Here is a 71,423-nt window from a genome sequence, read left to right on the forward strand (position 1 = left end):
AGAGCCCATATATTCTAGGTTTCCATCCCTTAAATGGTAGGAAGAGTTGAGACAGTCCAGTCAGATCATGGCTGCTCTTCATATTCACAGCTCTGAGCACCACCCTGCTGCCAGCTGCATTCAATATGCTAAAAATGGCAGATCCTCCTATGTAATGAAGATGACTGTGGCCATTTTTAGAAAGGATGCTTTCCCCAGTGCACCAGTTGTTTTTATTTTTCCTCCCCGAATGTCCTCCCCACCCCTTGGCATAAACATCTCAGCCACGACATTCATGCCCAACTCCTGTGTTATGAAAAACGGTGAGACGAAGTTCTCTGGTCTGCCCAGAGACGTCTCTAGTCCATCTTCATTTGTTCAACACGTGTTTCCTGAGCCCTGACTCTGTGCCAGGGCAGTGAGGGCCATTAAACTAGAGAGAGGACTCAGACTGCACCCTGCCCTCAGGGAGACCACAGCCCAGAGGTGGAGCAGAGCCCCTGTTGGTCACAGTTCAAGAAAAACTTTCTGGAAGAGGTGACCCCAGAGCTGTGTCTTGAAGGACAATGTTGTAAGAACAGCTGCTAGGTTTCTATCTGTCCCTGACCTTTCATGTCCTTCTCCACATGATTCAGGACCAGGTTCATAGTGTCTTCATTGTCTTTACCATACAAGTAGAAAAACACTGATGATAGTACCTAAACCTAACTCTAACCCTAAACCTAGCCCTAACTCTAACCCTAGCCCTAACCATAAACTTAGCCCTAACCATAGCCCTGGCTCTAGCACTAACCCTAACCCTAAGCTTAACCCTAGCCCTAACCATAACCCTAAGCTTAACCCTAGCCCTAAACTTAACCCTAACCCTAAGCCTACCCTAACTATAACCCACATCCTAACCCTAACCCAACCCTAACCCTAACTCTATCCCTAGCCCTAAACCTAACCCTAGCCCTAGACCTAAGCCTAACCTTAATCCTAATCATAGCCCTAATCCTAACGCTAACCCTAACCCTAACCTGACTCCTAGATCTAACCCAAACCCTAGCAGAGCACTAAACCTAACCCTAATCTTAGCCCTAGACCTAGAACTAAACCTAGCCCTAACCCTAATCCTAGATCTAACCCAAGCCCTAGCTCAAGCACTAACCCTAAACCTAATTTTAGCCATAGCCCTGATCTTAGCCCTAGCCCTAACCCTAACCTTAGCCCTAGCCCTAACCCTAGCCCTAGCCCTAACCCTAACCCTAACCCTATCCCTAGCCCTAACCCTAGCCCTAACCTTAACCCTAGCCCTAACCCTAACCCTGGCCCTAACCCTAACCCTAGCCCTAGCCCTAACCCTAACCCTAACCCTAGCCCTAGTCCTAACCCTAGCCCTAGCCCTAACCCTAACCCTAACCCTAGCCCTAACCCTAGCCCTAACCCTAGCCCTAACCCTAGCCCTAGCCCTAACCCTAGCCCTAACCCTAGCCCTAGCCCTAACCCTAACCCTAGCCCTAGCCCTAGCCCTAACCCTAACCCTAACCCTAGCCCTAACCCTAGCCCTAACCCTAGCCCTAACCCTAGCCCTAGCCCTAACCCTAGCCCTAGCCCTAACCCTAGCCCTAACCCTAACCCTAACCCTAACCCTAGCCCTAACCCTAACCCTAACCCTAGCCCTAATCCTAGCCCTAACCCTAACCCTAGCCCTAATCCTAGCCCTAACCCTAACCCTAACCCTAACCCTGACCATAACCGTGACCCTAACTTAAGCTTAAGATATGTGTTCATTTCTATGACAACTAAGGAGCTTATCTCTTTTCGTTCCTTCCTTGCCCTAAGTCTGGTTTAGCTAGGTACCTGGTAATCATTTTAGTAGGCATTAATGGTCCTCTGCCTTGGCTCTGGCCCCTTTTCTTGGGAAAATATGTTAATCAGAGTCCAAGATCTGGCCTTGCATGGCCAACCTCTTCATCTCCTGTCCTTGCTTCCCAGGGCGCTGTAAGAACAGTGGTGCTGGCAGCAGAAGATACATATCAGCAATACTCAGGAGATGGGTGGGTCTCCTCCTCCCGCATCCCTTCCAGACCCCTCCCTAGGAAGTCCTCCCGGGCCCCCTTCCCAGCTTCCTCTTGGGCCCCAGGCCTGGGACTCACAGCCGGGGCCATGGGGGCGGGGGGATCTGGAGCTCTGTTTTCCTGCCAGGCCCCGTAGATCTCCACTGCCTTCCCAGAAAAGGGAACGCTGGCCTAAGGATGTCACCCATTGTTTCTCCTTCCCACAGCGGCTTGTTCCAGGGAGGAGGTGTACTTCCCTTTGAAGTCCGAATCCATTTCTTTTTCGTAAGGAACGACCAGAGAACTGGGAACACCATTGGCTCTGAACACGAAGTACCTTCAACTCGTGGCTCTCCAACAAGCTAAGAAGCTGCCTGCAGAGCCTGAGCCATACCTCACACCGACGTGATCAGGATGCATGTCAACTGAGAAACCAAATCTCTGGGCTGGAATTTACATTTTCCTAAGAGTCACCTGCTTGATCAACTCCACAGATGGTGTGGATCAAGGCAGGGGACCCAGGAAGCTGCCTGAGAACCCTCTTCATCTTCGCTGAAGCTGAGCAGATGTCACTTTGGTGAGGGTAGCAGCACCTAGCAGCCTACCTTCGTCTTCCTCTCTGTAAGTCCACATTAGAGCCACCTAGGTTGGACCGAACGCACAGCTGCTTTGGATGTGGCAGGGACGGGTCTCAGTGGGTCCCTGCCCCTCTCCGCGCCACCGAGTCTCCACTCCAGTGCCATTCCCCAGTCAAAAGCACTCCACCCTATTGTGCCTTTGACTGATTGTAGAAACCATCACTCATCCAGCCTGGCACAGGTTTAAGCCCTTGGCACTCCCTCACTCAGTTAATCCTCTCAACAGCCACGGCCCTCACCAAAGTGACATGATCTGCTCGGCTACGGCTAAGATGAAAATGAGGATTCAGAGCCCAGGCCAGCTACTTCCCCAGCCCCTGCCGGGTTCCCAGGGGCCCAGACCCTTTGCCCTGCCCCAGGTCCATATTCAGGACCACAGGGGTGAGGTACTATCCCAGCAGGGATTCGAGAATAAAAGGTGTCTGGCCGGCTAAGCCTGGAGACACTCGGGGGCAAGGGGGGGAGTGGGGGGGGGGGGAGCTTGCCGGTTCTGGGTCTCCAGCAAGGTGGAAGGAAGCTCATTATGCAGAGGCTGCGAGTGTGTGCCCACAACTCCCTCCGCAGCAATCACACGTGTGAAGCTTTGACAGAGCACACAATTCACACAGGCCCTCATTAGGCAGCAGGCCCGCCCTGCTTAATCCCAGGCAGGGAAAGAGCAAGGAAATTGGATCGGCCTATCTATGCCCGAACAAAAGCCACCGGTGGGCTTCGGAACTGGCAAAGGCTGTTTCCTAATGATGTACCTCTTAGAAACCAGGGGCTGGAAGGAACTTGAGCAGCACAGTCCCCCAGCACAAATGATCCCTCAATTAGCACTTGTTCCTGGAAAGCTCTCACGTGCCAGGCACTGGGTCTGGTGATGCTGGGGATGCAGAAGTGACATCACCGGACGACAAGCATTTTGTGGCTGGAGAGGCCTGGTCCAATCGGCTAGAAAGCCATGTCCCTGTACACCACCCACAGTCTTTGCATGGAGTGTGAATGAAGTCATCCACGGCTTGGCACCAATGGTATGCACCTGGGCAAGTCTCTGGACACTTCTCGCACGTTTCTCTCTGCTGAGGGTGGCACTGCTGTTTCTCTTCCTTCCTTCCCATTCTTTCTGGCCTCGGATGCAACGTCACCTCTCCAGGCACACCCGACAGACTTAGACAGGTGGGAGCCCATCCTATGGGCTGGCATGAACCCCGGTGCCTGCCCCACTCACCATCCTGCCCGCCCACGGCCTGCCTGTGTCCGTATGTTTCCCCAACCTGCACTGAAATGACACAGGAGGCACTTGCTTAACGTCTCAGGACTGAGTTGGCCCTCGCTGGGCTGCAGTCACTCCTGTTCAATGAGGAGCATGATGGATGGGGTTGCCCATGGAAACCGCCCGCCTGATGTTCTGTGGCTGACGGAGAAGGGCTCCTGGGCAGATACTGGTTTCTGGGAGGGGGATGATCTCCACGGAGGTTTCCAATCAGGTTCCAGTAGATGCTGAATCGTGCGGAAGCCTGGATCACTGGGCCCTGGGGAAGGCCGGCCACCCAGGGCTTTTATTAGACTCACCCTGAGAACTGGACTCAGAAATAGTACCAGGCTTTGGGACTCAACAGGCTTTGGAGTCCATGCCTGACCCTATCCTTACAGGGCGTTTACCTTGGGGGAATTCTGCATTTTCCCGGGCTCCTCTCCTAATCTGAAATAGGAACGTAACTCACACCTTCGGAGGCGGGGTGAGGATTCACCCAGGGAGGGAGATAGACAAGTCAGCGAGCCGTTACCCCTAACTGGCCGGCACACGCCCCGTCCTGAGGAAAGGCAGCCTTGGCCTTGTCTGGCAGTAGTGACGGTTCACCGTGAACGGAAGACCCTTAAGAACATCCAAGCTTCCAGCTGGTGCACAGCCGCCACAAACCTCCGAAGCAGGAAGTCACCTTCGCCAGACCCCAGGCTTTTAGTTAAATACGCACAATTTTATTGATTGAAGAGATTAGGACAGAAACATTAAACCAAATACAGGACAAAGCACCAGAGGCCACAGATTCCCACCATGCATGTCACCACTCTCTCCTCCTCCCGGGTCCTTAAAAAATACGGTGGGAGGTAAGGAAACAGGTCCTCCTCGACACGGCACCATCCTCAGAGTGTAAAAGGCCTCTCCTCTCCATCTTCTGTTATCAAAATAGAATCCGGGGCACGTCCATGGCCGCCTTGTCTCCGGACACGAACGGGGGAGCCGCCCTCTCGGGAAGGGGCCGGCCGAGCTCCTGTTGGGCAGGCGTGAAGCATCCACGGTCCGCACATACATGCCACATACGATAATGGAGCACAGATTCAAGTAACATTTACATACTAGAGTCCACGTGTCACCTACCCAAAAACAGGACCAGTTCACACAACGTATACAGGCAGTAAAATCCAAACTGAGGTACTGGAAACACAAATATTTATGCCGAAAGAGTTCTGTATCATACAGCGATAGAAAAGCCGTTAATAAAAGAAAAAAAAACATTGGCCACTCAAAATCAAATAAAGCTATCTAGAAAAGCCAAAGGAAAGGTTATTTCAGGGACAGAAATACTCAAACAAGAAAAAAAAAAAAAATATATATATATATATATATATATATATATATATATATATAAATGTTAACGACAGCATGTAACATGTCATCCCAAGTCAACCCGTAATTGAAGTACTGGCTTAATACATCACAATGTGACATTTTCCTTAATAAATAGAAGAGTTCTCGAAGATACAAAGGTGCGTGTGGGGGTAGAAGCTGTTTTATTTATAGCATCCTCGCTTTCAGCTATTGTCTTTCCCACTTATCTCTACCGAGGGTTTTTGTCCAGACCAGAGGGCCTTCGAAGCCAAGAGGGTCATTCTCCACGAAGGGAACGAGAGAGCAGCCCTGTATTTTACACATGGGGGACAACCTGCTCTGTCTCGCTCGTCTCCAATCGAACAAAGACAGACATGTCTCCTTGAGAGCCCCGGGTTGTAGAAGCTTCCGACTCCAAGCTTCCTGCTCTCTCACACCCATCTCCGCCCAGCTCGATGTCTCACAGGCAACCCTGGTCATTCAACAGGAAAAAGACTAAGGAGGCGCAAGCCTTTCTCCTTTCTTCCTTTCTTTTCTCTTTCTTTAAACTGTGAGAGCAGTGATGCTCTGGAAGTTTGACTTCTAAGAGCTTCCTGACATGAAACAGAATAGCTTATGAAAGGCCAGGCCCCCCTGCCCTTTTCAGGGAGCCGAGAATGAACATGTCCCTTCCCGAACGGGGTATTAGATACTTTACCTCGAAGGAATGAGTTGAGAGAGTGATTAAGAGACACAAACTGGACTTTCCTTTTCTTTTAGTTTAGCACCCAGGTTTCAGGTCAGTCTGTGTGCACCGAATTGTCTTTAAGTGACCGTTTAATGATCAGATAGGTGGTTGGCTTGTTTCAAAAGACAAAAGAAGAAGAAGAAGAAGAAAAAAGAAAACCCTTGGCCGATTGTACCTTCCCTGAATCATGACAAGAAGTTAGATGCTAACAGTGCGATGCCGAGATGTGGGTTTGAGGCAGAGAGTTTCAATTCTGTCAGGATCTGCAACTAGTTTTGAACAAAATGAAAAGTGGGGTAGACAGAGCCAACTGAGGGGGGTGGTCTCCGGGGCTACATCAGGGAGGGGAAGCTGCAGGGGGCTCCGCCCACCCCTGACCTGGCCCCAGGGCCCGACCCCACCCCACACCTCTCGTCCCCATGCTACATGTTCAGTCAGCTCCTTGAAGGTTTTCCTTCTCTGAACCAAGAAACCTGTGAGTGTCAGTGTCATTCCTGCTACGGAGCCAGGTGACGTGTGGTCCCTGGAGGAAGTCCCTTCGCTGCCCTCTGCCGCTCCGGTACCAGCCCAGTCTCTGTGGGGCGTGAGCTCAGTTAAAGAAAGGGTCCAAGTTCTCTTCCATGTTGACATCCGGCACCAGCTGGTCAGACACCTCCTTAGCACCATATCCTGAACTGGAGACGCTGAAATCTGTAGAAAACCAAGGATGGTCCAGAATTTCCTGCGAGGTCAGCCGCTCAGAAGGCTCCCGCCGCAGGATGCTCCGGATGAGGCACTTGGCCTTGGGCGACAGCGTCTCTGGAATGTTGAACTGGCCGCGCCGGATCTTGCTGAAGAGGGAACTGGGCTCAATGTCATGGAAAGGGTACCGCCCTACCAACATGGTGTACAGCATCACGCCCAGGCTCCACACGTCAGCGGCCTTGCCTGAGTAGCTGCCACTGGTGTTCAAGATCTCCGGGCTCACGTAGGCCGGGCAGCCGTGCTTGTCGGAGAGCGAGTCATCGTCTCCCCGCAGAATGTAGGCATCTTCCAGGCTTTCCAGCTTGACCCGGGTCCTGCAAGGAAGGGAGGGACACATGAGCTCCTGAGGGTGTTCCGACACATCATTACATCACAGCTCCTGCTCGGTGTCCAGCGACTCCTACTCCTTCCTTCATCCGCTCACCAGCCTTCAACATTACTTACTGAGCACCTTCTAGGGCCAGACCCCCTTCCAGAGTTGGGGACACAGGAGTGAGCAAGACTGACCAGGACTCTGCATGAAGCTTACAACCTATTAGGGGACTCAACCCTTTAGCAAGTAAACAGGTCACCAGTAACAGCATTGCTTCGTCTTAGTGCTGAAGGAACAAGACATTAAGTCACCTGCTCCAAGTCACATCTGAGTAATGACTGGGATTCCCAAGATCTGAACTCAGATCCAACCAACTGGGAAGCTGACAGAAGCTCTGTTCACCACGCTTGGTAAACCTGGCACACACCGTCTGCAAGGACCTCTCACTTTACTCAAGTGCACTCTGGCCTCACACAATGCTTTGGTTAGACACAGAAGGTTGTACGATCCTATTTTACAGGTCAGAACATGGCGGCTCAGAGCTTGAGTAACTTGCTCAAAGCCTTTTAGCTGGGAAACAGAAGGCCTGACCTCATGTCTCCCTAAGTCAACCATGTTGCATGTGTGTACGTGTGTGTGTGTGCTTGCGTGCAGGGGTGTGTGTGCGTGAATAATAGGATGAGCCCAAGAGCCTTTTCAAACTTGTCACACTGTTCCCCCATCTTCCCCCCGCCGTGTGAGGACCACAGTGCTGGCTGACACGAATGTAGGACTCTCCTGGGGCACTGGGTAAGAAAAGAGGTGGAGGAATTCCATGAAACTCCTGGAATCTAGGCCTTTATGCAGTGGGTCTTGATATCATCACTGGGTATAAAATAAAGTTAAGTAGTCAGTAAATACTTTTGGAAATAAGTTGAATTCTTATCATTAGCTATACATACTTTCCAGTGAATGGAACTGAGGACCAGGATGCGAAGTGACTTGTTCAAGACTGAGGGCTGTCCCCGACCCAGCACCATAACCCCACAGCCCAGTGTTCTGTTTAGCCAAGAGACCTCCCAAGAATCCCTGTCTCCCCACCTTGTGATTCTTTAAGGGGAAAATTGAGAATGACTACCTTTCAGTGCTTAACACCACAATCCTCCTCCTACTCTCCCGGCCCAGAACACTGCCACCCCCACAGAGGGCAAGTGCGTCTCAGGCCCCATAAACTCAGTGAACCCTATTCCGTCACCCTGATCAAGGCTTGCCACGAAGGTGACATAGGCAGGGAGGAGGGACTAGATTTAGGGTTAGAACCTCATAAATAGCACCAACTAGGTCCTACAAGGTCCCTATCAGTCACATCAAGTGGTTCCTTCATCACCCTGTTGCCCAGGTGTCATGAGGCTCACATGCCCAGAGAAGAGAAAAGTGCTTGGAAATACCACAAGGTCCTCAGTCAGAGCCCTGACTCTGGTCCATCACTGCTATTTCTCGCCTTCCTCCTACTGCACATCTTGGCCTTTTAGGGCGATGACCACCGCTACTCAGAGAGCCCCAGAAAAGGAGGCGAGGCTCAAACTCATCCAGGGAGAGCTCCACAGGACAGGTCTGAGGAAATCTCAGCTGAATCTAAGATCTCATATTTCGTTTTTTTAACATATTTTTATTGATTTTAGAGAGGAAGGGAGAGGGAGAGGGAGAGACAGAAACATCAATGATGGGAGAGAATCATTGATCTGCTGCCTCCTGCGTGCCCCACACTGGGGATTGAGCCTGCAACCCAGCCTGTGCCCTGACTGGTGATTGATCCGTGACCTCACAGTTCATAGTTCGACACTCAACCACTGAGCCACAGCGGCCAGGCTAAGATCTCATATTTGGATGGTAGCAGTTTCAAAGACCACGGAGTGACAACTCCCCGGTACTTATTTCCATCCATGAGCAAGAAATGGTGTGGGTAGCCCTAACTGGTTTGGTTCAGTGGATAGACCGTCAGCCTGTGGACTGAAGGGTTCCAGGTTCGATTCTGGTCAAGGGCATGTACCTTGATTGCGGGCACATCCCCAGTAGGAGGAGGTATGCAGGAGGCAGCTGATCGATGTTTCTCTTTCATCAATGTTTCTAACTCTCTATCCCTTTCCCTTCCTCTCTGCAAAAAAATCAATAAAATATATTTTTTAAAAAGAAAAGAAATAGTGTGGGTTGGAGCTAGGAGAGTGGACTGAGGCCAGACATCTCCACCTGCGGTGTGGCTGTGGAGCAGTCGCTCAACCTCTACGCCTCTCAGCCTTGCAGAGGACTGTTGAAGAGGGTAACCTTTCTTCGTTTTTTTATTTTAGTTGTTTATTGCGGTAAAATTTGCGTAAAGTTTCCTACATTTACCATTTTTAAGTGTAAGGTTCCTTAGCACCTTCTCACTGTTGGGCATCTATCTAGACAAGACAGCCTGACGTCTGCTGGATGGACATTCCAGGGCTCCAGGGTGCAGAGCAGCTGATCTGTTACATGTGCTCCCCCTGCTCTGTCGTAACCGGTGGTCCACACCATCTCCCTCCTCCTCTCCCGACAGCGAATGGCCCAGAAAGGCAGGGAGGGTGGAGGGTGCTAATCCGGAATCGTGCTGACTGAGCACAGACCCCTCTTGCTTGGCTTTTTCTCCTCTAAGGGGGCAGGTGGCTGACCCACAGCAGAGACTGGAGGTGAGTCAGTGAGACGCAAGGGGCGGAGGGGAGGGAAGCGCAAACCACAGGCACAGGTGGGCTCTCTCCACAGCTCCCTCCGCCCACTCTCACCCTTAAACGCGCCTGCCGAGTTCAGGAGGGAGCCAGACTCCTCAATCCAAGTTCACTGTCTTGGCAGCAGAGGAGCTGCGGGAATAATGATCGCAGTGGAAAGAACAGTAATAATGATAAAAAGCCTACCCAGCGGGCGAGGGACGCAGCAGCAGAACGAGCACTAAATCGGAACCGGAGGGTCAAGCCCGGGGTTGGGCTCCTCTGCGCATGCTCACCAGGTAAGGCCAACACCTTCGCCGAGGCCGCAGTGACCCACGGCATCTCAGCCTCGTCTTCAGCCCCCGCCCCTCTCTCCATCCCAGCCTCCCCACTGTTCCTCAAACACGCAGACGGACCTGGGTCCTTCCCGGGGCCTTTGAACAGGGTCCCCCTCAGGCCTCACCCCAAATGCGCTTCTCCAGACGCCAGTGCAGCTCACTCCCACTCTCTCAGGTCTCTGCACAGGTGAGCTTTATGCAAGAGGCCTGGCCTGACCACCCCATATAGTGCAGCCCCCACCCCGCTGCTCCCTACCCCCTCGTCCCACCTGAACACGACGCATCGTCTTTCAGTACTTACGCCTGTTCGCTCTATGTCTTATTCCCATGCTCATCCCGGGGTGATCGCCTCATTCCCCCTGCTGGAGCCATGGGCAGGTGGCTGAGGGCCCCTTGCGCATAGAGACCATCACCTGTGTTACTGCGATGCCTTCAGCACATACGCTGGTCCCCGGCACACAGCAAATACTCTGTCCACGGGTGAAAGGCAACCTCACAGTGATGCCCTCAGCGCTTCTGTGGGCTCAGCTTTAAAGAAACAAGTACCAGCTGCCTCCCTGGCCAGGCTTTGTGAGGTCACGTGAAGGCGCCACGGAAGCAGGTGCTGTAAATTACTTCCCGTGCGGGTGGAGGGAGATGCCACCCAGCCCTTCCAGGGACAGACTGCAGCGCCTTGAGCTCTTCCTGAGCCCCATCTAAAGCCCTGTCACTCTCATCCCTGTCCAGGTCACACCCCTAGGTTCAGACTCTCTCCTTCCCCCTCCCCCTACGCCTCCCCCCCAGTCAGTAAGGACCACACCTGCATCCTAAACCCTCTTCTGGGGTCCTTCTCCAGAAAGGGCCCTAGGAAATGCGAAAGGGCTCTCTCCTGTCAACGAACCCCTCCCTGCAGCCCCCCTCCCCACTTGGAGATGGGACTCAGAGGTTATGCAAATACCTAGGGAATTTGAGAGTGAAATCAAGACACCCCATGCGCTGCGGTCCAGCTGTCCCCAAGCTCACCCATGTGTTGTGTCCCTACCTGCTTGTCACATCCGGTGTGGTGTGTGCTGGGGCAGGGCAGCCACACAGCCTGCCAGTGCAACTCGAAAATTACCAGACACCAAAGACCACGCTATGGCGCGGAACGTGTTCCAGGTACCTCCGCCTGCTCTCCAAGTTCCTAAGATCAACTTCCAAAGCAAAAATGATCTTCCCTCCATGTGGGCCCTGAGCCTGAGGCTGAGAGGGTGGGCACGCTCGTCCGCTAGTAGGGCTAGTTGGGGGCCGGGCGCTCGCCGCTCTGGGCTGTGAGCTCAGCCAGCGAGGCTCCAGCTACGGGGGCAGCACAGGTGCTCCCAGGACCAGGGCAGGCGCCTGCTCCCTGGATGGAGGAGCACATGCATCCCAGGCAGGGGAGGGAGGAGGGAAGGAGAAACCAGGAAAAGGACGCAGAGGAAACAGCCTTGCAGGCGTCTGACCTTGCCTGCTTCTGGGAACATCCTGAACTTGTTTACATCACTCCCAGGCCAGGGTCGAGGCGGGCGGCCTGGGTTACGTCTTTAGACAAGATCCTTCCAGGGTGCGCATGGCAGGGACCGAGCTGGGCTGGAGTTCCGGTCCAGTCCCCATGGACTTGTGACGCAAGGAAGGTCTCTGGGGCTTGACTCCCCCTCCGGGAATGGGGGCCACTGCCCTCGCCTCTATAACGTGGGTGGGGGAGGCCTGGCGGAGCACCTGCGTGGGTCCGAGTGGGAGGAAATGAATGACTCTGCTTTCCACATCGGACGTCCCCTGAAGAGCCCGAAGACTATAAATTTCCAGGCAAAGAAATTTATTTTCGTGACCATCGGTGGCCCTAATAATTCAAATGTCCATCTTTTGGGCATTTAAACTAGGAACTGGGGGTGCAGGCATGACACGTGACACCCATTTTCTCAGTTCTGGGGGATTCAATGAGCAATGCTCCCATAGGACTTGTGCAGTATCTACCGAGAGCCCAGCAACACAGCGGCACATGCTGGCCACTCAGATCGCGTTTCCTATTAAGACAGGGTCTCACTTCGACCCCAGAGCCTGGAGGGGAAGACAGATGGACAAGCCTCAGGCAGATGGACGTGGATATGAGTTCTATGCCCAGATTCCTTGCTGGGCTCTTTGCACTTGTTTTTCCCCCAACCTGGCATGTCCTTCCCCCACCCAGGTGCCCAGCTCGCTCCTGCTCACTTTACTCAGTCCTGGGGGAGGTCTGCAGGGCGGGCTTCTGAGAGGTGGTGGTACCTGAAGGATACAGAGTCCCAAGAGTGACAAGGAGGAACGGTGGAGATGCTGGTGATCAAAACGCTGCAAATGACAGTGGCTGTTCCTGCGGCTTCTTGGAGGAGAGAGCCATGAGCCCAGGGCAGGATGCCTTTGGCTTAGATGCTGCCTCCCCGCATGCGTCTTGCAACCTGGCCCGGGCCCAGGCGTGGCACAGCCTGCTCTGCTTTCAACCTCTGAATGAACGTGGCTCGCACGGGGCAGCCTGTGTACTCGGGGCCGGCCCAGCCAGTGCCAGGCCTGGTGTCGCTGGCTCCCGAGCCAGGTGAGGAAGCCAGAACCAGCAGGACACAGCTCCGCTCCTGCCTCGGGGAGCAGCGTAGGCCTTCAGATTTATAAATGAAAACGTATGGCTACGTGGACTGAAAAGGGCTCTGTCAGCTTTACAAGTCCTGATTTTAAGTTTAATTTTTAAACTGTAGGGGTAGCAATACTTCCTATATGGCATCCTTAGGATGATGATAATTATAGTAACAATAGCAACCACAAACTGAATGTCTAAATGCTGGAATTTCTTGCCCGGCCAGTGGCTCAATGGTTGCGCATGGACCTATGAATCAGGAGATCATGAGTTTGATTCCCAGTCAAGACACATGCCCGAGTTGCAGGGTTGATCCCCAGTGTGAGCCATGCAGGAGGCAGCCGATCAATAAATCTCTTATCATTGATGTTTCTATCTCTCTCCCTCTCCCTTCCTCTCTGAAATCAATAAAAAATAAATAAATAAATAAATAAATACTGGAATTTCTTCAATCTATGTCTCTATTTCTCTTAACAAAACTGAAAGGAAAATATTATATGTGCAAGCTTCCTAAAAAGTAAGGAAACTGAGGCCCAGAGAATGAAACATGCTGGGTCCTGAATAGGGTAACTGAAAAAAATTGAGCTCCGAATCCATGTCGGGAGGATCCTGAGGTGGGAGCTCTCTCTAAAGTACATCGTGGCACCAGCATCCCAGGTTTCCTCAGTCAAAAATGGGGACACCTTTAAGGAAAACCCTGGGTACACAGAGACCAACAAGGCCCAGGCCTATGCAGACCATCATACACGCTCGAGCCGCTGTAGCTCAGGAGGCGCACGTGGGAAGCTGGACCTGCCCATGTACCAGATGACGAAGCTGACGTACAGAACGCCGATGTGACCTGTCCAAGGTCCCCTAGCAGCCGAGTGGCAGAGCTCGGGTTCAAACCCAGGTGTTCGGCCTCCAAATTTAGTGCTCCTTCCAAAATCTCAAAACTGGCTTACACAAGCAGACCAGGCCTGGCTTTTAAACCTTTACACAGCCCTGGGCTCTGGGCAGGAAGCGATGAGGACAGGCTGGGCCAGGGCGGGGCTGGGCTGGGAGTTCAGCCAGGCAAAGCGGGCCTGGCCAGGATGGGAAGTCCGGTGGCCTGAGGTCAGTGGAATCCGGAGAAGTCACTGAAGGCCATTCCAGGGGGTGGGTCCAAGCCGGCCAAGGGTCGAGGGAGACCATCAGCTGCAGCCAGGTCTGGCCTTGCTCTGCCTGCTACTGCGACGCTATGCTTGGCCACCAGTCCTGGTGCCAGCAAAGAGCCACCTGGGGCTGTAGCTGGGGGGAGGCGGGGGGGGGGGCAGAGCTAGGAAAGGACCGTCCCAGCACCAAGCCAACCTGGCAGCCACCACTGGGTCTCTACGGGCCGCTGAACTCTGCCCAATAAACCTTCACTCCTTTAATTCTGGTTCCTATGCGCATAAATTTTTCCAGCAGTCACCTCTGAGAGCCACCAACACACCAGGTCCAGTAGATGCAGTGACAGGCCCAGCTCCAAGGCCAAGCTGCTCAGCAGTGAGCACAGAGCAGCCGGGACACCAGGAAGGGAGACGCTTCAGGGAGAGGAGAGTCCCCGGGGAGGGGCCCCGGAGAGGGGCTGGTGAGCTGTGCTGGGAGCTGTACCCTCTGGGCACCTCACACACACATCAGGGAGCTGGGCTTGATGAAGGAGAACATCACGGCTTAGGAAGATGAAGTACCTGCTAGGAAGTCCCACAGTTGGGATGAGAATCTCAATCCAACTCATGCCCCCAGGTGTTCCCACTGCACCGCTGCCTGGCCTCATGCACGGGCCTCATGCACGGGCCTACATTAACTGCCTGCAGGCACAGTCGCCGGAGTCTTCTTGGCCCCGGGAGAGCGGGGAAGCCACCACCTCCAAGGCCTTCTCTTCAGGAAGGTACAGCACAGCCTGCCGTCTCCATAGGAACAGGCAGGGAATCCCCAGACAGACAAAGCAGCTCAGGGCTCCTCATCAATGCGCCAGTAGCCTCCCGCTGCCCCGCACTTAGCCCTGCTCCTGCAGGATCCCCGGCCCCAAATCAATCATCCCCGCTGGCCCCTCAGACAGGCGTCTGCACACCACCTCCCGCTAATGCTGGGACGAGGGCCCTCCCAGCCAGCCCTGTTCTCCCAGACAGCCAGGCGCACCTGCCCGGCTGCTTAGGGTCCAGAACTTTCCTTCCATGCCCCATGGGCGGGGTGGGGTCAGGGCGCAGGCCAGTCCCTTCAGCCTCCTCTGTCCCCCCCCACAGAGTCTCCCCAAAGCATGTCCCACCTGACACACAGCATGCTGGGAACTCCCGGCCTTTGCTCAAACTCCCTTCCCTCCTGTTGAGTCTATTCCTAAGCAGAGTTCCCCCGAGGCAGCTCCCCACGCACTGCGCCGAGGCCCTTCCTAAGGGAAATGACACCCCAACACGGACACCGATGGCAGGGTCTGCATAAATCGTTCAATCCACACGGAAACGCTGGGGGATTTCTCGTGCGACGTGGACCTGGGGAAGTGGTTCTCTCTGAAAGGTGTGTCCACGGCAGATCCCTTCGTCCTTCAGGCTCGCATCCCAGGCAATGACACCCATGGCCCGTACTCCTCCTTGCCCCCCTCCTTCTGTCACTAGAACCCAATCCGAGCTGCTCCTACTCCATGAAGGGGGTCTTCACTGATTCAGTGCCCACCGTGTTCCAGGAGTGGGGACCGAGCGACAGCTCCTGAGATGCAGACATGGGCACGCAGAACAGAGAGGCGCCCCGCGACAGAGAGTGGGGGCTGGGGGAGAGGACTCCTCGCCATCCTGGGAAAAAGGGTGGGTACCTGAGCCTCCCCAAGGGTCGGCAGGGTCAACATAAAGACGGGAATTCCAGGAGCTCATGTCACTGGCTGTCAATGCAAGGAAGCAGAGTCCGGTCTCCAGGGCTCGGTGCCTGCCCTCTCTGCCCTGTTGGATCTTACAGCTTCAACAGAGGCAGGAGCAGCCTGGAGATCTAAAGGAAGAGCCAGGAGAGATGCTAACAACAGAGAAGGAGCCTGGCCCAGGTTGGGGAGGGAGGGAGAAACACCCCCACCCCCAGCATGAGGAGCAGCGGGGGATGGAACAGGTGGCCCCAGGTTCCTACACAGGGTCCCAGCTCCCCCCTGCAGACACGGGCACAGATCAGCTTCCACAGAGCAGAGGAAATGAAACATGTGACGTCAATTGATAAAGATCTTCTAACCAAAGAGGAAACATGTACAGGGGCATGTTTCTCCATTCACAGGGGCATTTCTGTGCAATGAAATGTCAACACCGGGCCTGACTGGGGCGGGGAGTGAGGGGTGGCAGGGAGCCTCGTCCCAAGAAAGAGGAGTCAAGCTGGCAAAACAGGGAGTTCCTTTCGGCAGCCCTGCCTGCACCCAAGGCTGCCCCAGCTGAGAGGACTCTTCCCACCCCGAGTCAGCGAGGTGGCCCCGGGTCACCTGGAGAGACACACCCCCGTGGCGGGGAGGCTCAGGACAGCAGGTGCGAATTTGGAGCCAAGCACGGGTTCACCGCACTCATTCGTTGCCTCCCCGGGGGAAAGTCTTGTTCTCTCCACGGAGGAGGCGCTCTGAGCAGAGGCGGTGAGGGGACTTGGCAAGGTTAAGTGCAAGAGCAGAGATCCCTATCCAGACAGTGGCTCTGCCTCCACACGGGAGTAACCAGCCTCTTCCAAGCGAAGGCCTCCCCTGAGAGGCTCAGACTGCAACACGGGGCCCCAAAGAACAGCTGACCACGCAGACCACTCTAATGCCACAGCAGGCCAGGGGGGCTGGAGGACAGACACAGGCACACCCTTTGGGGGTTTGGGCACTGCCTTCTATCGATTCAAGGCTCAACCCACACTCAGGGGGGCCCCTCCCGTGCAGATTCGACTATAAGCACTGTAGATGCAAAGGGTGTGCCCAGGACGAATTCAACCAGGGTAGGGGTTTAACTTCCTCAAAATGAAAACAAAAGAAGGGGGGCTGTGCCTGCAGAAACATCAGGGCCGGTCCAGGCCCGGTGGGTGGCACCCTTCACTCTCCGGTGAGCCTGGTGTCCACCTTCCTTTGCGTACATCTTGTCAACCGTCTGGCCTTTCAGAGCAGAAGGTTCCACAACACATGCACTTGACCTCTACCAGTCACCCTCCCAGCACTGATTCAGTGACGATAACTCAACAGAGAGAAGAGGATGTGGCTTCAATCTGAACCCTGACATCACACGAGCCCTCGCTCTCCTCGGAAATGGCTGCCGGAGAGACGGGCCTCGTTCCCCCAGGATCCCACAGCACCCTGGGAACCGCTCACCATGGTTTCATCAATGACTCTAGGACCAGCTGTCCATCAGTGAGAGCCCGCCCCACTCTGTGAGTCGCAGTAGCCTCTCCTTGAACTTTCACAACCACCTCTCAGGGATGCCCCTGCCACTTCAGCTCGGAGGAAGCTGCAGCTTAGAAGCGTTTCATCGAGTAGCCACGATCAGGGGGCTCATCGTGGTAGAGCCAGAATTTGAATCTCGAGCCTCAAAATCAAAATAAAACAGAAGCAGGAGAGTCTGAGATGCTGCTACTGCAACCCAGAGGCAGACGGCACAGGCACACGGGCTTCGGGTCGAAGGCAAGGCTGAGTGTCATCTCTGTACAACGTCTGCAGTGTGACCGTGGGCAATGACTTCCGGTGCTGGCAGTGCCACTCGATGGCTGACCATGGACTCAGAGTTCCAGGTGGTCCAGGACGGAAAGTCTACGCGCGCGGGAGCCGCCCACAGGCAGGTCTCCTTGTGGACCAGGTGTCGCCAATTCCAATGGGTAATGCCTGTGCCTCCAATCACTTTCAAGGGCATCAAGGAAGGACACGCCTATCTCTGAGAAGACTAATGTGCAAACATTTGAAGATTAATAATAAAGCAGCCCTTCCAAGTCTCTTCTATGCTTTTCCCTCTGAGGACCATGCATAAAGGTGCAGAAAACAGGCAAATGCCATCATCTCCCTTCCAAAAGTCTTTCAGATCCAACCCACGGTTTCCCCACATTGCCTATCAGGAGAGGAGGACGCTTCGGTCCTACTGAAACGCCCATGGGTTAGGTCCAAGTTACCAGATGGAAGGTGAGATCTGTCAGCAGCGAGGCCCCCATGAGGTCCCAGGGCCCCTGCAGGACTCCTGTTCCCTGCAGGCCACTGTGCGGGCCCCGGAGACTCCTCTGCTGGGAATCACGAGGGACAACTATGATTGATGCGTGACAAGCCAGGGTCTCACACTCTGCAACCGAGGCTCAAAACCAAAACAACACGCAGAAGGAAAAGGCTACTAGGCATGACTCCCTTTTTACAAACACTTGACAGTTGGTTTAAAAAAAAGTCTTAGCAGCTACTGATGAGAACACTGAGTACGACCTTCTCAGACTCACCAGACGGAGACACTTGCCATGTTCAGAACAGCAAGTCCCCTGGGACCGCAGCAGGCCATGGGGCTCTGGGGTGAAGTGACAGGATTTCCAGGCTAGCGCCATCGTCAAACAGGTTGTGTGACCTTGAGCAAGGTCACTCCACTCCTGTGTGGCCATCACCACCCATCAGATGGGGCGGTTCTTCTCTCCCGTGGCCCCTCGGGAAAGCAGGGCTGCAGGGACCACGTGCTCTTACACATGCGGGGGACAGATGACAGGCTAATGTTTTCTTTTTCTAAAGGCAAGTGCTCCTTAAAATGCAAAAGGGTTTAGCTTTGATATGTTTGCTCCAGGGAACGGTTCTGGGTTCCCAACCACATGGGACACTTTTTCTAGTTCTTTCTAGCAAGGGTCATGCTCTTTTGCTAAAGTCAAACATAACTCTGAAGCGAACACCAATGATCACCGTCCTCCTGTTGGAAGCTTCTTGCATCTTGGTGTGTCTTCCCGAGGCGCTAGGACATCAAGGATTTGGGCTTTGCCAAGACATGCTCCTTGGCAACCCTCCGACCCATTGTCATAGAGGGCAGGGCAGGCCAGGCCTGGGGAAAGCCCCACAAAGACGAGTGTGAGCTCTGCCTCAGCCCTTATTTGCTGCCAGCTGGCTGTGGGCACCGGAGCAAGCTCACCTCTGGGCTTGGCTCTCCAGACCCTTGGGGACTCCCAGACGCCACTCCTGCTCTATGTCCTGTGACCTGGGACGTCCACTCTACTCTGCTTCACTTCACAAACACACATGTACCATGGTGAGCCATGGCTGGACCTGCCACCCCAGGTGCTTGCTGATGCCTGAAACTCCTCTCTGAAGAGAGGCGATCAAAGATGGTGCTTCAGAAGGGGGTCCCAGAGACGGGCATCACCTGCTGTCCTACTCCGTCTGTCGGGCAAGTGGCTTTCTTGGGAGCTGTCTCATCAGAGAATCTGCCCAGACGATTGTTTTTTCCCATCTGAGACGACCCCCCCACACACACACACACTGCCCTTCCGAGCCCCCCTCAGTAACCCGGACATGCGATTGTCACCTCTCCAGTTTACAGGGAGAAGTAAGTTACAGGATAACCTCAGAGAAGGACCTTATAGATGCCACCAAATATTAACTCTTGCATTTGTAGTTTACATTTGGATACATCTCCAAGAAAGGCAGAATACAGGAGGGCAAAATCTCACTCATACGTGGGATCTAATAAACAGAATAAACTGATGAACAAAACAGATCCAGAGACACAGAAGCATAGAACAGACTGCTGAATCTTAGGGGAAAGGCAGGGGTGGATGGGTGGGAAGAGATCAACCAAAGAACTGTATGCATATATGCATATCCCCAGGACACAGACAATAGGGTGGTGAAGGCCTGAGGGAGGTGGAGGGGTGGGGGAGGGAGGAGGGCAGCTAGAAGGGGTCAGTAGAGGAAAAAGGGGGACAATAATTTTTTTTAAAAGGATGCCTTTTCAGATATAGATCTACCTTCCAAATAAGAATACTCAAAGAAGCACATACCTGAATGTTATAGCTCAGAAAGACCTTGGAGCCAATACAACAGCCAAGACAGAGATAAGGACTGGAGGCTGGGGGAGGGGACCAACTCAGGTCACACCGGATATTACAGGCAAAACCAGGTAAGGGCCTGGGCCTCCAGGCTCCAAGGGCAGCAGCCTCCGAGTTGCAGACAAGATAAGCATCCCCCACACTCATCCGTGACGGCGAACCTTTTGAGCTCGGCGTGTCAGCATTTTGAAAAACCCTAACTTCACTCTGGTGCCGTGTCACATATAGAAATTTTTTGATCTTTGCAACCATAGTAACACAAAGACTTATATTTTTGATATTTATTTTATATATTTAAATGCCATTTCACAAAGAAAAATCAACCAAAAAATGAGTTCGCGTGTCACCACCTCTGACACGCGTGTCATAGGTTCGCCATCACTGCTCTAGCTCTTAGGGTATCTCTCTCCTCTTCAGTTTGTTAATAAAACTAAAAGCCATTCACTATCAAGACCTGGATGTAACCGCCACAGACACCTCTGACACCCCTTACTGGGCATAAGACGGAACGATCCCCAACCTCTGTGGGCCGGGGGAACCCAGCGGCGTCTGCACTTTGTACACCGTCTGGATTGTAACGGAATTATTCCCTCTGGGTTCCGCAGCCACAGGCCCTCTTCCCTTGTTAATCCCCAAACGCTTCCCAGGCATGTACTTCCCAATCAGCTCAAAGCGCACGGGGGAAAACCCACGCCCACGCCACTGGACGGGTCTCATTCAGATGCCTATAAGCAGCAGCCCAAAAATATCACAGGCCACCGGGGCGGAAGATAGCAAGCCCTGTGCAGGCACACAAAAGGCATTCCAGAAATGCGAGCTGCGTGAGTGACGCGCGCTGGACCTGCATTCAGGCGGTGTGCAACAGCTGTGACCATGGACTTGCAGGCCACTATCCACTTTCCCAACAGGCGGCCCTGAGGATTCCGTGACCTCACGCACGTAGGCCCTCTAGGACAATTCTTGGAATAGTCAGCAATGAAGATAAATCAGCTGCCTTCACCCCCCCCCCCCCAAAAAAAAGCACGTTATTAGAAAGGAAAAAGGAACTTGAAAGAGTTTTTTCAATCAAAGTCAGCTGGAGGAGAAAGCAGGGCCCCGTGGGGTCTGCTAAATAGAATGTAATGAGTTAATGGAAGAACCAGAAATGGAAGCCAGATGCCCAGCATCCTGTCCAGCTGTCTCCGAAAATAACCGGAACCTTCGCGGGCTGTGGATGTGCAGCGGCAGGCTCCTCACCTGGAAGGCCGGTCCTGCCCATGCTGCCTATGACATATTCCTCTTTCAAGTCTTGGCCCCAGAGTCACTGCTCTTATAAAAAGCCTTCTGGACTCTGTATCCTAGTTGGTACCGCCATCCCAGCTCCCAATCCCATCTGACCCTCCACCTACCTTTATTTAGGGCCTGTAACACCATCTTTGTAGGTCAGTTGACTAGTAAATGTATCTTGCTATTCATAGCACTGAGAACTGTGATGATTACTATATATTGAGGAAATATCCATTGAAGGAGGGAATGAATGAATGAATGAATATTAAAGGATGGATGCCTGGCACTGAATGTGCTGAAGGTAGGGTTTGGAAAATCTTGCCTCATTCACACTGAAAATGCCACCCAGGCTGGCAGCCACCTTCAGAGTTCAGAACACCAAAACCAAAATAATTGGCAGGTCACAACATACCCTGCACCTGTCCTTGGAGCATCGGATAACACCTTGGGAGTCAGGGGTGACTATTTTCCAAGGGCACGTCAAGCCTGATGATATTCACCCCTTTGTCCCTCCACGCTGTCTTCCCCACACCCAGCCCACAGGCAGCAGAACAGCCTCCACGCAGCTCTCAGCAGGCTGCTCAGAGCAGCCATTGTGGTGTGGACGGAAATGAGACTCACCTCTCTTCGTCCTTGAAGATGAATTTCCGTAGCTTGAGGTCACGCAGCACCAGCCCCCCGTCGTGGCAGTGGGCCACGGCAGACGCGATCTGGTAGAACAGTCTGGCCGCCTCCTCCTCCCTCAGCTTCTTGCACGTGCGGACGAAGGAATGCATGTCCCCATAGCTCCGCTCAAAGAACACATAGGCTTTGGTCTCCCCCAGGAGAATCTCGGTGATTTGGTTGATGTTGCTGTGGGCAGACAGGCAAAAGCACGGGGCCAGGGACTCCTGGTAGCAGCTGATATCAAACACCTAGGGCAGAGTGAACAACAAGACCAAGAGTCAGAGGGGCCCTTGGACGGCCAATCACAGCATGCGAGCACCTCCCACAGGGACCAGCTTCTGCGATGACAAAGGGTGTGCTGACCTGGAACCCAGACCACCCTGGGCCTGTGTCCTGCCAGCCGTACGCCCTTGAAGAAGTCGCTGGACCACTCTGGGCCTCCCAGACGTCATGTGTAATATGGGCAAAGGCTATTTGGGAGGGTGATATGAAAAAGTGAAGGTAAGAGTGTTTTTTTTGTGTGTTTTTTTTTAAAATATATTTTATTGATTTTTTACAGAGAGAAAGGGACTGGGATAGAGACTTAGAAACATTGATGAGAGAGAAACATGGATCAGCTTCCTCCTGCACACTCCCTACTGGGGATGTGCCTGCAACCAAGGTACATGCCCTTGACCGGAATCAAACCTGGGATCCTTGAGTCTGCAGGCCGACACTCTATCCACTGAGCCAAACCGGTTAGGGCAAGGTAAAAGTGTTTTTGCGAAACAAAAAAAAACTCACCACAAAAGGTCAGTTTTATTACTTTTCTCTCCCAGTTAACTTTGTTTAAGAAGAATTAATGCAAAATCTGAGAATGACCCATCCCAAGCTACAGAGATAACATCTTATGTTCCTTCCGGGAAAGAAAAAAAGAAAAGAAAAATGGACATGAACCCTATTCAGCTACCTGTATAACCATTACAGACCACATACTCTGTGCAATACAACGCAGTCATATAGCACTATACGACACATCAGCAGTTACTAGATTACATACCCAGGCTGCCATGCCTTCCTTCCACAGATGTGGAAATGGAGCCCCAGAGAGCAAGTCCCATCCAGCCCCTGGTGGCAGGGCTGGGAACAGGACGCTTTCCTCGCTCCGAGGACGGCAGGCATGCTCCTCTCTCTCTTCCCCCCACAGATTCTAGCTCAATGAATCCGTTATGCAACGATTTCCTATGAATCAAAACGAGCCTGTGAAATGCCGCCTCATTGTGGGGTTACTGAAATAGAAAATCCACCCTCCACACCTTCTTGCAACAGACATGAGAGGTATTAGCCTGCAGAGAGTTCTGAGGGTGAAAAAAAATTAAAAAGCGTTCATTCATCTGCAGCCCTCCCCTGAATCAGGACCACAAAGGCCTGGGTTTGGAATGTGGTTTCACCATCTGCCTGGGAGTGCGGGTTCGAGAACCCATCCTGTGCCTGCAGGAGTGGGGGCTGGCGGGGTGGGGTGCTTCCCTGGAGAGCGGGATCGCTCTAACAACAAGATGCTTTGTGTGATCAATGCACCATCATTTAACTTCCCGTGTTTCTCTTTCATGAGTTAAAACATGCTCTCCTTTAGCAGCATTCTGCAGGGCCCTGGCGAAAATGCTGGCCTAGAAATCACCAGATTTGAGGCTCTAATCCTGGCTGGGCCACTGCTAATCTGGATGAGGTGGGTACAAAGCATTTAGGGTCACGCCCCCCGCTTCATAAACAGGAGACGTTGATTTAGGGCCCCACCGACCTTTTGGGGGTCTGGATCCCACATGAGAACCTGAGAAGAGCTCTTAGCCAACAATGCCCATTCCCAAATGCACCCACGAAACTGGATTTATTTTAAGAGAAGACACAGGCCTCCTGAAACCATCCACGGATGCAGGCTGCCATCTCCGAATCCATGAGTGAAGTCACTCTCAGCTTCAAAAAATAAAACCTATGAATCAGACAGGGTGAGCAAGAGCCTGGGAAGCGCCGGTGCTAAACCCTGGGCGAGGAAGCGCAGTGACTTTGTGAATGAACCATAATGAGCCGTCTCAGGAAAGCCCTCGATTTTAAGAATGAGTCCTTCAGCATCTCCAGGGACCACAAATCACACCCCGAGGCTGTCAAAGGATGACCTCCGCGCGCTGACCCTGGAGGTCCATTCAATTAAGCATCTGCTACGCTTGAGTCAACTGTAACACCCAGACCCCGACGGGGAGCAGGGACCCAGGCAGCCCCGGGAACCTGGGCGGGTGTGAGCGCTCTGCAGAGGCTAATGCAGGCACTGCGCTTACATAACCGCCGCATGTCTGCCAGCGGGCTGCAGGCTCCGTGCTTGTGCAGGTACGGTTATTTACAATATACTTCCCGTTTCAACTGCATTTGTTAAAAATAAAAAGTGATTTTTTTTATTTATTTATTTTTTTTGCTCAGCACCTTTAGTCGCTGCTCCCGCCCCATGCTGAAACACTGAATGGATGTAGATTTTAAAAAAAAGAAAATCGAACACCTTCATGGCAGCATCAATAGGTAGCCACAGCCTTTGTAGAGGAGACCCAATTCCAAGATGGTGGACGGAGAATGGAAAATAAAGCCAGTACGAATGTTTTCCCAAATGGGCAGGAATCAAACGTTTATTAGCAGCTGTAACAGGCATTTATGGGCTTGGATTGGTATTTAAACCATCACCTTCAAGTGCAAAACTGAGCCATGAGCCTGGTTGGCGGCTGCTTTTGAATGTTTAATTTAGACCCTCAGGTATATAATGTGACAGTTCAGATAAAGCAGTAAGATTGGGCCATCTTTAATAGCATTTGCAAAGAAAAGGGGGAGGGGAGGATTCTGCCAAGATGGTAGTATGTCCATCTGCACAGTAACTACCTGCACTTCCATGAAAGCCAGAAGCTACAGGCCCTTAAAGCTCCCTCCCTCCCTTTGCTTACTGTAGGCGTGGGGACAATGAGCAGGCTTGACTATTTGGGTTAAATGACCCTCCCCCCCTCCCCCATCCCCCACCCCCATAATGTCCCATAGAATTCTCTATACAGTCCTCTGCAATCAGTGGCATCTTTACATTTGATCTGTTTTTGCAACTATTTTTTCTTGGATCAACACAGAGCTAGGCGACAAGAACTCTAGATTTTAAGTCATCGATGCATAGCTTTCACTCAGCCTTGCAGTAGGCTAAGCGCCCACAGTACACATCTGAGGGGAGCACATGGAAGCCTCCTTGAAACACCCCTGAGAGCTCCCAAGCACCTCCCGCACTCCACTGTGCTTGCATAGCTGCCACCATCACCTCTGGTAAAAAGGCAGGGGCGCAGAGGCTGCTGTGTCTGAAAGGGATGACCTCTGTCAAGCAGAACAATGATACTGCACTTAAAGCCACTCGCAGCCACACAGTAATTGGCGAGGGGCTGCTTCAATCTTTGCCATCACAAAACCAGCAGATGAAGTACAGTGAGGGGCCAGAGAGCAAGTCTGCAAACGACACTGTGAGGTCAGCCCAACGTGAAATATGGCTCGAAGAATCCGAACCCAGGAAGAAAGAGCAGGGGCCCGAGGCACCTCTGCTTTTTAAACAAAGAAATAACAGCAAGACGCTGCTGCAGACTCGGGTAGCAGAGTCCCCTCACTTCAGAGCACCTCCAGCCTTTGAAAAAATATGAAAATGCTGTGCCCGAGTTGAGCGAAAGGAGTGAAAACGCTCACTGCTGGGTGAGTGTGCATATTTCCTAGCAGAGTGGCAGCTCTGTGGAATTCATTCATTTCAAAGGATGACTACCCTATTGTGCAACGTTGTCGGTCTTCTGAGAATCCAGCCCGGCTCTGAATAGCCTACTGAATTTTGGTTAACCAGGCACAGTTGCTCTGGGTGTCAATAACTCAGAAGATGCAAAATACCAAATGCCCAGTGCAAGCAGAGAGCAGTATTTAAGAGTCTCTTCTTCCCCCCCTTCCCCCGCCCCCAGGTCTAATCCGAGCAATTGCAAAACTGACTGGAGAGTTCCACAAAACCCATGTCTTACAATGAAACACTCCAGTCCCCCATGAAATAAAGCCTGTGGTTAATGGTAAAAGTGTCAGGCAATTCAAAGACAGCAGGGGTCCCCACTCCTGATGGCCCCCCCTCCACCCCATCCCTCTAACCCCCAACCCCCACTCCCACCCTCCAGTGAGGGGAAAAACAACAGTGAGCAAATCTAAAATGAAGTGACAATGAGCTCTTGATCTATGTCCAATTCCTCGGAAGAGGTGTGCTCTAATGTGCTTTTCTTTTTCTTTTGCAACTATCCTCCTGCTCATCCCCTCGTCTGGTGCCCCGTGCCAGTCACTGTTCAGGGTCAAAGACAAAAAGGAAATCGTAGGGTCCATCTCTGTATTAGGGAGAATATCCTGAGGCTCCAAACCTTCCAGGCAAAGGTGTGTGTGTGGGGGGGGGGGGGGGGCAGGGGCTGGGGAGAGGGGGAGCGCCAGGGGCCTTCAAGGACGGAAGTCTGGGGGTGAGAAGAAACAGACACAAGCCAGGTACCCAGAGGAGTCACTATTTCCTACACCCGGAGGTGTGCAGGCGGCTTTGATTTCCACCCACAAGCCTCCTTTTAAGGCTCCAGGCAGAAGCAAGCTCCCTGCGCTGGGCCCCTCGGCTCGGCCAGAGGGGACACCTTTGTGCGTCCCTTTGAAAGGGCACCTTCGGAACAAAGCTCCAACACCTGCACGCTGCTCAGAACAATGGCTGCGAGAGGAACCCAGTCATCTCTGCCTTGAAATTAGCGGGGGGTTCCCTGCTCCCGGCTGGAAGGGGAGGGGGCTGGACACCCGGAGAAATCCCCTGGGCGGTGGGACGCAGGGTCGCGCGCGGAGGCGCCCCACGAGCCTCTGGGGCCACGCGTGTCCGTGGCCCTCGCGGGGTCCCGCCGCCCTCGCCGCTCCGGGCTTCCCCAGGACGCCCCCGCCGCAGCCCGCCCCATTGTCTGCGCCGCTCGGAAAACTTCGCCACAACTAGTCGCCCGGGAACAAATAAATAAAGAAGCCCCTGGAGCCAGGCCACGGATGTGTTACCCCGGAATCTCCCTCCCCAGACGCCAGGCTGGGCGGCCTCCCGCCCCCGGCAAAGGCCTGGGAATCTTTCTGAAAAGACAAAAAAAAAGCCAAACCCAGCCGAGGGCTCGTTACCTTGCACACTAGCTCCTCTCCGCTGTGCAGATGCACCGCGCGGAAAACGCGGTCTCCCTCCAGAGGCTCCAACAATAAGTATTTCCCGATGCAAGAAACGCAATGCGACAAGTTCGGAGTCTCCGGCGGGCTCGGGGAGCCGAGGTTCGGGCTGAAACTCTGGCTGGGCTCGGCGGACCTTATAGACGACAACTCTTCGAAATCCTGGGTTTTGTTCCGCGATCTCCCATATCTCGCTATTGTGATGGGGGTAGACCTGTGTATGTTCATGAGTGTGGGGATCGCACACGACCAGCAAACAAAAACCCTCTGGAGGGATGAGTCGCTGGCGAGCGCGGCTGCAGGCGCCTCCGTGCCACGGATTTTAAAAGGGGGCGCGAGGGGAGGGGACGGGAAGGGGGCTGCGCGGAGAAAGAGTTAGAAGCCCCAACAGGGCGCAGCTGGGCACCTGGTCTGCTCCGAGCCCGGCTCCCGGGGGGACTCGGTCGGCAGCGGCTCTGGTCCTTTTGTTGCCCCAAAGCAGCCAGCGATGTGCAGAATCGCGGCACTTTTAGTTTCTCTCTCCCTCTGTTTCCAACGTGGATCTAGGCGAGGAGCCGGGTTGCTCAAGTGGGAGCTGCAGCGCCGGGTCCCCCGGAGCGACCCCCACGCAGGCTTCAGACTTGCAGGCGGGCTGGGTGGCAGGAGCCCTGCTCGAGTTGGTGCAATCTTCGGGGAGCGCACGGCGGCCGCTTGCTCTCCACGCGTTAGAAACCCGACAAAAAGAGAAAGGAAATCAGCACGGGTCTACCGGCTCGCGCCGCGCGGCAGGCGGAATCCGCGCTGCACCCCCTTTTTTGGTGGAAAGGGTGGGGGGGCGTGGAAGGGGGGGCGGTTGCCGGAGAGGGTAGTTATCTACGACTTAACTGTAGATGGCGTCTGAGGCTTTTCCAAGATCGCAAGAGCTCTCCCAAGAATTAAACAAACAGACCAAAAAAAAAAAAAAAAAAAAAAAAGAGCAAGGGAGCATTTAACTTGGAGCGGTCAGCGCTGCCAACAAAAGATTGCAAAAGCCGGGCGCGGGGTGGAGGCGCGGGCCGGGCGCAGGTACCGCGGCGAAGCGCAGGGCTTGGCCGGCCGGCCGGCGGTCAGCACAGGCTCATGCCGCCGCCGCTCGCCGGTGCTTCGGGTGGTCCTCGGAGGAGAGGGAGAAGCGCGGGCAGAGTCCAGGGCAGATCAATGGTCTCCGATTTCCCCGGCTGGCCCGAGCTTCCGGGGGTCCTCGGGGCGCTGGGAGGGGATGCGCCCCCAGCCCTGCCAGCCCGCGGCGTTCCTTCCCGCCGGGTCACCGGATCCTGCCTTGGAAGAATTTGCAACCACTCCGGCTTCCCCTACCCTAAACCCGATCTGCCTGGACGGATTGGTTTTGGAGGAAATTGCCGGCTTTTCTTCCTCTTCTTTTATGTGTTCCTTTCCCCCTCGGAGGTAAGAGTATTTAAATTGCAGGGGATGGCCGACGGTGCCCGAGGCCAGTCCCCGAGCTCAGCACGCCCGCATCTCCCGGCGAGGCGGTATTAATAGTCACTTACGTGGCCGGGATCTCTAAGCTAGCGGGGCGGCCGGGTGTGCGCCTGTGTGCGCGCGCGCCTCGCTCGCGCTCGGTCTCCCCATTCAATGTCACCGACACATTTCCACCGAATCTCCGCCCCTCCCCCGCCCCCTCCGCGGCACTCACCATTGGCTCATCCTGGAGCCGGCCCCGCCCCTCCCCCGCACGGGCTCTCCTCATTGAACCGCCTACCCATCAATCAACCTCGAGGCTGCCAGTCCTCGGGCGGCTCCAGCGCCCGCCGGCGGCGCGGGCGGCTGCCTCTGCCATGGCAGCTCCGGGCCCCGGGCGCGGGCCCAGCTCCGGGCTCGGTCCCGGCTCGGTAAACAAAGTGCAATATCCTTCCGCGGCTTCAGGGCTGGGGAGTGAGCGCACTCGCCGCGGAGAGGATCCGGGCGGCGCCTCAACTACCCGCGGGTGTCCCCCTGGGGGCCCCGGCAGTGCCTAGTGTGCTTCATGCCTAATTCACCGTCCTGGCGCTTTTCCCAGAAAGCCCGGCGTCGTCCGAGCATCAGGCCACCGCTGCTGCTCTGATGTGCACTGAGCCTGAGCCCTTCTCTGTAGATGAATGTGTTTGCCGGGGCGCTGCATGAGGTTGCAGAAATTAGTTTCCTTGTCTTTTCTTTTTTAACCCTCCTCCCCATTTACAAAGAAACTGATTCCTTACTTTGAGTTGGGGTCACCCTCCTCCTGCCACCCCACCCCAGGCCCAGGGCTTCGAGTCTTTTCAGCAGACCTGCTGTGGGCACCTTTAAACTCAGAGCAAATGTAATCATGAATTCTTCCCCTTCCACAGCAGTACGACCGGTGAAACCGAGCACCCCCATACCCACACCTCAAGGCAGGGGCTCCTGGCTTCCTCCTCCTAGCACACCTCACCCCTACACACAAATCAACTCAAATGCATTCAACATTGAGAGTCAAGCAGAGCTGCTGTCTCGTGCCACCCCCACCCCCCCCCCCCCCGCCCCCGTCACGCACACCCATTATTCTCAACTTTCTCCGGAGGTTCCAGTTCCCTGGTTTGGACACACCAGGTAAAGGGCCAGACTCGGCAGAGGCTCCAAGCTCCAGGCTAACATACTGTATCCTGGTAAATGAGAAGCAATCTGATTGGGGGCAAACTAAGGTAAAACGAAAACAGCCAGGGACTAGGAAAGGGGCGTTTGGAAGACTCTGCTGTCTCTGAGCTGTTACCTGCCTGCATGCCTATTTTCTAGTGGGGGAGGGAAAGGGGGCCATGTCTTGCCCGTATTCGGCCACTTTTGACTAAAAAGAAGAGCTATTTATAATTATGCCCACTCCTGTCTATTTATAACGTATCATTTTGCACAACCCTGGACTCTAGTGATAGGCGGTTCCTGGGAAGTTGGCCAGAGAGGACACGGCAGGACCAGAGTTTGAGAGGGGCAAGCAGTGGTCCTACCTCCTGGCACATATCATCCTACCGCTGCCAGGTCTGCCTAGGACTCCGTCATCTGCCCCCAGGCTGTCACTGTGACTGCTAACCAGGGCCCCTTAATCTAGTCTTCTTCCATTAAGACACTTGTGTGTTCATGTTGGTCTCAAGAGCAGACCTAAGGCAGTTCTACTGATGGGGCAGTAAGAAAGGCCCAGCCCTCCTCTGCTCAGTGGCCACCAGTACTGCTTTGTAACTCGGATTGGGAGACCTGGTTCCAACCCTGACTGTGTCCCTAATTTTATTTTATTTTTAAAAAATATATTTTTTATTGATTTTAGAGAGAAAGGGAGAGAGAGATAGAAACATCAATGATGAGAGAATCATTGATTGGCTGCCTCCTGCATGGGGATCAAGCCCAACACCCAGGCAGATGCCCTTGACTGGAATCAAATCTGGGACGCTTCCGTCTGCAGGCCGATGTTCTATCAACTGAGCCAAACCTGCCAGGGCTGGGTCCCCAGTTTTAAATGAAAATTGAGTCAACACATTCTTTCCCCCTCCTTGGGTCTCCATGTCTTCAACTGTTGAAAAAAAATCTCACAGCCTCCCTGCTCAGCTATAGAGTTCTGCTCTAGCATTCTCCTTTCCAGCCCAGGAAGTCCATGCAGGCTTACTCTCAGCCAGTCCCTGTGCTAGGGACCCACGCATGAGTAAGATTTAGTCTGTGCCACCCAAGAGCTCAGTCTAGTCCCAGAGAAAAACAAGAAATACTTAATCTCATTGTGTAATCATGTGGCAATTAGAATTTCCAGGCATCTGGGGAGCAGAGAGGCAGAAACAACTTTTCTTGGACTTCAGGGCGTTTTCCCAGAAAAATGTTATTTTTTTTAAATCTTGAATTAAACCAGATATCTATTGAAACCTTCTATATACCAGGGTATACTGGTGCATACCAAGGTATACTCTGGGTATAGAGATACAGTGCTTTTGAAAGTATATTTGTCTTTGTGGATCTTGGAAAAATTCTATGAGTCATAACATAAGATGAATAAGAGATTGTCGCTGGCATTTCAGGCAGAGGGAAGGAATGTGCAGAAGCGAAGTGGTGGGATGTTCCAGAATTTCTAGTAACTCACCATATCCCCGGTACTGACCACTGGGGGACAACAGCCAGGCATGTGCTAGCAAAGTGTATTGGAATTAAAATGGGGAGGGCTTGGTAGATCAGCTAGAGACCATGGTCTTAGTAGTAGAGGAGAAACAGAGTCAAGGTTGATGTGATATGGTTGGAGTGAGGTTTTAGAAAGGTCATACGGGGAGGTCATCTGAAATAAACACCAGTGGGCTTACAAGGAACAGGAGAGAGCACTGTAGCTGGAGAGATCAAGAACATTCGAAATTTATAGTGATGTGCAACTGATGCTATAGATGACTGATTGTGTAAGTATTACTGCTGATGAAATTATACAGTGGCCGCTGACCTGCCCATTCTCAAAGGCCAAATAATGACCTTCGGAAGCTATTGCAGTGCAGGATAAATTAGACAATTTATACCAAGTGCCTCAATATTGAGCTGTATTGACAGCAATTTTCAGGTTGAAAGTAAAACAACCATGTAATAGGACAATCTGGGTGGTGATCTTTAGTTGTTGACTTTTTACCGATATGACCTCAGATTAATTCAGACTATCTTAATTATAAAGTGGAATTATAATCTGAATTTTACCTAACATAAAAATTATAAAGCAACTAGCACAATATCTTACACATTGTAAATAGATATTATTATTATTATTATTATTATTATTATTATTATTGGAATACATCCACAGAAAGCAATCCAACATGCAATAAAAATACAAATAATAGATAAGATGCTACATCATCAATCAAATATGTGGGAATTGTTGAACATGCAGTTGTAGGAATGGTTAAATGCACTAAGCTTCTATGATAAAATATGTGCTAATTAAGACTAGGAGGATATAATTACGGGGAAACATTTAAACCAGTCTGCTCTGTAGGACAGTCAAACCCGGTTGCCTGCTGTGAATGGTCTCAGATCATTCTCTATCTTGAAATATATTTAGCTGCTCCTTCACTCACGTCATTGCTCATTAGTTCATTCATTCAGCAAACAAACAGTGGGTGCCTGCCAAAGGTGAGGCCCTAAGCTAAGCAGTTTGTGGATCAAATAAATGGTTTTGGAGAATGACTTCTAAGACCACTCTACCACTTTAAGGCTGATATGTGCCACAAGCGATGCCATTTACCTTTCGTAAAAGAGCGCTCACAGAAAGCCATTCCTCGGCTCAGAAACCCGTGACAAACTTTCAGGACACATTGTATAGGATGCCGCCTCATGGTGATGCACTGGCTGTGGACCACACGACCCATTCCCATGGAGGTGTCTGGGAAGGAACCCTGCGGTTGGGCGGACCACATGCTTCTTGGCCATACATGGAACCTTGAGCACAGACACGCAGGGCTGAGGTCAAGAACTACCCAACGACGTCATCTCTCGCTCTTCCTGGTCACACACCCGGCAGCCACTCACCACCTGTGGACTGCAGTTCCCACCTCTCCACCCCATGGAAATCTCCCATAACAGTGATCCTTCTCTCATCTTTAAAGCAGCTCATGTTCGGAAATCCATTGTTTATCTACAAGGTGATTCCTAGTACCGCCTACTCAAAGGTGCTTGTTTGTGTGTTTGGCCATGGCTGGGTCAGGGAGGTGTTTCTCTCTTTGGATGAATGGTCCACTGGGACAAGTCCAGGATATAAATACAGAAATGTCACGTTGGAACCATTTTTACTTGGGCCCTGGTGTTGCATCTCTCCTTCTCCCACAGAAAAATAGTTGTGGAGTGCTTGCTTCCAAGGGACGCGAAGCCAGGGGAAATCTTGTTGGTGCTCTTGAATTCAAGGAGGGTGGGAAGCCAGCATATGGGCGTTTCCTGGGGATTGTAAATTGTCTGCCATCCGGTTACATATTGCTGCACAACTAACAGAAAAAAGTAAAAGCAGGTAAAACGAACCAGCTAGTCCAGGAAGTACAACAAACGTCCATATTACTGTAAGGATAGGTTCCGCTCGAAAGGTGTTGTGGGAAATCTAATGTGTGTTTCTATCCCTGACACAGAAGGGCCTGGAGGAAGAAGGCAGCCCTGGATTCAGATCCTACGCCCTTCTGTTTCACAGCCCTTAGGGGCTTGAATGACACTTAACTCCCCTGTCCTGTGTGGAATGGAAATAATAACACTGTCTTTAGCAAGGGAATGGGCTAAATGCAATGATCGCTTACATCCCCCTCCGGCTTATAAAATCCAACTTCCAGGATGGGGAAAATGAGCTTGCCGCTGGTAGGCCAGTGGCTGAACAATGATGCATTGAGTTTTCATTCCATTTGGGTCCCAATTCAGCCAATTAGGACCATGGCCTTGGACGGCCCTCCTTGCTCAGATTAAGGTTTATAAGAGTTACTAAGTGCACCAGGCTTGCCAGGTTAAAAGCACTCTTATGCACTTGGTCCCATTGAATCCCCCCCTAAGCTCCATGGGAGGAGGTCCCACTATTGGCCTCAGCAGGAGAAACTGTGTCTCAAGGAAGTTAGCTCACTGGCTCGGGAGCCAAACACAGGGCTCCTGACAGCAAATCCCGTGTTCATTTTATGACACAGCTCTCCTTCCTCCCACTGCCTTCCCCTGGTGCCTGTCCTCGCTCCTTTGCCCCCTTTCCTTTCCTCTCTTTCCTCTTTAATTTCTTCTGTGTCCAAACGTCATTCGAAATTTGAAACAGTTTGGGGGTCATGCACTGGGGCTCCTTGCATAGAATTTCATTTGATCACAACAATAAGGGTTGCAAACCAGGAAAGCATGTGCGAACACGAAGGTGACAGCTACAGAAGAGTAGTGCCAACGTGTGAGCCCTGGGTCCCCAGGTGGGCTTCCAGCTGAGCCTGTGTGGGTAGCATGGAGACCCAGATGTATGTGGGCAATCTGCTCAGGACTACAGATGGGGGAGGCGTCGATCTCACCGTATCCCTGCAATTCACTTGCACATATGCATGCTTGCTCTTTGTGGTTCATAAAACACAAGCTTGTACACAAATAACTGATTTCATAATACGTTTTCCTGTGAGGCAGTAATCTATCTAAGGATAATTGCTATCACTCAGGACAACACGGAATTCTGCACCATTCAGTCTGGGTCCCAGGACTCAGAAACGTGGAGGCTTGTTAGCTCAGTATTTCTGATGATCCTTCTGCCTCAGGCTCCAATGGCTGGCCTCGCCCTGTTGCTGACCCTTCTTTCCCCAGAGGAAGGGAGAAACGGAAATAAGTAATTTTTTTCTGCATTTAGTTTGTGACCAGCACTTTGCAAACCCTCCCTCACTCATATTCTTCATGATCAAAGTAAATATAGGCAAGATGAACTCCATTTACAAGGAAGAAAAGCTCAGTCCCTGTAAAAGTGAGTTGCTCTGTTGACTAGAACAGGAAAAGAAAGTATTCAAAGTCAGGTGAGTTTGAGGCCCCACCCTCTGCACTTTTTACTCCACTATAGACCAGCGTAAAGGACAGTGAATGGTCTGCACAGGAACCCATAACAAAATACCACTGACCAGGACCTAAATGACAGAGGGTTGCTTTCTCACAGTTTGGGTGGCTGCCAATCAAGGTGTGTGCTTTCTCCTGAGGCCTCTCTCTCTCTTTACCTTGCAGATGGTGACCTCATTGTGTCCTCATGTGGTCTTTTCTCAGTGTGTGCTCACTCCTGGTGTCTCTGCTTCTTCTTATAAGGGCACCAATTCTATTGGATTAGGGCCCCTCCCTTATGACCTTATCTAACCTTAACTACCTCCTTAAAGGCCTCATCTCTAAATATAGTCAAATTAGAGGTGAGGCTTCAACATATGAATTTGGGGAGACACAGATTCAGTCCATAATAGACAGTACAGTGCTCTAGGATTTTTTTTTTTATCACAAACATTACAGAGCATAGTGAAATCATATCTCACCCTTTGGATTTATTTATTTTTGTTAATCCTCACCAGAGGATATTTTTCCATTGATTGTTTAGAGAGGGGGATAGACAGAGAAAGAAAAAAACACCGATATAAGAGAGACACATTGATTAGTTGCCTCCCACACAGGCCAACTGGATCAAGATGGAGCCTGCAGACTGGAACTGAACCCAGGACCCTTCAGTCCCTGGGCCAATGCTCTATCCACTGAGCCAAACCAGCTAGGGCTGCCTTCAGAATTTATAATTGAGTTCAAGCACACAAGATGTACATAAAGTAATCCTACCATAAAGTCAACTGTAGAAACTATAACGAAAAGTAGAAATTACATAAAGGTCAAAATTTTATTTGCCATTTCATTGTTTAGAGTACTCCTTTGCAGAAAATAGGAGATATATATTTTATTTCCCTCTGTACCCACAATGCTAGGGTGGTAAGGAGCACATGGTGGTTGTTATTATTGTTTTCTGGATGAATCAATCTCTGAGGGGCATTCTCTCAGCCTGGTGTTGTGGAAAGAGCCTGGACCCTGGGATGGGGCAGAGACACCAGGGATTGACCCAAATCTAACTGTGCCTTTGCATGCCTGTGCCCACCCAGGACCCGCGGGCAGTGCTTGAGTGAAGGGGCTGCACCTTGTCATCCAGTCTTCAAGGGCCTCCTGGATGCTTCTAAGTGATTATTTTTAAGTCCACATTTCACAGCTAAAATGATTCCATTGTGTTCTGAAAAATCTTCTTAATTGAATGTTCTCTTTGTCAACCCAATAAACTGCTAGTTTTGCAATAAGATTCCCCTGGCACCTTCCTGGGAAGTTTAGTGTGAGAAATTCACTCACAGAACAACAAATATAGTAACAACCGCCTGTCAGTTAGCTCAGTTCTGTTGATGGATCACCTGCTATGTTCTAAGCACCATGCTAGGCACTGGGCTGAGTGGAGTGGATCGCATAGAAACTGATGATATAACTCATACTCTGCTCTGTTTTCTCCTCTGAGATTTTTCTTTCTTTCTCCTAACATGGCATACTTGGTCCCTAAGCACCACGATTTTCTCACACACATGAAGTGAACACAGTAGAGAGGTATGTATAACAGGTTAAAATGGGCACAAGTTTTGGTCACTCTGCCCATTAAGAGATGGGTTCCATTCCCCTCCCCTGGAATATGGACTGTTTTGAGACTGCTGTGACCAATAGAGAATAGTAGATATGACACATAGCCAGTGCCAGGCATTGCCCTTGGAGGACTGGAAGCTCTGGCTTCATTTCTGGGGCCCTGAGCTCCTATGCAGTATGTCCAGCCAACCACCTGGATAGAGGAACCAGATGGAAAGCCCTCAAGACTACGTGGGTAGGGAGAGGGGCCTGGTGCAGCCGAGCCTTCTAACCAAACCTTGACAAGCCTCCAGGCATGAGAATGAAGCTGCCTCCATCCCTCTAGACCAGGCTAACCGCCAACAGAATACCACCCAATCAACCACCAAGTGACCCCAGTTATGCCATCCGTCCAAATTCCTGCCCCACAAAATCATGATATAATAAAGTGGTGGTGGTTTTATACCATTAAGTACCAGCTGAGCATTTTACTCAGTAATGGAATGCTGGAACAATGCGGTCTGGTTTTCTTATTCGGTCTTCTAGGCAAGTCCCTTCTAGGCAAGTATTACCCAGAGGAGTAAAGACATTCTGATGGCAAGATGATCTTAATAAGCATGGGTTAAAGAACCTCAAGTTCTCCTTCTCCTGACATTTCGAGCTAGGGGAATAGCTCTTTTCCTGGTGGGCACAGCAACATTCGACAATGATCTTATGATGAGTTCTTCACGGTTAATATGTCATGGTGGTAGACGATAAACACTACTTTCTCAGTGATCGGGAGCTTGCTGATGGCAAAGACCACATCTTCTCCCCTCTCCTCTGCTCCACTCTTGTCACAGTGATGGGTATGTATGCCTATTGAGAGAATGCAAATCCACTAGGAAAACAATGGTTGCATTTATTCTAAGCCTTTAAAACAGTGGTTCTCAACCTTCTGGCCCTTTAAATACAGTTCCTCATGTTGTGACCCCCAACCATAAAATATTTTCGTTGCTACTTCATAACTGCAATGTTGCTACTGTTATGAATCGTAATGTAAATATCTGATATGCAGGATGGTCTTAGGCGACCCTTGTGAAAGGGTCGTTTGACCGCCAAAGGGGTTGTGACCCACAGATTGAGAACCGCTGCTTTAGAATTTATTCGGTCCTTAGAAGAGCCCTGACTGTCATTCAGGGCACCTCCCATCTGCTGTTGCTCTGCCACTGATTTATCAGGTTCCTATGAGCAAGGCAATTTCTCTCACTGGACCTCACTCCTCTGAGCTGCAAAGTAAGGACAGTAGGGTAAATGATACTCAAGACCCTTGCATCTCTGACACTCAGTATTCAAATGAGAAGTGTGTTTATTCATTCATTCTGCAAACACTGCTGCCAGAGGAAAGTTCACTACGACAGAGAAAGCAACACGTGTTTCTCTGGGGATGAAGACAGTAGTTCCTTTCTTCAGGGATTTGCATGCTAAAGAGCATCTACATGGAGGAGGATGGCTACTTTCCCCTCATTCTAATGAGCTCAGCATTTTACAAGAAACCTTTTCCCATAGAGATGGGCACAATCGCTGCCAGGGACATTGGGAGAGGCGAGTTGCTGTTGCCATAACATGAGGACTCTCTTTGAAAACCTTTTCTTGCTTTTTCTAAAAACACTGATGCTATGGTAATAACTAACATTTCTTAATAGTTATGAATATGGATTTACTCCCTGTCTCTCTGTGCAATGCATTATATTCTCTGGTAACTGATGTTCATGACCTTGACTGCTGGAAGACTCTTCTCATCTCTGTAAGTCTTGCCAAGATTCATCTTGAGCACCAGCTCTTTCAAGAACTCTTGGGTTGAGCTGAGACTCCACGGTGAATAGCTGTCTTAGCCAAGCCATACAAAAATATCTACATTTTTATTGATTTCAGAGAGGAAGGGAGAGGGAGAGAGAGAGAGAAACATCAATGATGAGCGAGAATCATGGATTGGCTGCCTCTTGCACGCCCCCCACTGGGGATCGAGCCCGCAACAGGGGCATGTGCTCTGATGGGGAATTGAACCATGACCTCCTGGTTCATAGGTCGATGTTCAACCACTGAGCCACGCCAGCCATACACCAAGCCATATTTTATCGAAAGGATCTCTGCATATTTCTGTTTTCAACTTGTTCATTGCAAGTATGGATTGTGTCATACTCATGGTGGCATATACAGTGCCTGCCCATTATCCATGACTGAACTAACTCTTGTCATATTACAGTTTATAAAGGTTGTTCATCATTATTCCTGTTGGCTAATTGAGCTGTGTGTGGTTCAGAGAGGAAAGTGACTTTCTTAAGATCACCCAGCCACAGGGGCCCGCACACAGAGGCTTGCTAATATGCATCCCCACATCCTGAGAGCATGGGACATCCTTTCTGGTGGGAGGGAGAGTGCTCAAGCCCTGGCCTCCCTGTGGACGCATCTCCTTTGTTTTCCACGTCTGGGAAATGCCCCAGGATTCCCTGCTGTCTTACCCCGGGAGACTATTGCTCAACCCCAGCATCTGTTTGGGAGGAAAAGAAAAAGCAGACATTCTGAATGCATCATCCATACAATGCAATATTGAATTGAACATTACTAATGAGCGAGAACTCCTTTACTGCGCAGTCTACTTCCATGAGGTCTAGCTCTCAATTTTCAGTGGGCGTAGCAGGAAGCACTGGTGTAAAGGAGAAAACGTATATATTACTAATACTGTTGCTATATAAAACAATATTTGGCCAAGATGGTTAAGATATGATTCAGCCCTTGTTCATCAAGTTGCTAAATATTATTCAGCCAGTGGAGTCACCATATGGTATGTTTCCTTGGGAGGCTGGGTAATACATCGCGTTGGATAGAGAATGTGGAAATGAGCATGCCTCTGATGGAAAGAGTCTGGATCAAGCTGCGGACTGCTAATTCCATTACGCTCTCAGGCAAAGGCTGAGATGCACATGGCAAGGGGGAAAGGCATCGCCCTGCATGGATCACCCCACGGGGCCGGTGACTCTCAGAGACTGATGAAGAGTGGGCAGAACCACACATCTAGACACAGATGCAATCTCTGAAGAAAAATGTGTGTGGGCAAGTACAGTACCAGCTGGAAAAGTCTAAATGACTGAAACCTATGACTCAGAAATCATAAATTGCCTTGAAATTAATGAAGCTCTGTGGGGATGACTCAGTTCATTCATGTCCCTGGCTTGTGGGCTTAAACACTTGCAGAAGGGGCCATTGTCCAACATTTGGAAGATCAGGTCCCACAGAGGAAGCTGGTCTCACTCTGGGAGGTGGTCTGGGGCGGGGGGCGGGGGGTGGGGGGGTGCGTGCCTCAGGAGCATGGGTTACAGAGGTAGGTTACCCTGTGCTCATTCCTCCCCTAGGCTGAGTGACCTCAGGCACTGGGAGCCCTCGCTGGCCCTGGCTTCCATCTCTGTGAAATGAGAAAGACAGATCAGCCCGGCCGGCGTGGCTCAGAGGTTGAGCATCGACCTATGAACCAGGAAGTCATGGTTTGATTCCCAGTCAGGACACATGCCCTGGGTTACAGGCTCAATCCCCAGTAGGGGGCATGTAGGAGGCAGCTGATCAATGATTCTGTCTCATTATTAATGTTTCTATCTCTCTCTCCCTCTCCTTTCCTCTCTGAAATCAATAATATATATATATATATATATATATATTATTTTTTAAAAACAGATCAGATGATTTCTACATTTGCATCAGCTTTGGTATTCTGATCAGCCAGGGTCCAGGGTCCCAGCAAGAAACAGAATTTGCCCCAGATGGTTCCGATAAAGAGATCTGAATAAAGGAACTCGTGTACATGTGTGTGCCAGGCGAGGGGAACAAGTAAGAGAGAATAAGATACCCAGAGACGAGACAAAGCAGGAAGCCATTAGAGCGCATGGACGAAAGGAAAACAGCATTACTGGAGCCTGTGAGGCCTGGAGCTCTAGAGGAGACCCACCCAGAACACTGGGGGGCCACCCAGTGGGTGCCAACGTGGGGGTAGGGGTGGAACGCAGTCTCTCCCAGACACACAGGGCTGACCCAGGGGGAGCAGGAAGAAATAACCTAACCTGTGACTTACCCTCCGCCCCCTCCACTGTCCCACTGGTGCCTCTCATTGGTCAAACCCAACAGGACTGCATCAGCAAGGGAGCCAGGTAAGCAGGCCACAGGGATTGGCCTCGTGGGGCCCGGAGCCGGGCAAAGAATGCAGATCATGCATCTGGAGGGGGCAAAAACCAAGACGCTAACCACCAGCACTTTGTGACATTCTAGGTGTGGTTATGCTGCTGCATGTTGGGTCTCGGGCAGAGCACATTTTTTTCCCCGGAGCGATTGATTCTCAAGCAACAGAGTTTCAGGGGGGGTGAGATCGGGGGGGGCAGGACCAGGTTTTGTTTAGTTGTTTAAGACATCAGAATGTGTGGGAATGTCTGACGCACAGTAGAGAACCAGGGTATACTTGTTGAATGAAAGGCTGATCACAAATCAACATTTATAATTGTCTCCGGGAGTACAGGGCGCAGCGCATGCTGGATGCTGTTAATATCTGCTGGATGAATAATGCATGTGTAGGTTCAAAACAAATTACGTAATCCTTCGGATGAAAGGTTCTGCAAACCTCAGGCAAACCCTGGGTATCTTTGTTCTTGTAGTTGCTTTGAGTATGATTTATGGTTGTCATTGCACAATCTGTGTAAATTTCCTGGACTGTGGAAATGGGCCCCACCGTGTGAGGCTCAGTGATGTAATGAATTAATAAGCCAGAGAGGACTTAAAAGAGACATCTTCTGCCTGTCGCCAGGGCTGAGTCGGACCAGCAGGAGTGCTTACAGCAGTAGAATGTGTGCACACTCGAGTCCTCATGAAGTCACCTCCTGACACGTAAATGTTCTTTGGAGTCAGATGAGCCGAGGACAGACACCCACCAGGCCTCTCTCAGCTCTCTGACTGGAGACAGACACTTACCCCGCCCGCCTAGCGGAGTCAGCTTGGGAACTGAATGAGATGACGTGAGTCCCGGTCCCAGTCAAGAGCCCTGCACATAAATGAAGTTCACCTCTTCCCAGTCCCATCTGCAATATGGAGCCATTGATTTCCTTAGAGTTGATGTCAGGGGGTAAGACCAAGGAAAAGATGTTTACTGCGTTGCCATGCATATGATATTTAAAAGAAAGTCACTTCTGCCCTAGCCGGTTTGGCTCAGTGGATAGAGTGTTGGCTTGTGGACTGAAGGGTCCCTGGTTCGATCCTGGTCAAGGGCACATGCCCAGGTTGCAGGCTTGATCCCCCATGTGGGGCGTGCTGGAGGCAGTTGATCAATGATTCTCTCTCATCATGGATGTTTCTATATCTTTCTCCCTCTCCTTTCCTCTCTGAAATCAATACAAATATATTTAAAAGAGAGTCACTTCTATGACAGGGGCAAGCCTGTGCATAGGAGAGGCATAAGAGATAGTAAACTTACAGAACAAACCTAAACCATTAGTTCTTACTATTCATATTCAGGCCCTGATGCTGACACATGGCATCGCAGCACACAGCGGATCATCACAGGTACGTGTTGTCAATTCCCTTTAGCGTTCGCTCAGCTCGGGTGCACACCCTATCGTCACAGCTGCAGCCATGGTCCCACCTTCTTCTGTGACAGTTAAAGCCAGCTTCCTCCACAGAGGTTGAAAGGATGGCTACTTTTTTCCCAGCTTTCCTTGCAGCTAAGAAAGGCCACAGGACACAATGGACTGAGGAAAGCATACTTGGGAAACTTTGGGAAAGATTTCCCCCTCCCCCTCCTTGATGGTGAAAGACAGAACTTCATGGGAAGAAGCCTCATCTTGCTTTGAACTTCTTGGGTGAGGATGTGATGCTTGAGGCTGTAACTGCATCTGGACACCATACAGGGAAAGCCAAGATGCACTATGTGATTTATCATGAGAAAGATACCTTTGGTCTTTCTCCGCCGTTCCTGGTACAAACTCTTGTAATTTCCTACAGAAGGGCCCTAGCAGCATCTTTTGTTAGAATATTTCATTCTGTCCTTAGTTCCTAAAGGAGCTCCAGAGCAATACAAGTGAAATGGGTATCCTTTGTCACTTACAAGAAACCCCATTTAATTACATCTGAGTTTCTGTTCATGAGGTGAGTTTGGGTAAGTCCTCTAAGGATGGGGGCTGGTCGCGGGGAATCAACCTAGACTACAAGGCTGGAATTCCAGCCCTGCCCCAATCTCCAGCAAGGGAGGAAGGGCTGGAGACGCAGTTCCATCACCAATGGCCAATGATTTAACTCACTCACCCGAGAGGACAGGCTCACAGAGGTTCCAGGTTGGTGGACCAGGAAACATCCAAGTGCGTTGAGGGTGGCGCACCCTCAGCTCTACAAAGACAAGCTTCTGTGCTCAGTAGCTTCTGTCCCTCGCCCTGTGTAGCTCTCCTTCTGACTATTCATCAGTGTCCTTTAACATCCTCTGTAATAAGCCGGTAATCTAGTAAGTAAACTGGCTTCCTGAGCTCTGTGAGTCACTGCAGCAAATTCACCGACCCTTAGGAGGGGTCAGGGGAACCTCCAATTTATAGCCATTGATCCTAAGCACAGGAAACAACCTGACGTGAGGCCGAGCCCTTAGCCTGGGGGATCTGGCTGTCTCCAGGTAGACAGTGTCAGAAGTGAGCCAAGCAGCAGGATGCACAGTGGGTGTCACAGAACGGCTCCATGGGTGGAAAACCCACACCTCTGTGAAGTGGTGTGACAGCAGAGTGCTGAGAGTAAAGGAAACACACACCGGGAGTGTTGCTTCTTTCTTTACACAAGAGAACTGGAGAGAAGCTGCCCAGAGGCCTGGTGGAATCGCACGGTGACAACCAAACTCCTACCTCAAGAGTTCACGTGCATCGAGATTCATTTACAAACACTTATTACTTATGCTGTGAGTTAGTCATATATTTTGTTAACACGCAGCCAAAAGCATTCTGATGGAAAAGTTCTCTTCGATTTTTTTCTGGAGGAATAATTGAACTTCTTTTGTTTCTGTGTCTTTTCTCCAATAAATAGGTCATTAAAAGTCTAGAGGCGAGAAATCACACTTTAAGTTTTTGATTCTTCCATCCGCTTATTTATTTGTCCCTTGAATCAATCATTCATTATTTATCCAATCAGTCCAACAGGTACTTAGTTAATGCTACACATTCTTCACTGCACTGGATGAAGCTGGACTTCAGAACCATGCTCCCGAACCGTGACCTTGAAGAAGTTTTCCTGGGATCCCACCCTCAGCTACATGCCTTGCCTCTGGGCCTCTTTAGCTGCCAGGCATTATAAATAAGTTTTTGGCATCTGTCATATTATATTGAAATAATTGTTTTGTCTGTATATCTTTCCAATAATATACTTTTCTTAAATGCTGGAACTAATCAGTAGTCCCTTCCCTCTCTCCCTTCTTTCCTCTCCTTTCTCCTTTTTTCTTCTCCTCTTCTGTATGCTCAGAGTAGAGCAAAGTTCTTGGCCATCAGTGAGAACTCAGAACTCGTTTTAGACCAGAATTGGACTGGGTGCTATGGGAAACAGAGAAGAATAACAGAGCTGGCAATTAAGGGCTTTTTAACTTGCAATCGTAGGACATGACCCAGGGAAAGTGCTTAGTCAATGTTTGTTGAATCGGAAAACTGGAGTCAAGGAGAATCAATTTTGTTGGAATGACAAAACCGACATAAGAACCATTTTGGATGCGAGTCAATGCTGCCTTGTGTAACATTAGTGATATTTCATAAATATGTATTAAATGAAGAATGTATACCTTTAATGCATCCAGAATTTAAACTTCTAAATTTTATGTGTTGGGAGTATGACTCTATCCTAATAGGTAATGTCTTTGTCTCATCTTGTGAGTAGTTTATTCTTTCCCTGAGGATTTAGATGATTAACTTTATCATATACCAGGTACTTACATAGAGAATGAATCACTATGTGTAATCTTCATATGATTACTTCGCACCCTGCAACAATGCCACACTGTTTTAATTAGTGTGTGTATCACAGTTTTGTCTTCCTTTTATTCCTCTTGTTTTCTAATTATTCTCAGACACTTAAGGATCCAGATACACTTTGGTCTCAAATGTTGAGCTCCATAAACATCTCAAAATGACTTCTTCAAGTTGAGACAGTATTCTCATTAAGAGATTTTGAGATGCAGCATGGCTGAGTGAGTCAAAACAGCCTAGAATCAAATGCCTGCAGCTAAAAGGATGGTTTCACAACTTTCCAACCTGTGATCTTAATCAGCTCAGAGAATCAGTGTCTTCATTTGTAAAATAATAATACTATCGATACAAACCATTGTTAACTAGGTAAAATAAAAAATGCATAAAATATTTAGCCCAGCAACTGGCACATAGAAAGTATTAACAAGGGTTAATTAGAGATCTAATTTCCCAACATTTTCCTAAAACTTCACACACCCCATCCCCAGCTGATGAGATGAGGGATGACCCTCTAACTCAAGGGAACCAATTCACAGGAAGGGTTGAATCGTTCAGATTTTCTGTATTTTTATGAGACCCTAAAATCACTTAGATGACGATGGTGAACGTAGAACTAAGTAGCTGTGTATAGGGGACTAGGGGCTGCCTGCCATGGTGGGTCCTCAGGAAATCAGTGGAGCCAAATAAGAGATGGAGAAAAGCAGCCATATGTAAGCCATTCCAGGAGATCACTGCAGAGAGAGGACAGACTTCCTGCCATCTCAGCTCCTACGATGCCACGTGTCCTTCTGGCTGGAGAGGTGATCCTTACAGTAAATTTCCTTCTCAATTGACCAAGTCTGCACAACTGTATGTTCCTTGCAACTCCGTCAGCCTTGGGGAGAGAAGGGTATCTAATTTTCATGCTGACTTTCCCATGAGATGGTTTTCAGGATCAAAAGAAGCAATGTCAAACTTGAAATGGGGGAATGTTTTCATTTTTCTATGAAATATAGGGAGAATTGTAACACTGGTGGGTCCTCCCACAGGTGACGTGGTAAATCCAGTGGAGGGACGCATGAGGCAGTGTCATCTGAAATGGAAAGGGGCACAGCCAGGTGAGAGCGAGCGCCGCTGGCCTGCTCCCAGGTGCTGGAGCTGTATGTGGGGGATCACGCCCGAGGACTGGACCCACGATGGGCTTCTGACCTTCAGATGCCTTCGTTTTAGCTGCAGAGCACTCGAGAGTGGCTGTGACCTTTGGAACAAGAGTTGCCGCTTGTAATATTATTTTAAATCTTTCTAGTTAGCTGGCAGCTAGCACATAGGTCATGGAGTGGCCTTAAAGGGAGGGTTTTAAAAATGTTGGCTTGTGCCAAGAGAGCATTTCATTTTTAACTAGACTTTTGACATTTTTTGCTATTTAATAGAGAGGTTCCTATAAGTAAACATGAATAATGATTTCCTTTTGTTTTTTGTTTTTGTTATCCTCACCCGAAGATATTTTTCCATTGACTTTTTAGAGAGAGTGGAAGGGAGGGGTGGGGGAGAGAGAGAGAGAGAGAGAGAGAGAGAGAGAGAGAGAGAGAGAGAGAGAGATTGATTGGTTGCCTCCCACATGGGTCTGACCAGGCTGGGGATCGAGCCTGCAACTGAGGTACATGCCCTTGACCATCATCATTTGCTTTCTCGAGAAAGAACATTACACTATATATTCCATTAATTATGAACTTTCTTTAGTTCTTTCACGCCACTATAATGGATAAAAGGCAAAAATTTTATCGAATAAAACCATTACAAATAGTTGTAGATTTTATTTTAAATAATATATGACCCCTCTTCTCTTTAAGCACTCAGGGCCCCAAATCAAGCCCTTATTCCCATGGCCCTGGGGTCAGCCAGGGTCTGAGTCTCCTGCTGGGCGCACACACTCGCCATGTCTGGGCTCTGCCCCGGCTTCTCCCATCTTCACCCGGGGGCAGCAGGCCAGATGGGGTATGTTTCGCTCAAGGCAATGACAGAAGCAAGGAAAGGTAAGGTCAACCCTGCCACCGCTTCTAAACCTCAGGTCACAGCCACTGCCACCTCATGGCCAAATCAGCCCCATGGCCAGCTCCAGGGGCAAGGTGCAGCGAGGTCGCCTGCTCTTGAAAGTGGATGCTTTGGGACACTCATTTCCCGCCTTCGGAGTCTCCAGGGAGACCCAGGAAGGCCCATCAGCCTTCACTTTGGGATATTTCTTAGGCGCCATCTTTTTGTGAGGCACTTTGCAATATACGTAAAAATACATTTCTCAGGCCATCATCCCAATTCTCTGCAACACACACAGCACGTTATTATTCATAATTGACACATTGAAAAATGAGGCTTCGCAGGCTGGACCTTGGCTCATGGATGACAGAGACGAGACCAAACTCCTCAGGTCTGCATGACCTCGCAGCCTCTCCTCCCAGCTCTTCAGCTGAAAGCGCTCTTTCTAATCATTTGGCACAAAGAGATGCCTTCCCTGACTGCTGCTAGCGGTCCTGCTAGCAACTTGGAACGCGCCGCCCTCTCCTCTGAGCAGACGGTAATGGCTGATATAATTCTGCGCGGCTGTAATTTCATGCTATGAAAGGAAATCGCAGCATGCATCTGCAACGCTGGGAGGACATCGGAGCTGAGGAACACCAAACGTCTGGGGAAAGCCGCCATCTGCACAGGATCCCGGCGGCATCTGCGTGAGCTCCTGCCGCCCCAGCACCCCGCGGCCGTCCAATTTGTTCGCCAGGTGACTCAACCAAGTCCTGGGGCTGAGCTGCGCTGCGCCCCAGGCCCGCTGTCCGCTGCCAGCCTGTGCCTAACAAAGCGGTGTTTATTTCACCGTGTGTCAGACACGGGGCCAGCTTGCTCCTCTTGACCAAGTGAATAAAGACCTTCCCAAGACTATTTGCTTTCTATTGAGAGTAGCGTGTTTATGATAATGCACCCCGCGCGCCCCTCCCAGTACCTAGGAGATCCACTGTGTTAGCTCAGACCTGAGCTGAGAGGAGTGAGCGGGTTTGAGGGTGCGAATGGGGATGCAGTGACCATGACATAGGTTGCTCATGGACAGGGGGTCCTGACAGAAGGGGGACAAGTCAGGACAACCTAGAATCTACGGGTTATAAACTACAACTTTGGAGTTTGCAGGGATCTCAGAGTCTGCACCAAACTTTGCTTTTCTAAAAAATATATATATTTTTTATTTATTTCAAAGAGGAAGGGACAGGGAGAGAGAAATAGAAACATCAGTGATGAGAGAGAATCATTGATCTGCTGCCTCCTGCACACCGCCAACTGGGGATCGAACCCACAATTAGGGCATGTGCCCTTGACTGGAATTGAAACCAGGACCCTTCAGGCCAACGCTCCATCCACTGAGCCAAACCAGCCAGGGCCACCTTTTCTTTTTATCGTTGAGGAAATGAAAGGCAACATGAATCGTTAATGCCCGAATAAATCAACCGCCAAGGCCAATGGGAACCACCACTCCCAGCCTGTGTGCCAGGGCGGTGGTTGGGTCAAAGCCTGGCCGAGGCGCTCTGGAAGGCATCTGGTAGGTGTGACTAAAAATTAGAGAGAAACAAACCAGTCCTATTGGATGAGGCCCCGAATCACCACATTCTCACCTGATTATCTCTGGGGGGCCCCTCTCCAGAGACAGGGTCATGTTCCTGGGTTAGGACTTCAGCATATGAATGGGGTGGGGTGGGGGAGGGTTCAATTTGAGCTATAACAGCTTGAAATAATTTATCATTATTACTACTACTACTACTACTACTACTACTACTACTTTTACCCATTTTTGAATACTAGGTGCTAGACTCTTTATAACATTATCTTATTAATCTTCCTCCAAATATAGTGCAGTAAATAATATTGGCCTTATTTTAGGAATGAAAAGACCAAGCTGCAACGAGGTAGAGTAACTGCTTTGGGGTCACAAGGAGGAAGCCAAGAGCGGGGCCTCTATGACCTGGGTCCCAGGGCTCAGGGTCCATAGGTTCCCATGAAAGCCGGGCCAGCCTGACGGGGACCCTAGAGCCCTTTGGTTGCTGAGACCTGCTTTTCCTGCCGGGAAGAGGGAAGGCTCCCTTGTCCTGCCATTTTCCAGGCACTGCCTCCCCGCCAGGCTCAGGGGAGAGGTACTGGCATTGAATTAGTAACGGGTCCCCAGCACCAGCTGCTTCCTGATCCATAGCCCTGCAGGGCCCAGCCCGGCGCAGTGCGGGCAGAGGGGGAAGCGGGGCGCAGGTTGTGTGATTCTTACAGGAAGACAGCCAGCAAGGGAAGGAAAGCAGGCAGCGGCGTCCCCACACAGGCGACCCACAGGTGACCTGAGTGTGCCGGGGTCCCGAACCGGTCACCAAGTGCAGGGCGAGAGGAGCCATTGCTTCCGTGGCCTTGTCGGAGGCCTGGTCTAGACTCCATCAGTTACCAGCCACTTGCTCAGCTCAGTGCAGCTGTGGGCAAGAAACAGGTCCCCAGCCCTGGCCAGTAGCTCAGTGGTTAGAGCGTCAAGGTTGTGGGTTCAATCCCTGGTCAGGACACATGCAAGAACCTACCGATGAATGCATGAATAAGTGGAACAATGAATTGATGTCTGCCTCTCTCTCTCTCTCTCTCTCTCTCTCTCTCTCTCTCTCTCTCATCAATAAAAAAAAAGAAAGAAAGAAAAGAAAAGAAACAAGCATGTACTAAGCTGTGTAGGCTGCACCTCACGTATGGAGACAGTCCCTGTGGTGTGGGACCGTGGAGTCTGCAGGGGCTGCAGTCCCACAAAGGGATCCCCTTGGCCCCGTGTGTGGAAGAAATGTGCAGAGGAGCTAGGAAATGCTGAGGGGAGGCTCCATAGGAGGCTTGGGACAGAGGGTAGTCAAGGAAGGCTTCTTGGAGGAGGTGATGGCTGAATCCTCAGAGATAAGTATGGAGTAGCAGAGTAGTGAGGAAAGCAGCAACACAAAGCGAAGGCACATGCCTGCATGGGACCAGCCCACGTGAGTGTTTTAGAGGGTTTAATTCGGGCTAGAAGTGCTTCTTCTGGGGAGGTGAGTAACGCCAAACTCCTCTTCAAGGGTGGAGGCAGCTCAGCTTCCTAGCTTCTTCCCCTAGAATCCCCCAGCGCTGGCACATAAGACAACCCCCTCCAATTGTACAATTTCGCTTTGGCACAATAGGCTTCGAGTTGCCAAATTTATACTCAGCTGAATGTGAATCAGAAAAAATCAAAGCACTTGAAGGGAAGGATTAATTATTGAGAGCATCTCTCTGAAAGCTTAGCACTTAGGAACTAACGGCAAATCGGCTCTGAAAGGAGCAGTGAGGAGACTGGACGCGTTCCTTAGGCTCTTGTGCCATAGCATCTTGCAGAGTATTAGCTGACCCAGGTAATAAAAGGAGACATTCGCATAAGCCCTGCTCACTGTGAACATTCTTCCATTGCCCTCCCTTCGAGATCACCCAGAGATTAGCCAAACATGCGGGAAGGGCTCCCGCGGCTGCGAAGTTTCATGTACTCCACCTCCCCGCTGGCAAAAACGAGGCTTCGTTTGTAAAAGAAGCAAGGGGCAGAAATTCCAAAAAAGGGCTCTGTTGTTAGAGTAAATACACTCCCCTCCACCGTATTATGCGAGCAGAGATATCAGATAAAGCAACCGCATTGCAGGGACACATGTTCCCTCGGAACAAAAGCCTGTTTTCTTTGTAATGTCCATCCTAATGCGGTTCTCAAAGGAAAATTAAATATGGATGAGCCTTTTCGAAAACTTGTGGATGATAACGCGTCTTAATTCATTACAAAAACTTTAAAAGAAATGGATGATTCTTCCCAAATCCCCTTTCTGAAGTCAAAGTAAACACTTGGACTTCTGTGCAAATGAAATGTTTGCTGTTAAACATTCCGAACCCGTGGTGGACCTCCTCTTAAGGCAAGAAGTGTAGAATCTGAATCTTGTGCTGTATGGTCAAGCAGGCATGTTTGACCCGGCTCGCCCACGGCTTTCTATTGTCTCAAAGTACACTTGCTTGTCATTCCAGAGGAGCAGAAGTTACTTAGGTATTTAAAACAGGAGGAATTTGATCCAGGGAATCGGCTACGCTGGTGATGGAAGAGTTGGGAAGCTCAAGAGAATAAATAACAAATGCAACAAAGCAACCCAGAGGTGAGCGAATGAAAGAAAGCCAGGACCATCCCAAATGCGATGCAGAGAGGAGGCCGGGCCAACCAAGGCCAGGGCCCGGGCACCAGCCAGACTGGACAGGAGTGGGAGAGGGGGAACGAGAGAGAGAGAGAGAGAGAGAGAGAGAGAGAGAGAGAGAGCGCCAGCCACCCAGCTTCCCTTCCTCTAGCGCTCTGTCTCTCATCTGAGACCCTCATTGGCCCCCTAAAGCCCAAACCAGCCAAGATGGGGGTCTGGGAACTGCATTGTCAGCCCCGGTGCGGTCTTGGCATGAACATGGGAGTTTTCCTGTTTAGAATCTCCCTCAACCTGAAACCTGTTGTAACCGGAGGGAGGAAGCGAAAGGGGTCCCAGTGCGCCCTTCTTAACGTGCTTGCCGTGTCCAAGGGGCTTCTTCTGCCTTTGACGCCCGTGGAGAAGGCTCCTGGGAGCCCCGGGCCCTGGGAGCTGCGGCCCCGCAGCGGCCGCTTTCACGTCTCCTGCAGGACGGCACCCAGATGGACCCGGGGCCTGGATGGCGGACTTGGACACGGTGAGGGGAGGAGGCAGAACTCTCTCTCAGGTCCTCAATGGAGCAGCCCCCGGCCACTGCGGCTTAGTGAACACGTCATTCATCTTTTATAACGACTGTCAGAGTTTCCTTTCGGGAATGACACCAGGCTGCACACAGCTACCTGCGTGCAACCTAAACACGGCATGGCCCAGGGCCAGAGGTAATGGGCAATAAATAATTCAGCGCCGACGCTCTCCTCGTTCTATTTGCAGAGTTAGAATTCATCTCCGGGCCGTGGGGAGCCCACGCAGTGGAGGGCAAAATCCAAACATGTCCAGTGACCCGATGCGCAACGCGAGGGCCCCGCCAGGCCGAAGCCCCTTCAGAGCCGGGAATTCCTTCCGTCCCCCAGTCAACCTGTCTCCTTTCCCTCCCGGCTGCGTTTACCCCAAATTCACTCACCTCCTGATAGGGCCATCCATCTGTGTGCCTCTGCCAATGCACGTCTCAGCCCCACCGTGTGTCCCACCGAAACTGTGCCCCCACAGGGTGCCAATGCTTCCTGTCTAAAGAGTTTCCCAGGGAGGAAACAGGGAAACTGGGCGGAGGGAGCTCATCCCTGCCCCCCACCCGTCCCCACAGGCAGTGACGCCTTCTACATGCGCGTGTGCCCTTATCATGGGCCCTGGGTCCCGATGTCGGAAAAGACAGAGGTTGTCCCTGACCCCATCAGACTGGTGTTTGACAACAGACATATACTCGCTCCTCATGTATGTGCGTCAGGGCTTCGTCACGGCCGTGGCAATGCCATGGGGCGCGTGGGGTCAGCGAGCCCTAAGGCAGGCCAGGGGTTAACCTGGGCGTGAGGAGCTTTCCATTCTACCACGCTGCACGTGACAAAGCTACGGAGTTCTCAGGACCCCACTGAGGCTCCTCCCTGACTCCCCCGCGCCTACCACTCTGCCCACCCTGAGGAAAAGCCTTCTGTTCTCCTGAAAAGACCTTTAACTACCTCCCCGCAAATGGCGTTTATTTAACGGTCTGTCTGTTCCATGGCCTGGGAGCTGCTCAAAGGCAGCCCAGACCAGGGCTGATGAAGCTCAGCATCTCCCTCCCGATCCCCATGGTTGGGCAAGGGCCTGCCATCCAGTGAACATGCTGATAATTCACTTCATGACACACTTCCATTCCCAGTTTCCTGTGGGAACTGATGAGGGAGGCCCAGCCTCCATCTCCTTTCCTTTTAGAAAAGGAGTTGTGAGGTGTTCTGCGTGTGGGTGGTGGTGGGGCTGGGAGGACAATTTCTTTACTAAATTTGGAAACAAGTTCACAGACATGCTGTAGGCGATTTTTTTTTTTTTTAAACAGCGAAAGCTCTCCACTTTCAACTGAATAATGTATAGTTACGGACGGAGAGAGGTTAGACATGTCAATGGGACCCAAATCTAGCTCATCAATCAGATACCTCTTATGTAAGCTCAATTATTGAACTTTTTAAAGTTATCTCCTGCTGACTCATGTTCCCCATTAGCTGTCTTGCAAGTCACAAGCTCTTCCGCTTGTCAAACTTTTCAATGCCTGGAGACATTTCTGTTTCATCTGCCTCCTCCTGCCAGACTCTCCCAGTCTTCTCTGTCTTCCAATTAGACACGAACACTGATTCTTAGATAATTCATTCAAATGCGCAGGAACTCAATAGTCTAGGAAGGCATTTTAATGACAGGGGAACTCAACCCTGATTTTCTTCCTTTCATTTCAGAACATCAGATTCACCGGTGTTCTGTGAAACTCTATGCAGCCTCACTCAGTGCGGGAGAGTTGGTGCCAGCCCCCTACCCCCCGCCACCACCACCAGTGTACAAGGAGAAAGAGAAAAGTGAAGATCTCATGGTAGTTAAGAGTTCAGAGAAATGTCAATCTTGAAGCAATTTTAGAGACTTAATTGTGAAGCTTCTTCTTTCTTGGGGAGGAGGCTGAGACCCCTAGAAGCAAAGGTTGCAGCGCAGGCTAAGGCAGGAGTTTTAACTCTCGGTCCTGTGACTATTCCTCAGCTACCTGTCACTTTGGGTCTACAGATATGGACGAGGCCACGCTCCCTTCCACACAGACAAGTCCAAGTGCGATGAGCTGTACTATTGGGCATCTTGCTTTGAGACCTTTCCTGATGTTTACTTCTTCATCTTTCATTGTGTCTAGGATCCCCTCTCTGGACAGGTGTCCCATGATCTACTAGACAGGGCACCGGTTTTAAATCAGAGCTTAGCAGGAAACAGGCCCATCGGAAGCAAAGAGATCACAGCGGTGTTGAGAGTTTGTGCTTTATCTCCAGCCCTCAGGAAGCCGGCAACTTGAAACTTTTCAAAAAGATGTCTCATGCTTAAGCAGCCAACCGGCAAGACACCTTTCTGAAAGATGCTCTCATTTAAATAGTTCAAACAGAGTTGGCCTGAGAGAGGTTAACAGTCACTGGCTACTCACTTGTTACTGGCTATTGGCTGAGGTTCCTCAAATAGGAATTATTTAGAGAAATCCAAACGGTAATGGACATGACTTTGGTTGTGAGTTGAGAAATCTACTGGAGGGCATTTCTGAGTTGGACTAGAAAAAGACTATAGTTTGGGAGTTCCTTAAACAATTACTGTGCAACTACTATAGGAATTCAGCAATTTTTCCCTAGGCATGTCTCCAGAGAAATGAAATGTATGTTCACACAAAGCCAGTATGTGCATGTTCATAACAGCTGTACCTGTAATAGGTAAAAACTAATTCAGATGGTCTTTAATAGGTGAATGATCTTACAAACTGGAACATATATGACACAGTTTACTAGCCAGCAATAAAAAAACAAAACTCCCGAAACAGGCGAGGACTCCGATGAGTCTATAGAGTGCTGTGCCTAGTGAGGACAGCTAATTCCAAAAGGTTATGTAACTATATGATTCCCTTCTCATAAGATTTTTCAAATGACATTCCAGAACAGATTAGTGGGCCAGGGACCTAGAGGTAGGTTGGGTGGGATGTGGGTGTGGCAATAAAGGAGCAAGGTGAGGGGTCCTCATGGTGATGGACACGCTCTCTCTTGACCGTGTCAGTTGTCCTGGCTATGGGAGTGCACTCTTGTTTCGCGACATGATAGTAAAACTGGAATCTCACGGGGGAATCGGTCAAGGACCATAGGATTTCTCCATATCGTTTCTTATAACTGCATGTGAATCTGCAGTTATCTCAAATACAACATGGAACTTTAAAAATCCAGGGAGTAAATGTGATATAAAATTATACAATACAAAGAATAATACAAATATTAATTACTATTATCACTATTATCAGTACAATTAACATAAAAGAGAGAGTTTTATGGAGCAAGTAAACATTAAGTAAAGAATGAGAAAGAATTAAAAAATGCAGATGCCACTACCTTGCCTGGGGATGACATTTCGGATCCGCGGTTGGAGATGGAGGGAGCTTGTCTGCAGGGGTCGGCTGGAGTCTGGTGTGCTCTCCTGTGGATGCTCAGAACAGGACTTGTTCATGGACCAAGAAGCGGGTGGGCGAAGGTGCCCATTCTCAGTTGAGCCCCACGAGGAATGCGGTTCCTCCCTGAAGGAAGGGAAGGCAGATGTAAATTCATGGAGGTCCACGTGCATTTGATGGGAGAATCGGCCAGGTCAAGTGATGGAGGCCAAGACCCACGGGTGTTTGGAGACAACAGGGAACTGTTATACGGAAGGGGGCCGAGGAACCCACCTTCCGCACTGGCTGAGCTGTGGAGAGGGACGAGGGCGGACAGGAGTGGGCCTCGAGGTTGGCTCATGGGCCAGGGTTTGTGCAGAATCCAGGGAAGAGGCCAGAGGCAGAGCAGAGGCAGGAGGTCCCTGGGTGAGAGAAGGAGGCCTATTGTTTACAGGTTTTTATAAGCCAGCAAAGGAGGAGTTGGCCTGCTCCCTGTTGAGAAGATTGTCTGGGGTTTCTTACAAATGTGGGAGGGGGAGGCAAGTGGAATGAATTAACAGGATGAGATTAGAAGAATTAGAGAGAACGGTGAGTGATTGATGACTGAGGGGGGCGCAGAGGTAGGCGGCCAGGTTGACCTCAGATGGGAGCAGTTCTGTGCTTTCCTCTGAGACCTGGAGAAATGACCACCCAGGCCCAGCCTGAGGCTTGGTGAGGGAGGCACCTTGGGCCTGAGGACAACGTCCTACTTCATCTGTCCTCCTACCAGCAGAATGCAGACCCTTCAGAAGTCCCCCAGAACACCCCAGTCTGAGATCTCCATTCAGAGGAGGAAAACATCACAGGCGACATGTCCCCAGCACACGAGGAAAACTCATTTCCTTTTTTTATAAACTAGGTTACAGCTTGTGACGTTCAGAAAATCAATGCCATTGCCTGTGTGTCCATAGCATTTGCTCAGCTGAATAATCCTCCCGGAGGGCATTCCTTCCTGATGGCTGTGACGGGAGGTGCCAGTAATTCAGAAAAGCCTTTCTCTTCACCTGTTTGATCTCTTCCATTTCATAAACTTGTGTGACGCTGAAGCCGGAACTCAAGTTTCACTGCCTCTTGAGGAAGAGAGAGGAGAAGGGCTTCAAAATCAATCAATGAGGCTAGAATCTCTATTTCCTGGCTACATTCTAATTCTCTAAGGTTCTTTAAGTCAGTAACATGGTTTGCAAATGACTTTCGTTTAATACAGCCAGACCCAGATCCTGGCGCTGACTCTCCCCGGAGGGAAGTCCAGGGGGTGTGAGGGCTGGACAATCAGGAAATGAGAACTAATAGGGCTGGAGGTGGTAGAGGTCAAGGTCCAGGTGAGAGAAATGGGCAGCACTGTCAAATTGGAAAGGCCAGTTGAGGAGTGCAGCCTGGGAGACAGGTGAGTAAGAAGCAGGTGGCCCGGAGTGCGTGGGGGAGCAGGTGTGGAGACTTTGAGTGGCTTGTGTGTCCCAGGATCTTCTTTTCAATTTTCGAAATCCACATGGCAGGACGAGCAGGAATGAGTCCACATAGTACGCATGGCAGTTTGCCAAGCTCGTGATTGGTGGGAGGGAAACACAAAAACCTTATAATATGATTGTTTAGTCTTTTTAAAAATGTATTTTTACTGAATTCAGAGAGGAAAGGAGAGGGAGAGAAAGAGAAACATCAATGATGAGAGAATCATGGATCGGCTGCCTCCTGCAGGCCCCACACTAGGGACTGAGCCCGCAGCCCCAGCTTGTGCCCTGATCTGGAATGGAACCGTGACCTCCTGCCTAGGTCAATGCTCAGCCGCTGAGCCACGCTGGTTGGTCTGAGTGTTTAGTCTTCATGCCCAGTGACTTGCTGTAGTCGGGGGAGATGGGATTCGATCTTGAACACTCGGGGCCAAGGGGACTGGACTGAACCCTGCCACAAATTCCCCGGTGACCAGCACTTCCCTTCTGCTCTCTTGGCAGAGGAAGGGAAGGTATTAAACCCATCCCTGGGGACCGATTCATCTCTGGAATGCGCTCATTGTTTCTGGACAAGGTGGTCAGGCAAAGCGTAACCAGTGAACTCCTTGAACCCCATTTCCTCTTTCACCCCAGCCTCCCCAAATTCCAGCCTCCTTTGGGGTGAGCTCCATCTGCGACAAAGGGGCTCCCAGTTATCCCACTGTGAGAGCCAGCAGCTCTCCTCCCCTCGAGGTACAAGGACACGTGGTACTTCCTGCCCAGCCCTTTAAGTCCTTGGTCCTCGGTGCCAGCCTGCAGGGCTGTGCTGGGAGGCAGGCGAGCTCGGGTGCCAGGCGGGGGGATGGCCCAGGCCTGCTCTGTGCCTTGGTCTGACGTGCACGGGATGTCCTTGTCCTGATGTCATGTTATAGGAGTGACCTCCGAGGGCGTGGGGTGCAGGGAACAGTTACATAACCGGGCAGTTATGCTGCAGGGAGCAGAAGCCTGTGGAGATGGGCCCGCAGCTGAGCACAGAGGGAGCGGAGGGCAAGCAGAGATCACACCCGCTACACCAGGCCCCGCGGCCACAGCACAACACAAATATGTCTTTAGGACGCGTTCCAGCTCAGCCCAATGTGTTCTTCTGTCATAACCCATTGCCTCATTCCAAGAACACAAATACAGTGACTCTCAGCTTAGCCACACGTCTTTAATTTAGAATATAAACTTTTATAACTTTAGGTTGTCCAAAACCCTTATGCAAGATACATTTCTCATCATTTAGCATAACTGGAAAAATGCTTTAAAAAAGGTTTGGTTTGCCCAGCCAGCGTGGCTTAGTGATTGAGTGTCAACCTACGAACCAGGAGGTGGTGGTTCGATTCCCCATCAGGGCACAAGCCTGGGTTGCAGGCTCCATCCCTAGTAGGGGTTGTGCAGGACGCAGCTGATCAATGATTCTCTCTCTCTCCCTCTTCCTTCCTCTCTGAAATCAATAAAAATATATACATTTTTTTAAAAGGTTTGGTTCTGCATGGCACTCATAGGAAGGTGTCTGGCAGTGAGCCTGGTTCTGGCACGACTAGCTCAGTCCTCCATCAAATCACTTTCCCTCTCAGGATTTCCACACTTGAAGCAATATCTTCCAGCTTCATGAAGCCTCTATGGCAGCGGTTCTCAACCTGTGGGTCGCCACCCCTTTGGGGGTCGAACGACCCTTTCACAGGGGTCGCCTAAGACCATCGGAAAACACATCTATAATTACATATTGTTTTTGTGATGAATGACTATGCTTTCATTATGTTCAATTTGTCACAATGAAAGTCCATCCTGCATATCAGATATTTACATGATGATTCATAACAGTAGCAACATCACAGTGATGAAGTAGCAACGAAAATAATTTTATGGTTGGGGGTCACCACCACATGAGGAACTGTATGAAAGGGTCGTGGCGTTAGGAAGGTTGAGAACCGCTGCTCTGTGGGGTGTCGCCCATGTGCCAGGTGTTGGGAAGTAAAAGAAAGCTACTGCCTTCGAAGACAAATGGTGGTGGTGAACTCCGTTACATGAGCGGCAGTGGTCGCAGGCTTCCGGTCACTCCTTCAATTCCTGGAATCAAAAGACAGATGATGGTATAAGGTTTAGGCCCCCGGTCATCAGCAGGCACCGAGTGCTGTGGGGAAAGAGAGGCTTTGTCCCCGGCGTGTGCAGGTTCAGACCTGGGCTCGCCTCCATCAGCCTCCACCTTGGACAAGCCTCACAGACTCTGACCTGCTTTCCCCCCTGTCACCTGATGCTGACGCCTGTCTACCTCACAGGGCGGACACTGATGACGCTGTGTATGTGAAGGCAGATTGGAAGCTGCAGAGCGAGGTCAGGGGTCAGGGGTTATGAATGTAGGAGAAGAAGTAGAGGAAGCTGGATATCTAGGACACAAATCTCTCCCTGATTGCCGAGGTGGACAGTGAGCCCAGATTTTGTTTCTACTTCTAACTCTAACTGAGTGGTACTTTTGAGGTTTTCATTGGGCTTTGTATTAGCCAGTGGGTTTGGGAAGGTAGCATAGGGAAATGCTGCAACTTGGTGCAAAGTATGGGCTCCAGAAAAAGCCAGGAAATGCTCCTAAAGGTAGACCTTGCGGGCCTTGTTGGAGGAGATTCTGGAAATGATGTATTTCAGCCCCAACATGTTCTGGGGAAGAAAATGAAACCCAGAAAAGTTCGCGATTCTTTCTGGGTCGGGTAGGAATCTGACCCACATGTTCTGAGCTGCTGCTGGCTTCCAGGTCTTATGGTTCCGAGGTTGGAGTTGGTTTGATTATTGCCCTTCCCCTTGTTGCATAGCTTTTCCTTGGATTAGTGACTCTGGACTAGAAGGAGAGGTGCAGTCTCCAAGTGCTTTGCTCTTCCAAATAACGCTCTGTGTTTCTGTCAGTTAGGATGCCATTGGTGTTTTGGGATTTATTCCAGAGATTGAATTATGTTGGGTGGGAAATGGTGAGAGGTCCGTTGTAACCTTCTAATGCTTCAGAGTAATACTAAGTCATTCCAAATCCAAGAGTCTTCACGGGTCATTTAAGGATGACCGTTCAATAGGAACAACAAGCAAACAAGCATCCATGTGTTTCCATGGAGGGAGGCTGAAATTTGCATCTTGGCTCCATTATTCACTCCCTGTCTGAGCTGAAGTGAATTCCACTATTTACTCAGTTCTCTGAGGCTTCTTGCTCAAAGACATGCGCTGAGCAAGGATGGTGGACGAGTTCCCTTAGTCTGCAGTGAGAAATCATCACTAGTTTGAAGGCTTCTTCCTTCATGGTTCTGGAGACTAGAAGTCAGAAATTCAGCGGGGAGGGTCCCCTCGGGGAGTGATAAGAGAGGATCCACTTCTTGCATCTTGTATCTTCCAGCTTCCGGTGGCTTCCCTTGTCTTCCCGGGCTGTGGTCACACCACTCTAATCTCTGCCTCCCTCTTCATGTCACCTTTCCTCTGTGTGTCTGTCTGTGTGGGACTGTTCAAAGGGTATTTCCAGTGGCTGAGATCCATCAGACAATGCAGGGTGGCCAACTCCCCTCCTGAGCCTTCATCGAATCGCTTTGCAGACTCTTTTTTCCAAGTGAGGAAACATTCACGGGTTCTGGGATTTGGATGTCAGCGTACCTTTGTAGATGCCTGCCATTCCACCTGTTACAGAGAGGGTGAGGATTACACGCATGAGCCTAATGTCTGGCCCCCAGAGACAGGGCTCCACAAGGATCGCAGTCTCCTAACCAGGCATTTAGCAAAAAGGCTAGTTGCCTATTTTTCTTTAAAAGTCGAAAGTGAGTTTTTACCTGGATACCTGGATAACTTGTTTAATGTTGAACAGAAAACCGGCTGCCATTTATTGAGCAGCTACTTGGTAGCTGGAATTTTGCATGCATTGCCTGACTTAGTCCTCACACCTGTAAAACTAGAAACTGAGGCTCAGAGGGGCTCAATTTCTTGTGCAGGGACAGTCCGTGAGTGGCAGAGCCTGGAGTCAGTCCCTGGCCAGGTGACCAGCTACTGACTTTGATGGATCACACTGACTCTCCATAAGTTCCTGAACAGACCAAATGCTCAGCTAGTTCAGGTTCCTCAAAAAATATTCCCCTCTGAAGGCAACCAATGAGAATGCACTGCTTGCCTTTTCATTCTGATTTCTAGGCCACCCCATCCTCAATGGGGAAATGTCTTCTAAAGATATCTGAGCTTTTCCCTAAAGCAGCTTTACAAGTTCTGAATCATCTATGTATGCGTTATGATTAGGCTATTAATCAAATCTTAACAGAAATGTTTTCTAAAAGAGCGCACCCCATGAATTAAGGAATACTTGCCTTCCCTTGCCTCATTTACAAGCAGGGAGCACCATCATTAAGCATCTCTTGCACGAACATTTAGGCTTCTCGGAAGAGCACTCCATTGAGATTTATTGAGGTGTGTGGAGAAAGTTCTATTAAAACAAGAAGACGGAGGCATCTGCAACTCATCGAACTGAGCTGATAGAAAACAACAACATTCAGATGTCTGTGGGCTCTGAAGCTGAGGGTAATTTTCACATCTGATGATTCTTTTGGGTTCCGGTGTGCCTCACTCTCACTCTCTCTGTGGTCCTAATGGGTGCCTGGAGGTACTTGTGAAGATGGGAAGGGAATATTGCTTTAGACTAAAGGGTTATCTTCCCAGAGTCCTTGGTCTGAGTTAAGGATAGCCACCTCAGAATAAGACAGCAACAGTCTGGCTTAGCTCTGCCTTTGCCAGTGAAATTTCATATGATTGTCTATGGATCTGAATTGATGAGTAGGACACATTCCGAGAAAAGAGAGCAGGATTGGGTGGTAACTGGAATTCAGGTTATAGGAGAAACTGTGGAAGAGCATGGTGGTGGTCCTTCGATAGTCAGCTCAGGCATATGGAGAGTAGATAATCTGCTGCATCTCAAGAGATAAAAAGAGAACCAAAATATATGAAAGACGCAAGAAGCCCACAAAGGGTGTCAGCGTCTAACCTGGTGCCCACACATTTGTACCCAACACATATGTGTTCAGTGCATACATGAATGAACGTGAATGGGAAAGGCCTTGGTGCGGAAAGATTAGATTTGGAACCAAATAGACTCCGCTTTGATCTGCATTCCTTCGCTGTGTGTACTCCATTAAGGTGCTTGAATCTCTTTGAATTGATTCCCCTTCTTTAGTATGAGGACAGTGGTATTTACCTCTGAGTTCTGTTGTGAGGAAAAAGATTAAGTGGGCGAAAGCACTTTTGGAGCCAAGGTTGGGCTTGACGAGAGCACACTGAGAGGAGCTACAGGGGAAGCTCATGACCAAAATAAGAGCAGGCGTGGCCACTGTAGAGCTGGGCAGTCAGGGCCACCTCACAATGGAGGAGTGGTGGGACTCGGCCCGCCACTGGCACCTTTGTGTAATTCATGTGTGTGATGATGAGGCTGTGCTGTGATTTTTATAAATATATGCATCAGGCGAGAGTTCTGTAAAAGCTGTTGTTTTGAAATTTTGTTTTCTTAACAAAATGTGTTCGTTTATTTTTTTATTCATGCTTTAGCCCTAAACAGGATAAAAATCATTTTTTAGGAAATGTTCTTAGGTGTAACGGCTCCTTCTCCAAATGAGCAGAAAAGCCTTCATTCTTCAGTTGAATGGTTGGTGTTCACTATGATTTTATGAGGCCAAACACTGCTCTATTTGAATAAATACTTTCTCTTTCTTGAATATGAAACTAGAGGAACATCATGTCAAATCTCAATTGACATGAGTTAGAAAAACATGCAGATTTTCTTCCCATTAAGGGCATGGTCGAGGTTAAAATGGAAGCCAGGTCAAGGTTAACATGGCAGCTGGGATTCTTGATGGCTCTCCCTTTCCCGACTCAACACTTCTTCCTGTTTGCCAGCTTAACGATTCTCCCTGACGGCTGTGGGAAGCTTTTCCTGACCCCGACTCAGTTCCTTCTTTTCTGTCATGTTTACTGAATTGTCTACTTGTATTAGAGCACAAATAAAATGACAGCAGTTCTCTTTTACCGAGCACCTAGCTAGGATGTACCAGACAATACAGCAATCATTCTGCATATATTGACTCATGAAATCCTTTCAAGAGCTTGGAGAGAAGATATTATTATTCTCATTTTATAGATCTAACATTTCAAGGGCTTAGGAAACTTGCTAATAATCACTCGGCTAATAAAAGGCAAAGCCTGAATTTGAATGGAGGTTTGTCTGGGCCCAAAGTCATTTTCCTCAGCAATTACATTATACCCTGTCTCTCTCCACCAGGCTGTGAACGTTTTCTAGGTCAGACGCTGCATCTAACTTACTTTAGTGTCCTCATTGCCTCCAGTAGGGCCTGGGCTGCATCAGAGGCTCAGGAAATTGTGTTAGTATAATTCAAGGTACTTCTGAAATAGACGGTTTCTAGGAAGGAGAGCACACAAATAGACACTCAGACACATGGGGAAACATGCTCACAGAAGCAGAGACACACAGAGACACAAACACACAGACACGCACCCTCATGCAAACACTCCCTACACATGCAGATGCACAGGCGCGGACACACACACACACACACACACACACACACACACAGCCTATTAAGGAAACTTCCTTTCATAGGCTAACAAAAGAATGTAGAAAGTCCCTGACGTATGTCTCAGTGATGTCGCTTCTGACCCATGGCAGGATCAAGTCTAAAGCCCTAATGAAGGTGCCTGGTCAGCCACTGCATCCCGGGAGCCAACGCTTTTCAAAGCTGTCAGGACCTGGGAGTTTTCCCTTGAGAGCTGGTGAAGGCGGCTTCCACGGGTGTGTTGGTTTTTAAGGCTGTCCATCCACACAGCCACTTGCAGCACCAGAGAGCAAAAGCAGACACTGAAGTGGGTGAGGGAAGGCGGGGAAGGGAGAAGAATGCTATGTTCCAAGCTTAGCCAAGGTCAGGGTTGGGCTGTGGCTCAGGTTGAAAAAAAACAAGTCTCCCTATGCAAATTGTTTTGTTTTTCTTCAACAAATTCATCTAGCAACTTACTCAGTTTCGCCTCAGTCTGTACTATCATTTTTCCTGCCTTTCTGGAACCGGGGAAATAAGCTACATTGCTATTGCTTGTCATATCAGTTTCCTAGGGCGTCCACAAATAAAAATAACCACACACTGGGTGGTTCCAAACAAAAGAAATGCATTGTCTCACAGCACTGAAGGCCAGAAGTTCAAACTCAAGGAGTTGGCAGAACCTTGTTCAACCTGAAGGATTTGGGGAGAGTCTGTTCTTTGCCTCTTCCAGTTTCTGGTGACCCCAGCATTCCTTGGCTTGTGGCCACCTCACCCTAACCTCTGCCTTCTTGGTCACATCTCCTGCCTTATAGGAATGTAGGGCCCACTCATATCACCCAGGATAAACTGCAATGACACTTTCTCCAAATAAGGCAACATTTATAGGTCAGGGGGTTGAGGATACAGACATATAATTCTAGGGGCCACCATTCAGCCCACCTCAGTTGATGTGGCTTTGTGTGAATTACTTGAAAAGACACATTTCTAAGCTCAGGTTTAGAAGACATGGGTCCAGGAATCTGACTTCAGTACAAGCTCCGTGAATGATTCTGATACTTTAAAACCCTGCCTCTAGTTAATACTAGCACATGATTAATTCAAGAAGTCTCCATAATCTTTCTAAAACGCAGCCCAGAGCATGCCAGCTCTCAGGTTCAAGGCTCCACTGCCCCGTGTCCCTGTGTCCCTCTGAGTGTCCATCCTGACACTCCATACGCAGAAGATGCTCTGGCCATGCAGGGCTCTTCGGAATTTTCTGAAGGTGAAAAGCCTTCTTTTATCTCAAATTCATGTTTTAGCATTTATTTCAGGTCACTTCTCCTAGGCTGGGATCACTCCCATCAGCACAAGGTTCCCCATCCCCATCACACTGGACGGTTAGCCTGTGAGCTCCCTGAGGACCGGAGCCATGTCTCACTCACCTCTCTCTCTCTAGGACTTGGCAGACTGTGTCTGACAGATAATAGGGCTCAGTGCATTTTTACCATGAAATAAGGAATGAATGATTGCTACTTCTACGAAGTTTCTCTGTCTCTCACGGTCTTTACCAAATTTCCTATGTTTGCTGATTCCAAGGAGCATTTTGTTGAAAGAGGGAAGAGTTCACTGAGTTTCCAATTGTATTGCATTGAAAACAAAACAAAAAGTCCTGTGTGGGTTTTTTGTTTGGGTTTTTTTTTTCTTCCATTGGTGGCCTCATGTCCCTTTTATTTGGGTGGCTTTTTAGTTCACAGCGCACATGTATGCAGGTCACCTCACACATCAGCCAGTGAGGTGGGCAAGGCAGTTATAGGGGCTTCGCTTTACAGATGACAACACAGGCCCAGTGAGATGATTGACTTGGTCAAGGTCACCCAAGCATTCAGTGGTGAAACCCGAATTCCGTGACTCAAAGCCAGGAGAATTTGTCCTACCCAAGCTTGGAATTTAAGCTGCTTGTTAAGAAGCACAGGAGGAAAATGTTACTGACATGAAGCTGATCTGTGGTGAGTACAGAGCTTGCAGGGGAGGAGGCCCAAGGGGGTAATGCACAGGGAGGGAGGTAAAATGCACTCCCGTGTAGATTGCTGGCCTAGAGATACCATCCAGCTCACCAAGAGTCCTAGCTAAGCCAGGCTGGCGGCTCTCATCCAGTGACTGCCATGAGCCAGTCCACAAATCTGCTCGGAAACACAAAATAATCTCAGGCAGCCACCTCTGGAAATGCCATAGGTTCAGAGTAGGGCCCAGTCCTCTTCCTTTCTCCTTATCTCTCCAGGTGGTACACAGCCAGGTATGCCCGATCTAGGTCTCGGTTTCCCTGCTGTGCAACCAGAAACTGGCAAAGAGAGTCTAAAACCCTCTCTATCCTTTATGCTTCGTGATTCTACTAATTAAACTGATGTGGGGGAAAGGGCATTGCACCAAGAGTCAGGAAAGTCTGATGCTCATTTCTACTTTTTCGTGAATTTGCCCTCTGTCATTGCATCTGGGCATCTCAGCCTCCTTGTCTATTAAATGGAAATAATAGCATTTACTAGAAGCCAGGCATTCCAATTAGTGAATATTTAGGAACTCATTTAATTCATTAACTTTAAGGCCACTCATGGTTATTATCACTACTTTATTGATGAGGAAATTGAGACTGACGATGAAGCTCACCCAAGGACACATCACTAGTGGGGAGTGTTCATCGGTCTCTAGAGCCAGGTCCCTCACCAGAGGGTGTCAGCAACACCTGGTGAATTATGGGGCGGAGGATGGCCACGCCAATGGTCCAAATCCCATGGCGCAAGAATTCCATGATAACAGATCCCATGGTGCAGGAATTCCATGATAACAGAATCCCATGGTGCAGGAATTCCATGATAACAGAATCCCATGGTGCAGGAATTCCATGATAACAGATCCCATGGTGCAGGAATTCCATGATAACAGATCCCATGGTGCAGGAATTCCATGAAAACAGAATCCCATGGTGCAGGAATTCCATGATAACAGATCCCATGGTGCAGGAATTCCATGAAAACAGAATCCCATGGTGCAGGAATTCCATGATAACAGATCCCATGGTGCAGGAATTCCATGAAAACAGAATCCCATGGTGCAGGAATTCCATGATAACAGATCCCATGGTGCAGGAATTCCATGATAACAGATCCCATGGTGCAGGAATTCCATGAAAACAGAATCCCATTGCACAGGAATTCTGTGATAACAGAATCCCATGGTGCAGGAATTCCATGATTCCAAACTAAGCGAGAACAGGATGTGTCTGTGCCTATGAAATTTGCAGTCAGATTCACCCAGCAGCCTGAGGGTGGCGCTGTGGGAAGGATACAGCACTGGGCATCGAGGTCTGGGCTCCAGCCCTATGCTGTCATAGAATCAATGGGCCAGACCCTCCCTTCCTGTGCCTTTCAGCTTCCCCACCAGCAAGACACCGAAGGTGCCTCCGGCACTAAGGATTTATTCTGTGCCTCATGCCTGTGGGGGAAATTCTGAAAAAAAAAAGGAGCTTATTTCATGTGGAGGCTGAGAAAACCAGTCACAGCTGCGTTTGCTCTGCTGGAAGATGTCAGAAATGACTACATGTACCCAGGGCTGCGGCCCCGCAAGCAGCCCACATCTGCAGCCTTGGCCATCTCTTTGCACTGTCAGCTGCCGCTCACCAGCTTCCATGGCGGGACAGGGACTAGATGACTTAAAGGAGCTGTGATGAGCCTAACACATGGCAGCCAGGGAGCCCGAGGCCCGCAGGCTCCTCTCGGGAGCACAGCCTGTGGATTCAAATGATCCGTCGCTAACAAAGACCTTTCCCATGTTGCCTTGGGAATGTCAAGGGGAGCATCAAACCTGACTTGGTGATTCGGGAGGATCGCAAAGGCGACATCTGACTGTGAAGAGAGATGATCTGAACCCTACCATGAATGTGTTCTGTGAGCTTGGGCGGCTCATTTTTCTGGTCCAGACTCATTATCCTTGTGAGTTAGTAGCAGTTTTTAATCAATGACAAAATGGACAGCAGCTCACCACCATCATCTCACACACCTGGAAGACAGGTGTCAGTCATTGTGCACACGACTGATGTCAAATAGAAGCTCCTGCAGGTTAAATGCCTTAGCCCAGGTCCCCCGGGAGGCAGGGAGAGCTGGGACAGAAGCCCAGGCCTTTCAGACTTTCTCGGGGGCCTGGTCCACACACCCAGCTGCCCCCCTGCCCACCGGGGACAGCTCACTCAGTGAGGCTGTAACCGAGCTTGCATCCCCAGTTTCCCTCTCACAGAGAGGTCTGGGCGAGGTTTTGTGTCATTTGACACAAAGAATTCTTTCACCAGCTGCCCCCACCGAGGACCACCCAGGACGAAGCCGGTTCCAGCCACAGCTGGACAAATTTAGGTCAGATTTGCCGAAGAATTTCCTGGCAGGGCGGCGAGACAATGGGGCGAGTTCCTGAGCCACGTTGTAATTTTCATCCTCAGAGGATGTGAAAATCACAGCCATTTGCCTGTGTCTAAAGAGCAGGAGCATTAACTTTGCACCTTCTCCGGGTCCCCTGACAGCAGACGGGTCCTCACAGCCCGGGAGACACAACGCTTGGCCTGAAAAGAAAGACGTCGCCTGGAGTCGTAGAAAGAGGTGGTCAGGCTGTGAGTGTTTATCAAACCCCCAGTGGACCAGGCGCACTGTCCAGACACCAGGAGCAGAGCAGTGGGCGAGACAGGATCCCTGTCTGGATGGAGGTTTGATTCCAGTGAGGGGAGACAAAGCCATAAGTGAATGTGATGGTATCATATACTGATGAGGATGGAAACATAACAAGAGAATTTGATAGACAGGCTTGGGCTGCCTTAGTGATCCAGGTGGTCCAGGCCCTTCTCCTCTGAGGCAGCATCTTCTGAATTGTGACCTGAACCATGAAAAGGAAGCATCCAGGTGGACACACAGCAAAAGGGACAATAAATGCAGAAGTTAGTAGCCAAACAGACCCATTCCTGTGTATTCCGTCTACGAGATGACTGTACCTCTGGAGCTTGAATTTCTTCATCTACGAAACAAGGACAGAGCCTGGCTGCTGTGTCTCAGTGGTTGGGCATCAACCTATGAACCTGGAGGTCACAGTTCGATTCCCGGTCAGGGCACATGCCTTGGTTGTGGGCTTGATCCCCAGTGTGGGGTGTGCAGGAGGCAGCTGATCCATGATTCTGTCTCATCATTGATGTTTCTATCTCTCTCCCCTTCTTCCTTCCTCTCTGAAATCAATAAAAAGATATTTAAAAAAACAAAACTAAAACAAGGACAGTATCTGTACTTATTTATTGGCTTGTTGTGAAGATTAAATGAGAAAAAAAATAATATATATATATATATGTATATATATATATATATATATATGACTGACATATAACTGATAGATATTATCAAATTACAGCATTTTGGTATTCAGGTCTTTGAGAGAATGAATTGGGTGGAACCCTTCTAAAATCTGGGGTCACCGTGGAATGAATATCAAATGTGGAGTCAAACAGACCGTGAATTTGGAGCAGCACGATCACCAGGGTGATTGTCATCAAGTCAGGTCCCCCCTTCGAGCCTCGGTTTCCCCTTCTGTGAAATGCAGAGGCTCTGACACTGTCCTCTGAGAGGGTCACAGCCCTCTGTCCCCATGAGCACACCCTCCGATGTGGAAGACAAAGAAGGGCTTGCCTGTTACTGATGACGGCAAACAGCGCAGCCTCTGGCTCACGCCTGCTTTTCTTCTTTCTTAGGTTACGCTTGCTGATCGATATTTGAAAAATTGTCACTTTCTGTCCAGGCTGCTCATCTTTGTCTTCTGGCCCAGGAAGATGGGCTCGTATGAATGATCTCGATTGTCTAGTGTTTCATTTTAAAGGACACGTCTCACCTTCCCAGGCAGTTAGAGGCCACGGTTCATGCTGATTATAGCTTGATTCCAGGGGGCTTCGTTTTTTAACTCCCCCAACAGGGCGTTTAGAGACTTCGAATACAAGCGCTCCAGTTTCATTTGATCACAGTATTGAATGCCTGTGAGAGGCTGCGCTGTCCTAGCGAGGGGCTTATATGCCAGGAGGGACTGTGAAATCAATTCAAGAGCAATCTCCTTGGAAAACAGTTCTGCTCCGTCATAAGGAGCAGGGCCCAGGCAGCATGCGGACAGCGGTGTCTCCATCATAACCTGAGGTGTCTCCCACACGGGTGCTGTCCCCACTCCGCGCCCGTTCAGCATGCGCAGGGCCAGGCTGCCTCCGGTCGCACCACACGCTGTGCTTACTTCCTGTGGCCTTGACCAGATCCCTCCTTAGCTGGTAAATAAATGGAGTCAGAGAGGTAAACTTGACCATAATCACGTGGCTGCTAAGGGGTGCAGCGAACCCCTAGGCCTGCCCCCCCCCCCATAATGCAATAGTAGTATTCCTATCCTGGAGCATTTTGAATAAAGGGTAAGATTCAGTTCAAAAGCACAGGAAGAGATGCTCATTTAACAGGTACTATCATTGCACAGAGAGCTGGCCATTACAAGATAACTTGATCCTTTTCTGAGAATGGAAATCTCTCGGACGTGCTTTCACTGTAATTGCCTCTTTGCGGGAAGGTTTCCTGTGCGCTCCTACACATCAGAGGCTCTGCCCGACGTGACCTTCTCCGCCTGCCCCTGCCTCTCGGCAAATTCCTCACTATCCTCCCCAAAGCCTCCCAGGTGCAGGGGACCCCTCTCAGCTCTGCTCCCCACAGCCCGCACCCCCATTGCGTGGGGTGGTCTGAGTCTCCATGGTCACAGTTTCTTCATGGCCAGGGCTGAAGCCAATTCCCCTATGCTTCCATGTTGCTCAGCAAGGGGCCTGCACACAGTAGGTCTCAGTGTGAGCTTGGGGAAGAAAGGAAGGCAGAGGGAGAGATGGGTGAGGGGTGTGCTCCTCCTTCACCCACGTGGATTCAGATATGAGACAGAAGAAAATGCTACGAAGTCCCTGACGCAGAAGGTCCCGGGACAGGGTCGGGGATAGGGCCAACCAGCGGACTTCAGACTCTCGAGAAACGCCCAGCACCCACAGGGCAAGGCCGTCCCTGGGCCGAAGAATCGGTGCTCAGGACACAGCCATTGGTCAGATGGGGGCGGCATCCCATAGAGTGTCATCCGCCCTCTGTGACCGAGGGGCGAGGAGAAGCCGGCCACATCCCACAGGGTGGCTCTCCTGAGTGGGGATGTTCCAAATCCTGGGCCCCACAAGACTTCCTGAAATGCCCCATCTACAACAGAGCAGCGCCCCTAAGCGCTCTGGCCGCGACAGTGAGAGAGGCAGGGGTGTCCCTGGGTCCCCCGGTGCAGACGCCACGCCCGCACTGTAAGTAGCAAATGTGTGAGCCACGGCCACCTGAGATGCGCACAGCCATCAGCCTGTGTCTGGGGAGGAAGCTCATGTTCAGAGAGGTTATGTCAGAATCCACAGCCAGGCCTGAGCCCCTGCTCTTCGAGCTTCCTGCCTGGGTACGCCCTTCCCTCTGAGTGTCCTGCCTGGGTACGCCCTTCCCTCGGAGTGTCCTTCCTGGGTACCCCCTGCCCTTGGAGTGTCCCTGCCTGGGTACCCCCTGCCCTCTGAGTGTCCTGCCTGGGTACCCCCTGCCCTCGGAGTGTCCCTGCAGGTGGGCATCCTTAGCTCCATTGACAAGCCAGGAAACGGCTCAGAAAGCACAGGGACCCCTGCCTCCTCCGTAGCCAGGAAGGGCGAAGGCCTGGAAAGGAGCCCATGGGAGCAAGCCAGGCGGCAGGAGGTGCTCTGACTCTCAGCTCACTCATGCGTCTCCATCACAGTGGTCCTCACAGGGACAGGCTTGCGTTTGCTGAGTGCCCCGAGAAGCCGGGCATCCTGCCGGGCACTTTTCTACGACAGCCCAGTCGGTCGGCCGAAGAAAAGCTGTTCCCACTCAGAGGAAAGTGCATCGACGCGCTGGGGAAGGGCCTGAGCTATGCCCATGGCAAGCACTGTTTTTATTATCATTACGCTGGGCTCCCCTGGACATTCCTGTGGTCCATCATCCTCAGTTCAACCTCCCTGCCCACCATCCTGGAGCCCAGAGGGGCCCACAGCCCGCGGAAGGGAGCGGTGTGACTTGCAGCGAGATGAAGTGGGGGTCTCCACGGCCTGCACACATAGTTGCAAATAAATGGCCATAAGCAATTTCCTCAGCTGCACTTTTTTTAAAAAGAACTTAAACATTGCAATGAACACAGACAGGAAGTACCTCTCCGGCTGCTCCCCACATAACCGCCCCCCACTTCCACCTACACCCTCCCTCACACATAAAGGAAAAAGAATCCCTGCAAGGAACTCCCATCCTCACAGCTCCCCTCTCCTGGCTGTTGCTATGGGCAACCGCTGCCAACAGGTACCATAGGTTGGGGGCCACCTAGCAAGGTTGGCTGAATGTCACATTACAGCCTGACAACGGTGTGTGGGCGAGCGAGGGGCACTCACAGGATACGTTCTGTCATTAATTCTTCTCAGAACAGCCTCTTTGTCAAGTTCAGATGGAAAGAGGATGGCTTTTCCCAGAGAGAAAGATAAAATAGCCGAGTTCTTGGTAAAGCAGAAATGTCCTTTCTACAGCTCCCCGGGAGTGCTGCACATAATGAGGTGAGAAGATACTGAGCATCAGCACACCAACTGGAGAGCCTGGGGCATGTGGGGCAGCACTGGGCTGGACTCCTCCAGTGCAGTCACGCCCAGGCCCTCCTTCCTCAGGGCAAGCCCTGCAAAGCTTGTGCTCTTACCCCTGTTTCACAGGATGGCAATCAGGGACCTTAGAGCACACAGTAGGGCCAGGGCAGAGCTGGGACTAGACATCTTTTTTCTTTTGTTTCTAACTCACAGCCTATTTTCACACCACAGCCCTGCCCCGCTGCCCTCAGAGAAAGCTCCCGGGCAGGGCTGGCCTGGCAGGAGGCTGCAGGGGCAGAGGCCAGGAGGGGTGCATCATGGGTGTCTGCAGATGTGCTGATCTGGCTTTGCTGCTCAGAGCTGTATGAAGCGGGCTCGTCCCTGGCCGCTTTGGCCCTCTGGCTTGTGGGACCCACATGCACCTCCCACTCAACACTGCTTGTCCCAGGCAGCAGTGTCACTCTTAATTGATGTTGCAGCTTCTGATCTGTGTGATCTTTTTAAAAAAATATTCTTTATTGACTTTAGAGAGGAAGAAAGTGGGAGAGAGATAGAAACATTAATGATGAGAGAGAATCATTAATTGGCTGCCTCCTGCACACTCCACACTGGGATTGAGCCCACAACCCGGGAATATGCTTTGACTGGGAATCAAACCGTGACCTCCTGGTTCCTGGAGCAACACTCAACCCCTGAGCCATGC

General features: G+C 50.5%; 1 protein-coding gene across 1 annotated transcript; it reads right to left on the reverse strand.

Moving 5' to 3' along the window:
* Window positions 1–4,596: 4,596 nt before the first annotated feature.
* TRIB2 (tribbles pseudokinase 2) lies at window positions 4,597–28,436 on the reverse strand. Its single transcript, XM_059660514.1, has 3 exons — window positions 26,776–28,436; window positions 21,541–21,833; window positions 4,597–7,034 (listed from the first exon to the last, which is right to left on the reverse strand). The coding sequence occupies exons 1-3, from the start codon at window positions 27,043–27,045 to the stop codon at window positions 6,566–6,568; spliced, it is 1,032 nt and encodes a 343-aa protein (XP_059516497.1). The 5' UTR covers window positions 27,046–28,436; the 3' UTR covers window positions 4,597–6,565.
* Between the last annotated feature and the right edge of the window lie 42,987 nt (window positions 28,437–71,423).

Source organism: Myotis daubentonii, chromosome 12 (assembly GCF_963259705.1).
Source record: "Myotis daubentonii chromosome 12, mMyoDau2.1, whole genome shotgun sequence".
In the NCBI taxonomy this organism is placed as follows: Eukaryota; Metazoa; Chordata; class Mammalia; order Chiroptera; family Vespertilionidae; genus Myotis; species Myotis daubentonii.

What these genes read in the sequence shown, in the direction of transcription:
- TRIB2 (XM_059660514.1), bottom strand. Translation starts at nt 27,045, where the DNA reads ATGAACATACACAGGTCTACCCCCATCACAATAGCGAGATATGGGAGA. An exon ending in GAGAGGAGCTAGTGTGCAAG is followed by an intron (nt 21,834 to 26,775) that starts GTAACGAGCCCT and finishes ACTCTGCCCTAG; the next exon opens with GTGTTTGATATCAGCTGCTA. An exon ending in ATCTTCAAGGACGAAGAGAG is followed by an intron (nt 7,035 to 21,540) that starts GTGAGTCTCATT and finishes CCTTCCTTGCAG; the next exon opens with GACCCGGGTCAAGCTGGAAA.